This window comes from Mauremys mutica, unplaced genomic scaffold, assembly GCF_020497125.1.
Source record: "Mauremys mutica isolate MM-2020 ecotype Southern unplaced genomic scaffold, ASM2049712v1 000322F_np12_subseq_620308:696330_obj, whole genome shotgun sequence".
Classification (NCBI taxonomy): Eukaryota; Metazoa; Chordata; order Testudines; family Geoemydidae; genus Mauremys; species Mauremys mutica.
Window position 1 is genome coordinate 1,005 of NW_025422915.1, and position 70,554 is coordinate 71,558.

A 70,554-nucleotide genomic window follows, 5' to 3' on the forward strand; every position below is an offset into this window, starting at 1 on the left:
CCGCAGGGGAGGCGAGTGGGCTTTCTGGACCTGAGAGAGTCCCTAGGAGCATGTGCAGTGACTGTGTTGCAGAGTGAGTGTGCTGTGGGGGGAGAGGAGGGATCCCTCCACTGGAGCTTGCTGCTGCTGATAATGGGGGGGGGGGAGTCCTCTCTGGTCCTAGACCTGGGGCAGCCTGTCTGCATCCCAAGTTACTTATCCCCAGCCCTGCCCCACCCCAGAGCCTGCACCGCCAGCACCCCAAACCTGAGCACCCTCCTGCACTGTGAACCCCTCATCCCCTGCCCCACCCCAGAGCCCTCACCTAAGGGGGAAAAATGTGCAACTGAAATGTGGTGGTCAGTTTGCAGTATCATTGTGTTTAGCACAATACTTGATTATTTTACACCCCTTTAAAGTATATAAGTAGCTGTATACAGGTGTTACAAAGTGGCAATGTTCTTAATGTTTTCTCTGAAGACTGTGTGGGTGCCTCAGTTTCCCATATGCATTTCTCAAGGATCTAGATGGTGGGATAAGGGGGTGTGATTGTTGTAGAGCCCTGGAGGGCCAGTGTGATGCTGTCTGCACAGAGAATGGCCGAAACCCTGTCTCCGGGCACCTGATGGCCTGGGCCACTCTCCTGCAAGCTGCCAATTGAAGGTGTTGGAGAACAAAGAGATCAGATGGCCTCCTAATGCCTGGAAAAGAGAGAGAGGGCAGAGGAGGGAGTGTCAGTGCCTGTGCGGACTTCCGGGAAGCCCATGGTGTGGAAGGGGATGCTGTGATGCTTTGGAACTACTCCATACAAAGCCAGTCAGGACTCTGCGAGAGACTCCTCTCTCTGAGCGTACTGTCTCCAGGATAAGAAGCTTACACCTTCCTGGGTCTGACCTCGGAGCATTCAGCTCTTTCCACACCGTGCACTTTCTGCAGCGAGTGTGCCCAGGCAGGTCATGGGGCAACCAGCGGTCCCTGCACCCCAACTCTGCAGTCAGACGTGACTCTCAGCCAGCCGGTAAAATAGAAGGTTTGTTAGACAACAGGAACACAGATTAAACAGAGCTTGTAGGTACAGAAAACAGAACCCCTCAGTCAGGTCCATCTTGGAGGGTGGGGAGCCTAGACCCAAGTTCTGGGCCTCTCCCCATTTCCCCAGCCAGCTCCAAACTGACACTCCCTCCTCTAGCCTTTGTATCTCTTCTGGACAAGGAGGCCACCTGATCTCTTTGTCCCCAACACCTTCAGTTGGCACCTTGCAGGGGAAACTGAGGCATCCACACAGTATTCAGAGAAAACATTAAGAACATTCCCAATTTGGCACAACAGGTGTAACAAAATTTAATACCATATATTGAAGCAGGCAAGTGCTGCTTCTCACTTTCCACTTTTAAATGACCCTTGTAATCGTGTGTTTCTGATGCGTTGTAGCTTAATTTTATATCGGCTTACAGAGCGAGAGCGGGGAGATAGACCACCATTTTGGGCACCACCAAAAATTATACAAACCTTCCGCCTATGGGATTACAGTCAGTATCGACTTTACAATGGTGCCATGGCACCAGGGCCACCCTGCATCTCACTGCAGACACAGTGCTCAGAATTAAGCAATGTTCTCAAGGCTATTGTACTCAGTACTAGTTTTCAGTTGGCAGCTACATGCTTCAGCCAGGCCACTTTCTCACTAGGCTATATCCTGAATATTGTGACTGGGAATGAGGCGGGGGCGGGGAGTGTAGCAGATGCAAATTCGAGGTGAATATTATCTTGTCAATACTGTCCTGGGTTTATGATGCTTTATGCCATGGACTGAAGCAAAGTGGCTGGTGAATAACCAGGAATCTGGTTAATAATTATCTAAATTCAGCTTTCTTCTTTCTCTCTCTGTGAATTATCACTACTTCAAAATAGTGTGCAAGTTGACTGGATAATGGTAATAGAATAATCTCTTGTTAAAACATTGTAAACCATACTACCTGGTTTTTATATTAAACACCTACTATACATAATACAATAAATCTGACAAACAAAACCTAGGAAAATTTTATTCTTTCTATGTCTTATTTACAGTTTTACAGTAATCTCTTGCTTCAGAATGCCTCAAGGGTCACCCATACAGTTTGCAATAGGAATCAACATGTGGCTTGGCAGCTGACTCTTGACTGATTCCTGAACAGCTGGTAACTCAATATTAATCTGACATAGATACTATATGCAGAAGCACAACTCTGTATATATGGGGAGGGGGTGATTATTGACCTTTCTGCATATGTAATAATAGTTTTTGGTGTTTGTAAGACAAGGCATAATAATTAACTTTGTAAAAGTTCCTGTTTGGTGTGAGAGATGTTACTTATACCTAAATTCACTCCCCTTCCCCACACCCAGCCCTATGCATGCTGGCTAGGGAATATCACTACTGTAGTGTCAGCTTTTAAGAGAGCTTCACATGCAGAGCCGTCAGTAGGGATTTTTGGCACATAAGGCAAGGAACAGAGGCAGCATGTCCGGCTCTTCCCTATTAGAGGGAAGGATCCACCGACGAATTTCTGCAAAAGAGCCGTATGCGCTGCCCCTCTCCATTGAAGACGACCAGCGGCACTTTGGCAACGAGTACCACAGTCCCTCTCAGAGGGAAGGACTTGCTGCCGAATTGCCGCTGAAGGAGAGACTTTCTGAGCCCCTCACTTTCCGTGCCCGAGGCAAATGCCTCACTCGCCTTGCCCTCGTTACGGCAATGTTCACATGCACCACTTCTAGTATTACGGTAAGTTAAAACAAGCTACAGTACATTGGGACATTAATGCTCTATTACAGTATTTGCAGTAGCATATTAAAAGCTATAACACTGAACAGACTAGTTAGGGCCGGCTTTAGGAAGTTTGGGGCCCACCCAATTCAAACATTTTCGGCGGGGCCCCAGCAGGGATGACTTTAAAAAAAAGGAAAAAAAGGTGGGGAAAAAAAGCCTTTCCTTTCTTAGCAACCGGTTCCCTATGAAAAGTTCTGATTTAAGGGATGTGCCAAAATATGTATTTCTGGTACCAATAGGGTTACTATATTTCCAGATTTAAAAATTCCTCCCGAACAGGAATTTAAAAACCAAAAAGTCTGACATGTCCAGGAAAATATGGCTGTATGTTAACACTACCTACAGTTCTTTTTTAAAAAGATGGGCCTGAACTAGAAATGAACTCCGCTTCACATGTGTGGGTCCCCGCCAGGGGCGGCTCTAGAAATCAGGCTGCCCCAAGCAGCGCGGTGCGCTGCGCCGCCCTTCCCCGGTTCCGCGGCGGGTCCCCTCTTCCCGCGGCTCCGGTTGAGCTCCCGCAGGCCTGCCTGCGGCAGGTCCACCGGAGCCAAATGCGGACCCCACAGGCAAGACTGCAGGTCCACCGGAGCCAAATGCCGCCCCCCCGGGAAAGGGCCGCCCCACGTGCCTGCTTGGCGCGCTGGGGTATAGAGCCGCCCCTGGTCCCCGCCACTCCCTGGGAGTGTGCTAGGGTGACCAGATGTCCCGATTTTATAGAGACAATCCCAATCTTGGGGTCTTTTTCTTATATAGGATCCTATTAACCTCCACCCCATCCTGATTTTTCACACTTGCTGTCTGGTCACCCTAGGGTGTGCACATGTGTGTGGGTACCAGCTGCTCTCTTCTCCCATCATTGAAGCAGGTATGCAGGGTTACTGCCCAGGGAATTGCAGGGCACCAGTGGACATGGGGCTGGCTGCAGGCAGGGCAAGGGGTGCAGCAATGGCTGGAGACAGGGGTGTGTGGGGTGGGGTGGGGTGGGCTGGCTGGCTTCAAGCAGGGCCATAGGGGGGTGTGGCATAGATTGGCAGTGCGGCATAGATTGGCAGTGCTGAAGACATAGATTGGAAGTGCAGGAATGGCTGGCTTCAGGCAGGGGGGGTGCAGCAGGGGTTGGCTGGAGACAGGGCAGGGGGTGCAGGTACAGGGGGTACAGACCACCCGGTATGGTAAGTGCTCCCTCCTCCTCCTCCCTCCCCCACCAGAGTAACAGCAGCCACCTGGGGCTCCCCTGCTTCCACAGCCCTGGCCATGTACACAGCTGCCGGAGCCCTGGGGGAGCGGCGGGGCTCCAGTGGCTATTTAAAGGGCTAGGGCAATAGAAGCAACGGGGGCGATGGACTTTTTAAGTAGCCCACAGATCCCCACAGCCCTACCCCATGGCTCCAGCAGTGTGGCAGTGGTGGCAATTTAAAGGGCACCCAGGCCCTTTAAATTGTCCCCTGGAGAAGCCGGGCCACCCCGGTACAGTGCACTGACTCTTGCCAATACACCGAACCAGGGCTTGGGCACGGGACCCTCTTAGGGGCAGGGCCCGATTCAGGGGAATTAGTTGAATTAGCCTAAAGCCGGCCCTGCCAGTATATCCAGGACATTAGTAGCACACTTTTCCCCCACCAATACCTAGTAGTTGCACTGTCATCTCCCATAGCTACTTAGGTTGCAGCTTTATTGTTAAACCTAAATTGGGAAGAAAGACGACTGATTCAGAACTTCTTTAATGGTTACTTTATCGCTAAAGGGTGTAATGGGGTATAGACTTGGAGAGAGGAAGGTTTCTATGATGTAGGCAAGATCAAGTATTTTATCCAAAACCAGAATACGAATGGCGCTGGTCTTCTGGGTGTCTGACCTTGAGCTATTGTCAAAAGTTTGAGGGTGACTCGTCTCCTTCCTCATATTTTGGTTGAGGATTGTATTGATAAAGGGATTGGCCTCAAAGACCTGGTTGTAGGACTCTGCCACGGTGTAGTTTTCATCTTGGATTGCCTGGTCCTAATTATAGTAAAGCATGCACTTTAGTCTTTGTAATTATATGTTATAACTCTGTTGCTTTTTATGAAGACAGGAGTAAAAGAAAAGTAGCTGCAATATTTTCATACTAAACTAATGCTGAAAATGTACATAATTTCAATCAGACTCCTAATCTTAATTTTTGGTTAATTTTCTTATGGATTTATTTATTATGGTGGGAAACTGCTATAGGGAAGTACACTTCTCCTATATAGGTCATAAGGATCCTATCTGTCTGAAACTGGCTGCTCTTTCTTTCTTTGATCTGCAGAGTGACTGATGCTTTTCAGACATCAGTTGTGGGTACAGAAGGGTTTCATTGCATCTTCTCTCTTGGCACCAGCTACTGTTCTCCCTTCTTGTTGTATTGATAGTGGGTGTGTGTGTCTCTCCTTTCTTTAAAATCATATATGCTAGGGACAGTCTTGTCCTCTTCTCCTCTCCTGATGTCAGTGTAGATGCAGGCGGTGCAAAATGTACTACAGTCATATAGTATCTCAAATGCAAAGCTACATTTCAATGATCTGAGGTTTGAAGAACAATGTGGAACTAGCTGTTTTATGGGATGTCTCAATTTCATTCCTGTAGTAACATAACTGGTGATAGGAAAGCAGGGAGAGAGAGAGGTGTGTGCTCTGCAAGGCTGCTTGCCACGGGGCCAATGGGTGTGGGTGGGCTGGGTAGGATCGCGGGAGTCACATCTCAGGGATCTGCCCCGCTACCCAGCACTGCTCCAGCTATGAGCTGTCTCCACTGCCTGGGACCTGTGGGGCCCCACCTGCCTCCCCGGGGGAAGAGCCACCTGGGACTGGTGCAGAGGCTGCGCCAGTCTCAGCCACTCACAGGGAACAGTTGGGGAGGGGGAAGGCTCAGCTGGGTCCTGAGAGAGCCTGGCCCCGGTAGGCTCTGCTCCTGCTCCAGCCTGGCTGCTTCCACCACTCCCAAGAGGCCAGAGTTCTCCTGCCCCAGGACCAGTTCTGGCTGCGCTGCCATCTCAGCCTCGCAGCCACAGTCACCTCCCATCAGGGCCGGCTACTGTGGCTGGGGGCTAGGGTTTGGGAGAGTAGGTCTCTAGGGGGTCTGGGTATGTGCTGGGCACTGGGGGGGGGGGGGAGATCTATGTGTTGGGGGCCTGTCAGTGGGGGAGATCTGTGTGTGGGTGGGTGCTGGGAAGTGTGGGGGGTCTGTGCGGGTCACTGCAGTTGTGGTGGTGGGGGGCACTGGACAGTGAGGGGATCTGTAGGGGGGCTCTGGGTGGGAAGGTGTGGGGCACTGTGCAGTTGTGGGAGGGCTGTGGGGGGTCTTCAGCTGGGGGGCACTGGTCAGTGAGAGGATCTGTGGGGGGGTTCTGAGTGGGTGGGGGAGTGATCTGGGAGTGCACTGGGCAGGGGGGTTTGTGGGGGTCTCTAGATGGTGCAGCACTGGGTGAAGGGAGTCGGAGGGGTGCTGGGCAGGGGGTTTGTGGGGGTCTCTGGGTGGTGTGGCGCTGGGCGTAGGGAGTCGGAGGGGTGCTGGGCAGGGGGTTTGTGGGGGTTTCTGGGTGGTGTGGCACTGCGCGTAGGGAGCCAAAGGGGTGCTGAGCAGGGGGTAGCATGGTGCAGCATGGGCCCACACCCAAGGGGAAGAAGCACAATGGCAGTGCAGGGCTGGGCTGGACAGCGTGGGTCTGGCAGCTCCTGGTTTGTAAACAGTGCCCTTGTACTGGGCTGGGTGGAGTGGGGCTGTCCCTGCCGTACCATGACTCATATCCCATTGCCCCAAGTCAGCCCCTCGCTCTGAGGACTCTGCCCCCCTGCCCCATGTCCCCATTTCCCCCATGGGGACCCACAAATATGTTTAGCACCGGGCCCACAACAGGTTAATCCGGCCCTGTTTGGGGTGCAGGCTCTGGGATGGAGTTGGGGGTGCAGGAGGGTTGCAGGCTATGGGGAGTTTGAGTGACGGGTGCAGGCTCTGACCTGGGGCAGGGGATTGGGGTGCAGGAGGGGGTACAGACATGTGGGCTCTGGGAGGGAGTTACCAAATCAGCACGTTGTATAAGAGAAAGGAGCTGCAGGGATTTCATATAGACATAGAAAATGATAGAAGAGACTTTTACATAGTCAAAATGTGAGAGGCAGAGTGTGAGGGAGGGAGGGGGCGTCTGTACAATATTTCCCCGCATTCAGTCTCCCGGCTGGAGCAGTAACAGCCCCGCAGCACTTGTATAGGACAGAGAGGAGCCGCGGTGTCTGGGCTTTGACAGTGTAGGAATCGGGCTGCCTGTGCCTTTAAAACCCAGCCCCAGGAACCCGCCCCCTGCTCCAGGGCTGACACGGGGCACAACTGAAAACAGCCTCTGCCCCCCCCACAGCCCCGACACCCCCAGATCTGTGAGCCCAGCAGGTGGCTCATCCCGAGGGGCCACTGTTCCCCCCCACCCCCTCCCTAAACGGGGGTTTTGTCCCCGCACAGGGTCTGGCAGCGTCTCCCCCCCTGGGCTTAACCGCGGCTCTCACCCCCACCCCCGATTTTTCCCCTTCAGCCTCTCTCCTGCCGCTGCCTACAGCAGCTTGACCCCCCCTGGCCAGTAAATTTCTGCCCCCCGCTCAGACCCTGGCAGCCCCCCCGCTGCGATTTGCCCCCTTGAGCATTTTAAACGCCCCCAAAGAGCAGGCAGCAAATCGTGAGTAGCAGTGAGGGCAGAGAGAGGGCAGTGGCGACAGCGCAGGTTACTGGGCATGCTCAGTTCGGCTGCGCATGCTCAGTGCAGCCAAAGTAGCAAATCGGGATAGGTTCATGTTTCTGATGGTACACCCGGCACAACCCCCTCGGAGTCACAGCGTGTGTGTGTGTTTGTGTGTGTGACACAAACAGACACACCCGGCCCAGCCCATCCGGGGTCACACCGGCCGGCAGCAGGAAGCGCTTTGCGGAGCTGCAGCGACTCTTTGTTTTGGTGCCACCCACGTTCCTCGCCAGCCCCGAGCCCGGGGGAGGGACATTCCCGCTGCCCCCCCCGGCCCGGCCCGGCCCCACGCGGGGAGAAGGTGAGACCTGCCCCCCCCCCCCCCCGGCCCCGGGCAGCGGGGAGCTGCTGCAGCGCCCAGGGTTTGCGGGGGGGGCTCTGAGCCAGAGGCATGGGGGGGGGGCAGGACGGGGCTGACCAGGGATGTGAGGGGGCAGGAGGGGGCCAGGGGGATGTGGGGCGCTGGGGGGAGGCGCTGGGGGAACACACAGGGATCGGGGGGCAGGGGGAGAATTCTGGGGCTCAGGGGAGCAGAGCCGGGCTCGAGGGAAGCTCTGAGTGTCGGATAAAGGGAAGAAAAGGGGGGATGTGGGGAGGGGCGGGGGGAGACTATGGAGCAAGCAGCGACGGGCTGGGGAGGGCAGAGCCGGGGGGCAGGCGGCAGGAGGGGGATGGGGGAGATACAATGGCAGCTCCCCAGCCCATGGGGGAGGGGCTGCCCCACCCAGCAGCCCGTGGGGATCTTTTCCCCTAGATGAGGTCACACAAGCAGGGGGCTCAGAATTTACAAGGCAAATATTCCCCCCCCCCCCAACACACACCCTGCTTCCAATTTAGCCTTTGATTTACTTGACAGTCCCAGTGTTTGGGTGTCCGGCTCCTGGAGGTTGAATGGTTGGGGTTGGCAGGACTGAACTGGTCCCGCTCTGATTTCTGTGCTGGATTCTGTGTGAAACCAGAGTCCCTGTTAGGAGGAGCAAGCAGGGAGTCGAGCTGGTATTTGGTTTGGTTTGGTTTGGTTTGATTCAGGCTCAGTTACGTACCTTGTGTTCCCTTTCATTTCTGGTTCAAGCCACCCAAAGAAACAAAAAAAGTTCAGTGACAGGTTTAAATCCTATTTCAATCTCAGTGGAGGTAAATCCCAAAAAAGAGCTGGAACTTAAAATGCAAACAGTTTTGGGTTTTGAGCGTTTATTTATTTTGCAACTTTAACTTTACATGAATTGTCCAGTTGTTTTTGTGTTGTCAAATAAACACAATTATTTTTTCCTAAAGAAACTGTTTGAAGAACCTCAGATAACATATTTAACCGGTTCTTTTGTCATGTTGGACGTCACCAGTGAAAGGACACATTTGAGGCCTGGACATTTTCTTTCAGTGTTCGCTAGTGTTGCTGGAACTGCCAGTACAAGTTTGGCTGGTTGATACAGCTTGCGCATGATGACATTTTTCTGACGCTCCCAGTAGTTTGGCAGGTTTTCTTACTGAGATGTGGCTCATCTGTAAATGAATCAGAAATTGACCCAATCCTTTTCTGGGCTTTCCTTTGTCCAGATACCGCTTTCTTATTGGAGATTTCACAGGCGTTCAGAATTTCCATTTCATCTTTCAATTTCAGACCCGTCTGACATTGATTCTGTGTAATGAAATTTTGCCTTGACTTTGTCCTCTGCTGACAGTGGGGGTTGACATCTAGGATCAGGCTACAGGTGTGACATTGTATACCGTGGGGGAACACCCTCTGACTCCTGTATTTCCTCATCTGTATGTAACTGTGATATTGCATATAAGGCCGGCCATGTCGAGTATCAGGGGAAAGGTATGATTGGCTGAAAGTCACTGTTCCAGCTGAATATGTATATCCTTAGTGCATATGAAGTTATGAGATTGTGTTTTATGGTTGTCACTAAAATATGCTGTGGGTATGGGAGGCGCCCAGTTACTGGTTTACAGAGATAATGAGAAGGGAGGTAACCAACACCTTGGCCTGGTGCTGTTACACAGAAATCACCAGCCATTGTCCAGCAACAGTTACAATGCAGTGACTCACCTGCATGAGGCCACACCAGGGAGAATTGCTCAACCTGGCCTAGAAACTCAGCAGTACTCACCAAACATGTCTGGACTTGTATTCTCCAAGCACATGGACTAAGGGTAGAAACACCAAACCCAGGGGCCCAGGCTTGGCCTTTCTCCTTCACCCACCTAAGCTGCAAGCAGCAAGGACACTCTGCAGACTCCAGCTGAGGGGACTGGCCCAGATTTCAAGGGTGAAATCTGTATATTCAGACTGCAATATCCAGTGGGGTGAGAGAAACGGCTTACGCTAATTTTTGCCTAGTTTAATAGAGGTGAAAGTAACTTAAATTTCTTACAGGTACTGTCATATCGCAAGCCCCTCCCTCCCCCTGGGGGGGCTCATGGGAGGGGGTTGGGGGTGTGTGGGAGCCCAGGTCTGGGGTGTGGGGAGGTGCAGGAGTCTAGGCAGGGGGTTGGGTGTGTGTGTGTGTGTGTGTAGGGGGAGGTTAGGCAGGCTCAGGGCAGGGGGTTGAGGGATGGGGTGGGGGGGGTCTCCGGCCAGGGGGTTGGGGGATGTGTGTGTGTAGGGGGAGGTTAGGCAGGCTCAGGGCAGGGGGTTGAGGGATGGGGTGGGGGGGCAGGGGGTTGGGGTGTGTGGGAGCCCAGGATTGGGGTGTGTGTGGAGGTGCAGGAGTCAGGGCAGGGGGTTGGGGGGTGTGTGTGTGTAGGGGGAGGTTAGGCAGGTTCAGGGCAGGGGGTTGAGGGATGGGGCGGGGGGGCAGGGGGTTCGGGGTGTGTGGGAGCCCAGGTTTGGGGGGTGCGGGGAGGTGCAGGAGTCTAGGCAGGGGGTTGGGTGTGTGTGTGTGTGTGTGTGTAGGGGGAGGTTAGGCAGGCTCAGGGCAGGGGTTGGGGGATAGGGCGGGGGGGGGGGCTCAGGGCAGGGGGTTGGGGATGGGGCGGGGGGGCAGGGGGTTGGGGGTGTGTGGGAGCCCAGGATTGGGGTGTGTGTGGAGGTGCAGGAGTCAGGGCAGGGGGGTGGGAGATGGGGGGGTCTCAGGCAGGCAGGCTCAGGGCAGGGGTTGGGGGATAGGGCGGGGGGGGGCTCAGGGCAGGGGGTTGGGGATGGGGCGGGGGGGCAGGGGGTTGGGGGTGTGTGGGAGCCCAGGTCTGGGGTGTGTGGGGAGGTGCAGGAGTCTAGGCAGGGGGTTGGGGGATGTGTGTGTGTTTGTGGGGTGGGGGGTCTCCGGCCAAGGGGTTGGGGATGTGTGTGTGTAGGGGGAGGTTAGGCAGGCTCAGGGCAGGGGTTGGGGGATAGGGCGGGGGGGGCAGGGGGTTGGGGGTGTGTGGGAGCCCAGGATTGGGGTGTGTGTGGAGGTGCAGGAGTCAGGGCAGGGGGGTGGGAGATGGGGGGGTCTCAGGCAGGCAGGCTCAGGGCAGGGGTTGGGGGATAGGGCGGGGGGGGCTCAGGGCAGGGGGTTGGGGGATAGGGCGGGGGGGCAGGGGGTTGGGTGTGTGTGCGTGTAGGGGGAGGTTAGGCAGGCTCAGGGCAGGGGGTTGGGGGATGGGGCGGGGGGGCAGGAGGTACGGGGGGTGTGGGAGCCCAGGATTGGGGTGTGTGTGGAGGTGCAGGAGTCAGGGCAGGGGGGTGGGAGATGGGGGGGTCTCAGGCAGGCAGGCTCAGGGCAGGGGTTTGGGTGATGGGGGGGGGTCTCAGGGCAGGGGGGTGGGGGTGTGGGGGAGCCCAGGATTGGGGTGTGTGTGGAGGTGCAGGAGTCAGGGCAGGGGGGTGGGAGATGGGGGGGTCTCAGGCAGGCTCAGGGCAGGGGGTTGGGTGATGTGGGGGGGACTCAGGGCAGGGGGTTGGGGGTGTGTGCGTGAAGGGGGAGGTTAGGCAGGCTCAGGGCAGGGGGTTGGGGGATGGGGCGGGGGGGCAGGGGGTTGGGGGTGTGTGGGAGCCCAGGTCTGGGGTGTGCGTGGAGGTGCAGGAGTCAGGGCAGGGGGGTGGGAGATGGGGGGGTCTCAGGCAGGCAGGCTCAGGGCAGGGGTTTGGGTGATGTGGGGGGGACTCAGGGCAGGGGGTTGGGGGTGTGTGGGAGCCCAGGTCTGGGGTGTGGGGAGGTGCAGGAGTCTAGGCAGGGGGTTGGGGGTGTGTGTGTGTGTGTGTAGGGGGAGGTTAGGCAGGCAGGCTCAGGGCAGGGGGTGGGGGATAGGGCGGGGGGGGGGGGGCACAGGGCTCGGGGTGGGGGATGGGGCGGGGGGGCAGGGGGTTGGGGTGTGTGGGAGCCCAGGATTGGGGTGTGTGTGGAGGTGCAGGAGTCAGGGCAGGGGGGTGGGAGATGGGGGGGTCTCAGGCAGGCAGGCTCAGGGCAGGGGTTGGGGGCAAGTGCGCGGGGGTCAACGGGAAGCGCGGTGGGGGATGGGGCGTGGGGGCAGGGGGTTGGGTGTGTGTGCGTGTAGGGGGAGGTTAGGCAGGCTCAGGGCAGGGGGTTGGGGGATGGGGCGGGGGGGGGCAGGAGGTACGGGGGGTGTGGGAGCCCAGGATTGGGGTGTGTGTGGAGGTGCAGGAGTCAGGGCAGGGGGGTGGGAGATGGGGGGGTCTCAGGCAGGCAGGCTCAGGGCAGGGGTTTGGGTGATGTGGGGGGGACTCAGGGCAGGGGGGTGGGGGTGTGTGGGAGCCCAGGATTGGGGTGTGTGTGGAGGTGCAGGAGTCAGGGCAGGGGGGTGGGAGATGGGGGGGTCTCAGGCAGGCTCAGGGCAGGGGTTTGGGGGTGTGGGGGGGGCTCAGGGCAGGGGTTGGGGGATAGGGCGGGGGGGGCTCAGGGCAGGGGGTTGGGGGATTTGGCGGGGGGCAGGGGGTTGGGGGTGTGTGGGAGCCCAGGATTGGGGGGTGTGGGGAGGTGCAGGAGTCAGGGCAGGGGGTGGGAGATGGGGGGGTCTCAGGCAGGCTCAGGGCAGGGGTTTGGGGGTGTGGGGGGGACTCAGGGCAGGGGGTTGGGGGTGTGGGGGAGCCCAGGATTGGGGTGTGGGGAGGTGCAGGAGTCAGGGCAGGGGCTGGGGCTGCTGGGGCCTCCCCCTACCTCCCCCCACCGCCCATCCAGCGATTTGGGCTGGGGGCCACGGGGGGTGGGGGTGGTTTGGGACCCTGTGCAGGTGGGTAGAAGGGGAGGGGGGAGAATGGGAGAGGGGGGCCACCCTGCACCAGCATGGAAACCTTACCGGCCGGCCGGCAGCCTCCAGAGCCCCGGGGGAATCTGGCTGGTGCCTTTCCCTGTGGGATTCACAAGCGGCCCTGGGAGCATCCATGCCATCGAGCCGCTCCACATGCCCTTGTGCTGCGGGATAACGGCGCCTGGAGGGGTTGCTGCTGGTCGCTAGCAGGGCATTGTGGGAGACAGCCCAGGCTGGAGAGGGTTCAGGGGGCACAGTGGTCCCACGGTCCCAGGCTGCACTCTGGGGGTCCCATCACAATATGTATGGCGGTGGGTATCAGACAGTGTCCTGGGGGGCTGGCAGTGGGCCCTGCAGGCGGCTTCAGTGGGGAAGGGAGTTTGGAGTTTGAACCCTGCCTCATGTGGGGCAACTGGAGGGAGGCGCTGCCCCAGGGCTGGGGATGGTGGGAGGAGGCATGTCATGGGGAGAAGTTTGGGGAGCCGTTACCTTTGCCCTTGGCCTTGAGGAGTTATTATGAACTTCAGGGCCCAGGGAGCATCCAACCCCTTCTCTCCCCAGGGGCATCTCAGAGGTGGCTCATCTATCTCTGGGCCCCCTTCTGCCTCCCATGGGGTGCAGGCAGCTCCCAAGCCTGCACTCCTGGGCTGGCCCCCTTCTCTGCTCACCATATGTCGTTTTTTTGTTTTGTTTTGCTTTGACTAATAATGAGCTTAAAAATGCTGAATCTTTATTTTAACTGGTAACAGCCCCTCCACCCCCCCCCCCCTTTTTTTTTGTTCAGTTCCGTTCTGGTTCAGTCGGTAACACAGATTTATGGCTGAGGTTCGGTTCCAGTTCCTGTATGAAATACCAGTTTGATGATTCCAGTGTGAGTCCAAAGGGGAAATGAGATCAGCATCGGCCTGACTGTCCCTGGGGGCTGCGGGGGCAGCGCAAAGAGGCTCGGTCATTAGCTGCCCCCAGCAGAGGCTCTGGGCATTGCTCAGGCCGAGGAGTCGGTGTCCGTCTCTCTCTGAGCTCAGGATACTGGAGCCCTGGAGCTCGCTGGGCTTCCTGGGGCAGATGCTGCTGCCTCTGCTGGGATCTGGGGGCCTGGGCTGAGCAGGTGCTGCTGCCGAGTGGGGTCTGTGCTGGGACAGACCCTCATTAAAGTCCCCCTGTGCCCAGCGAGGGGAGACTTCCTCCTGTGGCTGGAACCAGCCGCTGGGGCAGCCCTGGGCTGTGCTGGCATCAGCTCCTGAGCCAGAGACTGCAGGTGATAAGACACCTGGGGGAAAGTGGTGGGGGCAGGCAGGCCCCTCTTCACACTGTGTCTGTTCCCGGGTGTCTGAGAGTCCCCGAGTTGCTGCCCCCGACACAGCCAGGCTCCCCCCCACCCCATCCCCTCCGCCCCGTTAGCAGGGGCTGTAGCTACTGGGGAGGAAACGCCCGCGGGAATGCAGGACAGTGAGCGGCTCCTCAGGCAGGAGGGGGAGGGGGGAGCCTGGAAGGGGCAGCTGGAGCAATCAGTGGGGAGGGAGGGGCCGGGCACCCAGCCTTGCCCTGCAGCCCCCACCCGGGGAGAGGGGAGGGGCAGGAGAGGAAAAGCCAGGTCCTGCCTCTGCCTGGTGCCCAAACTGCTGGGGAAATGTGCTGCTGGGGGGACAGTGTCGGGGGATCCCCCAAAGTGGCTCCTTTGATTCTGCTCTTGTCTGGCGTTTGGCTCAGAAACTCTGTTCCTGGGAGAGTGTAACAGCGTCTGGTGGGTTTCGTCCCGGTGGGAGAGGTCGGGTCTGTGCTGTAATAGCGTCACTGAGGCTTCTCCCAGCCTGGCAGAGTCTAGAGTGTCTGTCTGCAGGGACAGAGCCTGGGGGGTCGGGGTGTGAAATGGACTAACACTAATTCAGCAACCTCCCGAATTTCCCTTCTCACCCTGACAGGCTGCAGAATAACGACCCCGTTTTTCTCCAGAGCGTCCCATCTTCCCAGGAGCCGGGCCAGGGAAATGGCTGTGGTGGATCCAGCTCAGGTAGGGGATTTGGGGGAGCTGCTGGGGAGAGTTTTTGTTGAGGGGGGTGGTCAGGAAACACTCAGGGTGAGGTGGGGGGGACAGAGACTGATAAACCTGCTGGGATATGCCCAGCCTAGGGCCTGGTTTATGAACAGACCCATTGGGAGTGTGTGAACATTCCCCCATTTCTGAAGCTGGAAACACCCCCTGGGCAGGGCTGGGAAACCAGAGCAGAGCACTGGAGCCTGAACCCCCCAGGCAGAGACTGCGATGAAATACAAAGGGGAGGTGCTGGGATTCCTGTCCCTGTTCCCTGCCTCCCACCTCAGCCTGTGCCTAGCAGGTGGGTGGGAAATGGGAAGACCCTGCCCTCCTCTGCCTGCTGGGAGGGACAAGGAGCTCTCCCCTTCTCTCTGTTCCCTGCAGCCTCCTGGCCAGTGGTAGGTGTCAGCCCTTCAAACCCCACAGCTGGGTTTTCTCCGTGGCTACAAGCTCAAACCTAACTTAGGGCTTGTCTACACTGGCACTTTACAGCGCTGCAACTTTCTCTCTCAGGGCTTGGCTACACTTGCAAGTTGCAGCGCTGGTGGAGGCTTTCCAGCGCTGCAATTAGTAACCGTCCACACCTGCAAGGCACATCCAGCGCTGCAACTCCCTGGCTGCAGCGCTGGCTGAACACCTGGTCTGCTTGGGGTGTAACGATTGCAGCGCTGGTGATCCAGCGCTGCTCATCAAGTGTGGACACACACCAGTGCTGTTATTGGCCTCCAGGGTATTAGCAGATATCCCAGAATGCTTTTATAAATTACTCTCTTTGTTTTGTTATGCAGCCTCTCTTTGTTTTGTTGTGAACTCGGAGCTCTGGAGCTCCGTTGATCCCGGAGCTGCTTATAACACAGCTCCTGTTTGCTTTGATCAATCTGTACCTGGCTGTGAACAATCAAATGAGATAATGAGGCAGGCAGGGAGTGAGTGTTTGCTTGACAGAGAAACAGCGGGAAGTCCGTTTGGATGCAGGCTGTTTGCAATTAAGAGTTAAGACTAAGGGGTCACGAACATTTTCTGATTTTTCAAGGCAGGAAGCTAAACACACAGTGTTGGCTCCAAAAATCCCCTCTCTCTTTCCCCCCGCTCCCTGTCACACTACACCCCCCCCCCACCCCCCTCTTTTGAAAAGCACGTTGCTGCCACTTGAACGCTGGGATTGCTGCCCATAATGCATCACTCCCAACAGCGCTGCAAATGTGGCCACACACCAGCGCTAGTAGCTGAGAGTGTGGCCACACACCAGCACTGTCCCTACACAGCTGCACGACCAGCGCTGTAACTCACAGTGCTGCAACTTTCAAGTGTAGCCAAGCCCTCAGAGGTGTGACCCCCCCCACACCCGCAGTGCAAGTTTCAACGCTCTAAAATACCAGTGTAGTCGCAGCACCTAGCTACGCCCCTCCCAGTGCTGGTGCCACAGCTACACAGTGCTTGAAGGGCCTGTCTACGCTTACATTTTATAGCGCTCTCGGGCTCAGGGGGGTGAAAACACCCCCCCCCCCCGAGTGCAGCAAGTCCGAGCGCTTTAAAGCGCTAGTGTGGATGGGCTCCTGGCGCCGGTAGCTATTCCCCTCGTGGAGGCAGATTGCCAGGAGCGCTGACTTTGATTCTATGGCATCATTATTTCTGACTTCTGACAAAGCATTTCCATCTTCATCCATGTTTTGATGAAATTAAATTTGCCTTGTTTGTCCTCTTCTGACATGGCTCTTTAGGATCAGGGTATTTATATATGAGAGAAAGATGTCAGTTCCGATAGATTTCTTTCTCATTTTTTTCATTGACGCTAGTAAGAATTCAGGAAACGGAGAAGAGATTTTTGATATTTCCAGCTGGCATTTTAACCATGCACCAGAAAGTCACCAATGGTCAGTTGTTCATATTGAAGAAATTCTTTGTTGTCACTTTGTCAGACTTCAGTGCAATTGTCACACGTTTGTGATGTGCTGAGACTACCTCTAAGCCCGTTTTCCCTGGCAGCTTGGGACTTCACTACCCTGCCTGGTTGAACCAGACACGCTAACCTACTACAAACAGAAACCCAGGTCTGAACCGCGTCCCCCAAAAGCTGCAGGCTTAACTGAAACAGCTTAAGAAGTGCTCCTGTTTCTAGCACCCAGACACGCAGTTCCCAATGGGATCCAAACCCCAAATAAATCCGTTTCAGGCATCTGTTTGGGGTGGAGAGGCTATCTTTTGAGCCAGTTGAAGACAAAATGGAGGGGTTTCCAGGTCCTTTTATATCCTCTCTCTTGTGCAACATCACAGCCACAAGATGGGGTCTCTAACCATCGTCTATGAATGATTCAGCTTTTTGCAGGCCAACGCCATTGTTTCCATGTTAGTTTGAAGGTTCCCAGGAAAGCTCAGATGTGGATTGGCGTCTCTCAAAGTCCATTGTTAGCTAAGTGCTCCCAATTCCTTGAATAACCCCTTCACACTGTGTTGACCAAATCTGCCGTAGGTGCTTCCTACAGCAAACACTTTAATACAAACACAGAGCCAACGCTCATAACTTCAGATATAAAAATGATACATGCCTACAAATAGGCTGAATAGATTCAGTGGCTCATAACCGTTGCAAAGATGAGTTACATGGCATATCTAGCATAAAACAGATTCCAGTTATGTCATCTTTACACTCATGAGCATATTTCCATAAAGCATTATGGGTGCAACGTCACAACGTTCAGTCGCCCTCCATGCCGATCCTGTCAGGTGAAGCTCCCGGCTGGAGGTGGTCACGTCTTGGCAGAGCTCCCTGAGCTCCAGGAGTCGCTCGGCTAGGCTCAGAGCCCAGCTCAGGACTCACTGCTGCAGCAGGGTTGGGTCAGCGGCAGGACACACGCTGCTGCATGCAGACTGGCCCTGAATCGGAGCCTGCCATAGCCAGGATGGGTGAAAAGAGAGAACAGCTCCGGGGGAGGGGGGGGTTTGAAGGCGGGTATCAGACAGTGCCCCGAGCGGGGGCTGGCAGTGGGCCCTGCAGGCAGCTTCAGTGGGAGTTTGGAGCATGAACCCTGCCTCAAGTGGGGCAACTGGAGGGAGGAGCTGCCCCAGGGCTGGGGATGGTGGGAGGAGGCATGTCACGGGGAGAAGTTTGGGGAGCCGTTACCTTTGCCCTTGGCCTTGAGGAGTTATTATGAACTTCAGGGCCCAGGGAGCATCCAACCCCTTCTCTCCCCAGGGGCATCTCAGAGGTGGGTCATCTATCTCTGGGCCCCCTTCTGCCTCCCATGGTGTACAGGCAGCTCCCAAGGTTCCCCTCTCCCTCCCTGCTCCAGTGGGCTGGCCCCCTTCTCTGCTCACTGGGGCAGGCCGTCCTGGGGCCATCACTAGCCCGCTGGTTACTCTGTTGTCTTCTCTTACAATGAAAATAAGATCATCATATTCCAGTTATATCATATATACACTCATAAGCATATTCCCATAAAGTGCATCACACCCTCCTCCTGAACTTACTGCCTGAGACTTGGACACTGTCCATGACGGAGGCAGTACGTGTAAAATCCCTGTTTGTCTTTGCTCACACTCCCTTTCAGTACCTTTAAACCATATGACGTCATTCATAAGTGTTCTAGCAAGTTTTGGGGTTCCTGGTCCCTGGGTGCCTGAAACCAGGTTGGGGTGTAGTATTGCTAATAGAATGCAGACAGGAATATCTGTTAAATTGTAGGTTTCAGAGTAGCAGCCGTGTTAGTCTGTATCCGCACAAAGAACAGGAGTACTTGTGGCACCTTAGGGTATGTCTACACTACCAGATTAGTTCAATTTAACTTAATTCGAATTTGTGGAATCGACCTTACAAAGTCGAATTTGTGTGTCCACACTAAGGACACTAATTCGACTTTGTGAGTCCACACTAACGGGGCAAGCGTCGACATTGGAAGCGGTGCACTGTGGGAAGCTATCCCACAGTTCCCGCAGTCCCCGCTGCCCATTTGAATTCTGGGATTTCCCCACAATGCATGCTGGGGGGGAAAATGTGTCGAGGGTGGTCTTGGGTAACTGTCATCATTCAACGTGCTTTCAGACCTCTCAAGGGGAGATGGAGGAGCTTACTGACTCGCTCGGATCTCAGCTAAACCAATATCCCCATTGTTATTGCAGTTTGCTGTGTGCTCCACAATCTCTGTGAGAGCAAGGGGGAGACCTTTATGGCGGATGGGAGGTTGAGGCAAATCGCCTGGCTGCTGATTACGCTCAGCCAGACAGCCGTGCGATTAGAAGAGCCCAGCGGGAAGCGCTGTGCATCCGGGAGGCTTTGAAAGCTCGGTTCCTCAGCGAGCGGGGTAATCTGTGACTGTTCAGTTTCTTTACAGAGAAGCTGAACCTGCCCCTGCTTCAGTTACTGTTGACTTTCTTCTGCGGTTACATACCCCGTTCACCCCGTTCCCGCCTTCCAACACACGTTTAAAAATAAAGTTAATGGAACATTGTTAATTAACAACGTTTTCTTTATTAATGAATTCGCGTTAAAGGGTTGAAACAGGGACGCAGACTGTGGTGGGTAGGGTGTGCAGTGATGTTAACACCGCTTCTGCACTCGAGGAATGACAGGCTCCTGCTCCTAGAGCGGTCTGCAGTGCTGGACTGGTTGTTTCAACGGAGCCTGCCATCCCTCCTTTTCGGGACTCTGTGTGCGGGGGCTACGTGACCTTGTGGCGGGGGAGGACGGTTACAGATTCCCCTGCTGCGTGGCTCTGTGGTCCGGGACAAGGTCCGCTGCATAAGTTCTGTAACCGCCCTCCCATGCCACAAAGTCACGTACCCCCCACCCACACAGAACATGGAAAACACCTCCCAGACTGACCAGGGTGCCTACTGACTGCACTGTGTGTGTGACCTGCTGCTGATCCTGCCCCCGTGTCTGTACCCTGGTAAAGGTGACTGTCCGATGCAATTAACAACCCCCTTCCCCCCCCCCCCTTCACAGACAGTCTTCTGTAGAAAAACTTGACGGAAATAGTAATTAACAGCAAACTACTTTTAATAATCAACTACACAGTTAGGGGATGAAACTGGGATTGGGGCTTCGGTGAGCCAGGAAGGGAAGGACTTCTCACCATTTAGGGAATGAGAGCCTTCTTGTGTTTGTGCACTCTGCAGGGGTGCAGTGACAGTTTTCACGGCCCCTGTCGCCCCTCCTTCTTGTTACTTTGGGTGAGGGGGGTTTGGGACTTTGTGGTGGGGGAGGGCAGTTGCAGATACAGTGCAGGGGGGCTCTGTCCTACAGCCTGCAGTCCTGCAGAACATCCACAAGGCGCCGGAGCGTGTCAAATTTTCCCTGGGCATTTCCTGTGTGGCTGGTCAGAACATCCAAGCTCGGACTGCTGTCCAGAGCGTCAACAGAGTGGTGCACTGTGGGATAGCTCCTGGAGCTACTAAGGTCGATTTCCGTCCACACCTAGCCTAATTCGACATAGCCATGTCGAATTTAGCGCTACTCCCCTCGTCGGGGAGGAGTACAGAATTCGAACTAAAGAGCCCTCTAGGTCGAACTAATTAGCTTCCTGGTGTGGATGGGTGCACGGTTAAGTCGAATTAACGCTGCTAAATTCGACATAAACTCCTAGTGTAGACCAGGCCTTAGAGACTAACACATTTATTTGAGCATAAGCTTTCGTGGGCTACAGCTCACCTCATGGGATGCATGCAGTGAAAAATACAATATGTATACACAGAGAACATAAAACAATGGATGTTACCGTGCACAGTATAAGGAGGGTGATCAGTTAAGGTGAGCTATTATCAGCAGGAGAGAAAAAGAACTGTGTGTAGTGGTAATGAAAATGACCCATTTCCAGCAATTGACAAGATGTGAGGAACTGTGTGTGTGTGTGTGTGGGGGGGGAAGAATAAGCAGGGAGAAATGGTTTCATGTTCTCTGTGTAGATATATACGTCTTCCTACTGTATTTTCCACTGCGTGCATCCGATGAAGTGGCTGTAGCCCACGGAAGCTTATGCCCAGATACATGTGTTAGTCTCTAAGGTGCCACAAGTGCTCCTGTTCTTTGTGCGGATACAGACTAACACGGCTGCTACTCTGAAACCTGGTGCTTGTGGGACTGTCTTGTCACCATCCCTAGCATGTACCACTGTTTCTTCCGCAGATCAAGTATGTCCCACATCTTTAAAGTGTTTACCACTAGTGTTAACTCCTTTGTCTTGACCCATTGATGAAGTAGCAAAAGACACAAGATTAACAGCAAATCTATGGCGGACAGGCTTCGTTCACACAATTTAGCTTGTTGAGTGTCTATTACATTTTTCAATTCCTTTGTGTACCTGGTAGGTGTCCTGATGCAGATTCTTCTGCCTCTTTGGAGAAGGCTTTTAATTCAGGCGTGTGTTTGAGGCTCTGGCAAGGAAAGGGTGCACTGCCACCCTGCCTGCCCTTGGCTCCTCCCTCTGGGGTTTCTCCGGGCGGACCCCACTCTCTTGTGAACCCAGGCAGAGGTTTTTCCCTCCTGCCTTGAAGAGACAGTTTTATCTCTTACGAGCGTAGCAGGAATATCATCTTTCAGTGGGGTGCTTTGGATTGTAAGATCCCGTTGGGTACCCCACTCTCTGTTCCCAAAAGGTTAGCTGGGGGGGGAGTGCTCCCCTCCAGGAGATCTGACCCCCAGTTTTCCCTTAAACCCTGATGCACAGGAGAGGGGTCTGGCATTTTAAATGCAGATTTTTCACCATCCTCCTGGGAGAGATCCTCCCTAGGAAAGGTAGGCGGACCCTCCGCCCCCCCCCCCCCTCACCTTGTGTCTGGAATTCCCTCTGGGTCAGACACTCCTGTGTCCCCTAAAAGGAAGGTGACCCTGGCCCGGCTGTGGGCTCACAGCTCCCAGCTATGACAGACCCTTCACTGGCCAGCACAAGCCCCCCCCCCCCGCCCCCTTCCACTCAGGTTGGGCTGGCACCCAGCTACAGAGTCCCCGGGGCCTGTTCCCGCTGCAGCAGTCACCAGGACCTTGACTCCCACCTCTAGGACACGTGTCTCTGTGCACCCCAGGGCAGGCCCTGTCCCCTGCTGACCTGCAGCTGCCTGGCAGTCAGCAGCTGGGGTGGCCCCCCCCCGTTACAAGGTGGAACATTCCCCTCCCCCAAGCAGATGATTATGGGACAGGAGTTGGCTTCGTCCAGCCCCTCCAGGCCCAGGGCTACAGGAACTGGTTACAACCATCCCTGCCCCCAAAGCTGCATTTTTCACACCCCCACACACACACACCCACACACACTCACCCACACACACTCACCCACACACCCACACACACCCGCACACCCACCCACCCACCCACACACCCACCCACACACACACCCACCCCCACACACACACACACACACACACGGGGCTTTTAGCACAAGATTCCTTCTTGCTGCCAACCAACCTTGGGACAGATTCTACCACATCAAAGAAATCATTCCCCAGTAGAAACGGTGCAAAATTGTGTGCTACTGTTGCAACAGTCAGTTCAGCCTGCAAATGACCACTTTCCATCTGTACCTTAGCTAAAGGTGCAAGGACTTTGTAACCTCCCACCAGTACTAATTCTGCCATTTTCCCTTGCAACAAATCCTTCTCCTGGATCAGGTCCCCCCGACCACAGGAATCTTGGCACCCATATCTCTCAATCCAACGAGTAATTTACCATTCAGTTTAACAGCATGCATATGCTCACAGCTTGGTTAGGTAGAAGCAACCTTTACAAATCCTGTGTGGAAAGAGGCAGCAGCTAGGCTCTGAGAAGCAGCAGCTTCGTGTGTTGCCTGCTGCCTGTTCCCTCTTAGCCAAGGACAATTATTCCTCAGGTGCTCAGTGGACTCACAATGCCAGCACCTCCGGGGCTCCTCTGCTTGCACAGGAAATTTGGGACAAGTACCAGGGGACTGGGGAGGTGAACGTCCAGCCTCCTTTTTCCCGCGGTGAAATGGTGATTCTGCTTTCCCCCAACCCTGGACCCCTCTGCCAGTGGTTTATGTTTAATTGCAGCTTGAGCTTGCTCATCAGAGTCTGCAAACCCAGCTAATCCACCCACTACATTCACCTTTTTGTCCCAGAAATACTGTTTTACCTCATCACTGCACATATTCAGGAATTGTTCCTGAGTAACCAAATCACACATCCCTTCAAAGCTTGTAATGCCTTTCCCCCTCACTCACTTATCTACCAAATCTCTCATTTCATTTGCATAAGCCACATTACTCAATCCAGATCCCCTCTTAAGACTCCTGAATTTAACCCTGTAGATTTCAGGTGTAATCTGAAACTATTTCAAAACCAGTTCCTTAAATTTACCATGGTTTGAAGCATCATCAATAGGCATCTTATTGAATATGTCCAGAGCTCTGCCAGTCAATGTTGCTATCAATATGGTCATCTTTTGATCTTCAGGGATAGCATGGAGGGTGCACAGTCTCTCAAAGGTGATGAAATATTCAGCAATATAACTGGATTCATCATACTGTGGACATAGTCGCTCCCATTTGTGGATTTTTGGGCACGTGGAGCCAGCAGCTAGAGGGTTTTGTCATTTCAACTCCATAACAGCCAGTTCATGCTTCTGGGCCTCAATCTGGGCCTGTATTTCTCTGTCTCTGAACTCCAGGGCTCTTTTATGGGCAGCCTACTCTCTGGCTGCCTCTGCCTCCATAGCTCTCTTGTGGGCAGCCTCCTCCCTGGCTGTTTCTGCATTAATTTCCATTTGTTTTAATTCCATCAGCCTTTTATGTTCATTTTCTTTCTCAGCCATTTGCAGCCTGTGCAGTTCTAGCTTTTTCTGAGCCTCGCTCTCACTCACGTTGCTGATTTTCCTGCCTCTTTTCCCTTCCCCAAAATAAGCAAACAGAAAATAACAAACCAGTAACCACTTTGTTTGTTCTCCAGCCATCACACCCAAAACTCACTTAAAATCACTACCAGTATCTTAAGAGCAATCAGCTGTGCACAGACCCTGCCAACTACGCCACTCTGACGGGTTGGATCACAGAAACCCCCTTGGGAGCTGCCAACTGATGTGCCAAGACTACTTCTGCCCCTGCCTTCCCTGCCAGCCTGGGACTCCAGAACCCCACCTGGTTGTGCCAGACTCGCTTGCCGACTACAAACACACAGACCCAGGTCTGAACCACTTCCCACAAACTGCAGGCTTACTGAAAGCGGTGTAAGAAGTGTTCCCATCTCTAACACTCAGATGCCCAACTCCCAATGGGGCCCAAACCCCAAATAAATCCATTTTACCCTCTATAAAGCTTATACAGGGTAAACACATAAATTGTTCGCCCTCTATAACAGTGATAGAGAGAGACGCATAACTGTTTCCCCGGTATTAATTCCCCCTCCCCCTGGTATTAATACATTCTCTGGGTTAAATAATAAGTAAAAAGTGATTTAATGAAATACAAAAAGTAGGATTTAAGTGGTTCCAAGGGTACGACCACACTACCCGCCGGAACGGTGGGTAGTGATTGATCTATCGGGGATTGATTTATCGCGTCTTGTCTAGATGAGATAAATCAATCCCCGAACATGCTCCCCGTTGACTCCGGAACTCCACCAGGGCGAGAGGCAGAAGCGGAGTCGAAGGGGGAGCCGTGGCCGTCGATCCTACACGTGAGGATGGGAGGTAAGTCGAGCTAAGATACCTCGACTTCAGCTATGCTATTCTCGTAGTTGAAGCTGCGTATCTTAGATCGATTCCCCCGCCCCAGTGTAGACCAGGCCTAAGTAGTAACAGACAGAACAAAGTGAATTACCAAGCAAAATAAAATAAAACGCGCCAGTCTAAACCTAATACAGTAAGAAGCTGAATACAGATAAAATCTCACCCTCAGAGATGCTCCAATAAGCTTCTTTTACAGACCAGCCTCCTTCTAGTCTGGGTCCAGCAATCACTCACCCCTTGCAGTCACTGTCCTTTGTTCCAGTTCCTTTCAGGTATCCTTGGGGATGGAGAGACCATCTCTTGAGCCAGCTGAAGACCAAATGGAGGGGTCTCCCAGGAGTTTAAATAGACTCTCTCTTGTGGGTGGAAACCCCTCCCTCCCCCTGTGTAGAATCCAGCTACAAAGTGGAGTTTTGGAGTTACCTGGGCAAGTCACATGTCCATGCTGACTGAGTTCCTTACCAGCCAAGCCATATTCCTGGGAAAGCCCAGATGTGGGTTGGTGTCTCCAAGTTCATTGTTGGCTAAAGTGGTTCTTGATTGGGCACTTCCTGAAAATAGTCTTTTCTCAGGAACCCAATCAACTGCTTCACTACACCCTACTTAGAATCAAACAAGTATGCAGCCAATATTCATAACTTTGAGTACAAAACTGATGCATACAAATAGGATGAATATATCCAGTAGATCACAACCTTCACAGAGATCTGTTACATGGCATATGTAGCATAAAACATAATCCAGTTATGTCATATTTACATCTATAAGCATATTCCCATAAAGCATTATGGGGTGCAACGTCTCAAATGGCCCCTCCTCACCCAGTCTTTGCTGCTCCGTTGATTCTGCTCTTTTCTAGTATTTGGCTGGAGCCTGAACCCCCCAGGCAGAGACTGCGATGAAATACAAAGGGGAGGTGCTGGGATTCCTGCACTGAGCTTTGCTTCCCACCTCAGCCTGTGCCTAGCAGGTGGGTGGGAAATGGGAAGACCCTGCCCTCCTCCGCCTGCTGGGAGGGACAAGGAGCTCTCCCCTTCTCTCTGTTCCCTGCAGCCTCCTGGCCAGGGTGGGATGGGATTCTGCTCCTCTGGCCCTCCCAGACCCGTCCTATTGTGCTTCTTCCCCCATGAATGGTGGGGCCATGGCGGGAGCAGCAGGCACTGAGTGGGGGGCACCTGTTGTTTCAGGGGCCGGTGAGCTTCGAGGAGGTGGCCGTGTATTTCACCGCGGGGCAGGGGGCGCTGCTGGACCCCGCTCAGAGAGCCCTCTACAGGGACGTCATGCAGGAGAACTATCAAACAGTGACCTCGCTGGGTAAGGGTTCCTGTCCCCTCAGCTATGTGAAGCCACGGGGTCTGCATTTCTGCAGCTGGTCAGTGACATTAGAGGGGAATGGGTCGCATAGTCCACAGGAGGGAGCCGTTCACCTCCAAACCCCCTGATAGGGGAGTCATGGACCTAATGGACATGCTAATTCATCCCCGTCCCTCCAGCTGTCACGGGGGCAGGAGCAGCGTCTTAGCCTCTCTGCGTTAATTCTCACTCACACACAGCATCTCTGTGCACCTCCCTCCCTGGGACTGGCTCCAGGTGTGGGGAGGGCTCTGGGGGTTCAGACACAGGCAGGGGTTTAGCACCAGAGCTGTGTGTGCCTCAGCAAGTCCCCCAGAGCCCACAGACCCTGAACGCTCCCAGTAACGCTGTGAGAACTTCCTGTTCCCTCCAGACATTGGCCTGTGCCACGGGGGCTCAGTGACCACGTTCCCATCTGTTCACATCCCACAACTCCCCCAAGAAATCATGGGGTCATTTGAAACTTCAGTTGTGCCCTTTGTGACAAATACTGCCCCAATCCTCAGGGCACTGTGCTCATGCCTGATTTCACCCCTGAGCAGGACTCCCCATTCCCAAACCTGACCTGATCGCCCAGCTGGAAGCAGGGGAAGAGCCGTGGGTCCCAGATCTCCAGGCCTTTGAGGAAAGGAAGATGCCAAGAGGCACCTGCACAGGTGAGGCGTGACACTGACACAGAAACTGTATGGAAAAAGCTGAAAACCCCAAAAAACTTGCATGAGCCCCCGTCAGTTCTGCCTCATCTCACCCAGGTTAGACTATAGTCAGCAGGTGTCATCTCACGGCAGATCTCGCTCATGGCTTCCCACCCACCCTGTTCGCTGTCAGGAGTTTTCTCCCTGACGTCACTTCCCTGGGAGTGTTTGGATGGGACGTGGAGACAGAATCCAATTGCTCAGTCTCCCAACAGTGATTGCGTTGTGTTTTCCCCCTTTGCTACTCCCCTTTGTGTCCTTTCTACCCTCCCAGGCACTGACTCCTGCCTGGGTTCCCTCTTTCTCCCCCAGCAGGTGAGGAGACGATGAGTGAGAACGAGGAGGGGAATCCACAGCAGGAAGGTCCTGAGCAAGTGGAACTGCAGGGAAACTTTTTGAGAAGAGCAGATGGGAATTTTTCCCAGTGCTGGGAACAGAGAAAAGTCTGGAGTAATTGGGACAGGTCAGAGAGGAAGCTGGGAAACCACCCACACAATCAAGTGCACGAATCCTTTGGATGTGAGGGAGGAGACAAGGATTCCAAAGAAATCACAACCCCACAGACAAATCCCAAGGAAAAGAAACCCTATAAATGCTTGGACTGTGGGAAAATCTTCAACTGGATCTCAAATCTTACTACCCATCGGAGACTGCACACGGGAGAGAAACCATATAAATGTCTTGAGTGTGGGAAAAGCTTCAGTCAGTGCTCAGGCCTTATTAGCCATGGGAGAACCCACACAGGAGAGGGACCATATAAATGCCTTGAATGTGGGAAAAGTTTCAGTACATCATCAGTCCTTATTATCCATCAGAGAACCCACACGGGAGAGAAACCATTTCAATGCCTTGAGTGTGGGAAAAGTTTCAGTCAGCGCTCACATCTTACTAGCCATGGGAGAATCCACACCGGAGAGGGCCCACATAAATGCTTGGACTGTGGGAAAAGTTTCAGTGGACCATCAGCCCTTACTGCACATCAGAGGATCCACACTGGAGAGAAACCCTATAAGTGCTTGGACTGTGGGAAAAGCTTCAGTCAGAGCTCAAGCCTTATTAGCCATAGGAGAATCCATACAGGAGAGAAACCCTATAAATGTCTTGCGTGTGGGAAAAGTTTCAGTGTATCATCAGCCCTTATTGTACACCAGAGAACCCACACAGGAGAGAAACCCTATAAATGTTCGGACTGTGGGAAAAGCTTCAGTCTGCACTCAAGACTTATAAACCATAGCAGAATCCACACAGGAGAGAGACCATATACATGCCTGGATTGTGGGAAAAGTTTCAGTCAGCGCTCACATCTTAATAGCCATGGGAGAATCCACACAGGAGAGGGCCCACATAAATGCTTGTACTGTGGGAAAAGTTTCAGTGGCCCATCAGCCCTTACTGCACATCAGAGAACCCACACTGGAGAGAAACCCTATAAGTGCTTGTACTGTGGGAAAAGTTTCAGTCAACAGTCAAGCCTTATTAGCCATGGCAAAATCCACACAGGAGAGGGACCGTATAAATGCCTTGAGTGTGGGAAAAGTTACAATGCACCATCAGCACTTACTGTACATCAGAGAACTCACACGGGAGAGAAACCCTATAAGTGCTTGGACTGTGGGAAAAGTTTCAATCAGCGCTCACATCTTACTAGCCATAGGAGGATCCACACAGGAGAGGGACCACATAAATGCCTTGAGTGTGGGAAAAGTTGCAATGCCCCATCAGCCCTTATTGTACATCAGAGAACCCACACGGGAGAGAAACCCTATAAATGCCTCGAGTGTGGGACAAGTTTCAGTGTACCATCAGCCCTTATTACACATCAGAGGACCCACACGGGAGAAAAACCCTATAAATGCCTGGACTGTGATAAAAGCTTCAGTCAGAGCTCAAATCTTACTGCCCATCGGAAGCTGCACATGGGAGAGAAACCCTGTAAATGCTTGGACTGTGGGAAAAGTTTCAGTGCACCATCAGCCCTTATTGTACATCAGAGAACCCACGTAGGAGAGAAACCTTATAAATGCCTCCACTGTGAGGAAGGTTTTAGTCAGCGCTCAAACCTTGTTAGACATCAGACAATCCACACAAGAGAAAACCCCTATAAATGCTTAGATGATTGGAAAAGTTTCAGTCCCTGCTCATAACTTCATAAAAATTGAAGAATTCACACGGGACAGAATCTATAAATGCCTCAACTGTGGAAAAGGTTTCATTTGTAGATCAAACCTTCCATCACATGAGACAATCCACACGACAGAGAACCCATAAATGCTTGGATTGTGGGAAAAGGTTGAATAACAGCACAAAGAGATTCAGTATGAGCTCATACATTGTTCCTCAGCGCATAATTCACAGAAGAAAGAGCTAGAATGTGCAGGAAGCTTTATCTGGTGCTCACACGGAATCAAGCCTCAGTAAATCCACACAGAGGGTACGTCTACACTACGGGATTATTCCGATTTTACATAAACCGGTTTAGCAAAACAGATTGTATAAAATCGAGTGCGCACGGCCACACTAAACACATTAAATCGGTGGTGTGCGTCCACGGTCCGAGGCTAGCGTCGATTTCTGGAGCATTGCACTGTGGGTATCTATTCCGTAGCTATCCCATAGTTCCTGCAGCCTCCCCCGCCCCTTGGAATTTCTGGGTTGAGATCCCAGTGCCTGATGGGGCAAAAATCATTGTCGCGGGTGGTTCTGGGTAATGTTGTCAGTCACTCCTTCCTCTGGGAAAGCAACGGCAGAGAAGCATTTCGCGGCTTTTTTCCCTGGATTGCCCTGGCAGATGCCATAGCATGGCAATCATGGAGCCTGTTTTGCCTTTTGTGCCTGTCACCGTATGTGTACTAGATGCCGCTGACAGAGGCGATTCAGCAGCGCTACACAGCAGCATGCTTTTGCTTTTGCATGACAGCAGAGATGGTTACCAGCCATACTGTACCATCTACCATACCATAAATTGATAATAAGATGATCATGGTTACCAGTCCTTTTGTACTGCACCATTTGCTGCTGTCATAAGTGCCCCTGGCTGAGATCAGCCAGGGGCGCAAAAGCCAAAATTGGGAATGACTCCCTGAGTCAATCCCTCCTTTTTGGTATCTAAAAACAGAATCAGTCCTGCCTAGAATATGGGCAAGTGTACTAGAGAACCACTGTATCATAGAACCAGAGAGCACAGCTGCTCTGTGTCAGATCCTGCAGAAATTATGAGCTGTATGCTATTCACAGGGGGTGCTCCTGCAACAACCCCACCTGTTGATTCCGTTCTTCCCCCAGCCTTCCTGGGCTACCGTAGCATTGTCCCCCCACTTGTGTGAGGAAGTAATAAAGAATGCAGGAATAAGACACAGTGACTTGTTAGTGAGAAATGAGTGGAAGGCAGCCTCCAGCTGCTATGATAGTCCAGACAGGACATTAAGCAGTGTGGAGGAGAGGAGCCCAGCATCCTGCTGCTAGTCCAGGGACAATTGAATCTTTTCTTTACACATGAAGGGCGGGGGCTGATGGAGCTCAGCCCCCTGTTGCTATGATGAGAACGGTTACCAGCCATACTGCACCATCTACCAGGAAAAATTAGGGCCAGGCGCCCTTGATAGACCTAACGGATGCTAGTCGGCATGGTTACCAGTCCTTTTGCACTGCCCCATGTGCCAATAGGCTGATGATGACGATGGCTATCAGTCTTATTGTACCATCAGCCACCCATGGCTGGGGGGGGAGCAAGGATGTTGGTGTTGAGTGCTGCAGCATCGCGTCTATCTGCAGCATTCAGTAAAGATAGGGTGACATGTAAAAGAGTCAAGAGAGGATTGTTTTCCCTTTCACTTCTGGGGGTGGGTGTGGGGGGGTGTGCGTAAATTGCCGAGCTATGCCCTGACCCACCGCGGACACTGTGTTTGACCCTAGAAGCATTTGGAGCTCAGCCAAGAATACAAATGCTTTTCAGAGACTGCAGGAACTGTGGGATTGCTTGAATCCTCCAGTCCCCGCTCCAGTCCCCCCTCCATGAGCGTCCATTTGATTCTTTGGCTTTCCGTTACGCTTGTCACGCAGCAGTGCGCTGAGTCCCTGCTATGGCGTCTGTGTGGAGATTTTTTAAAAATGATTTTGAATTTCGTCTTCTGTAACGGAGCTCGGATAGAACAGATTTGCCTGCCCATACAGTGATCACATCCGCATGGTCCATGCGGGAGCTCTTTCTTTATTTTGATTTTTAACTGCATCGCCACCCGTGCTGATCGGAGCTCCACGCTGGGCAAACAGGAAATATTCAAAAGTTCGCGGGGCTTTTCCTGTCTACCTGGCCACTGCATCCGAGTTCAGATTGCTGTCCAGAGCAGTCAGTGGTGCACTGTGGGATACCACCCGGAGGCCAATACCGTCGATCTGCGGCCACACTAACCCTAATCCGATATGGTAATACCGATACTAGTGCTACTCCTCTCGTTAGGGAGGAGTACAGAAACTGGTTTAAAGAGCCCTTTATATCGATATAAAGGGCCTCTTAGTGTGGACGGGTGTGGCGTTAAATCGGTTTTACGCTCCTTAAACCGGTTTAAAGGCGTAGTGTAGACCAGGCCAGAGAAGAGCCTTTGATGTGTCATTAGCATGGAAAATGCTTCAGATGGAGCTAACACCACACTGGACATCAGAGACTCCTCCACACAGGAGGGAAATTCTCTCAGGGCTTGGCTACACTTGAGAGTTGCAGCGCTGGTGGAGGCTTTCCAGCGCTGCAACTTAGTAATTGTCCACACCTGCAAGGCACATCCAGCACTGCAACTCCCTGGCTGCAGCGCTGGCTGAACACCTGGTCTGCTTGGGGAATAAGCATTGCAGCGCTGGTGATCCAGCGCTGCTCGTCAAGTGTGGCCACACACCAGCGCTTTAATTGGCCTCCAGGGTATTAAAAGCATTCTGGGATATCTCCTAACTAAATTACTCTCTTTGTTTTGTTATGCAGCCTCTTTTTGTTTTGTTGTGAACTCCGGGAGCTGCTTATCTAAAAAACAAACACAGCTCCTGTTTGCTGTGATCAATCTGTAACTGACTGTGAACAATCAAATGAGATATCCCCCTGCCTGCCTCATTCACAGGGGTTGAGTGTTTGCTTGACGAGAGAAACCCGGGGGGGGGGGGGGGAAAGGGAGTCCGTGCTGCTTATCTGGTCTGCAGGCTGTTTGCAGTTAAGACTAAGGGGTTGGGAAAATTTTCTGATTTTGCAAGGCAGGGAGCTGATACACAGTGTCGGCTCCAAAAATCCACTCTCTCTCTCTCTCACCCCACCCCCCTCTTTTGAAAAGCACGTTGCTGCCACTTGAACGCTGGGATAGCTGCCCATAATGCACCACTCCCAGCAGCGCTGCAAATGCTGCAAATGTGGCCACACTGCAGCGCTGGTAGCTGTGAGTGTGGCCACACACCAGCGCTTTCCCTACACAGCTGTACGACCAGCGCTGCAACTCTCAAGTGTAGCCAAGCCCTCAGTGCCCTGACTGGGGCTGGCCTTAGTAAAAACTCCATTTCCTAGTTCCCACCCGCATCGGTGGCATTTGGCTCCCCGGTATCTGTTAGAGGGCTTTTCCCCTCACCCTCTCTCCTGGTTCTTGTCTCACAGACAGAGAGCAGACCAGAAGTCCAAAGGACAGACAATTATTGGGATTCGTTTCCAAGCAAGCATATTTCGCACCCTTCACACCAGTCAGGCTTATCTCTACGCGCCGAGAGCCTGTTCCCTGGTGTTCCCTTCCCGGCTCTGACGCCACAGAGCCTTCCCTGTGTCCCAATTCCCTGTTCCCCATTCTCATTCCTCAGTCCCCTTCCCACTCCTCCTCCTTAGCAGGCCCAGACAGAGCTGCAGCGCACGCCCCTAGTCACGCCCCTTACAACTTCTGTTCTCTTCGGGAGGGTCGTGAGTTGGGGTCTTCGTGCCACCTCTCTTGTACCCAGGGGAGGGGTGAGGGGTGAGGTTGGGCTCCGGCAGGGGCAGGCATTTCTTTGCTCTTTTAGTGCCCCCCATCCCGCCTTCCCCTCCTGACCAGTTGCTTGGCCTTGCTTTGAGAGCGAGCGAGCGAGCTGCGGCGGTTGGCAAGTGGGCGCTCGTATATTACACTCCAGCTGTGCCCAGGAACACTAGCTCCAGCTCTTAGCTCTTCACCCCATCTGCGTGTGGGCAGATGCAGCACATGGTGCCATTGTCCTTTGTTCACACACATTTAGTAAAATATGCAAGAGTATCAAAGGGTCAAGCCCCAAATTCTGTCCCAGGCTGACAACCAGGCTTATGTGCTAACGGTATCCAGCTGCGCGTCTCTGGGGGCAGGTTCCAGCAGCAGCTGACCTGGAGCTGATCAGGGACCCTCTGGCTTTGCCTGGTCTAAGCAAACCCCAGCAGGGGAAAAGAAGCCCCGATCAGTCCTCTGACGGGTTGTCCTGCCGATCTGGGTATGTCACCTGATGTACTGGGGTTCCACTGAGCCCCCCGACCCCAGCCTGCTCTGTCACACCCACAGGAAGTGTCACGTCGCGCTGCAGAAAGACACGGACGCGGAGATTAGGTCTGCACGGTGAGACCCAGCTCAGGAAGTGCCCCGCACTCGTGTGCACACCACTGCAGGAGTGCAAACCCCAGGGGTGCACTGTCCTCCCAGCACGGCACTTACCACAATGTTCTGTGCTCTCCGTGCTTAGGAATCACACTCTGACTTCTTTGGTCCTGACTCAGACTCCTGAGGGCAACAGATGAAAGTGTCCCACACCTGGAGGGGGAATTCAAATGAACCCCAAAGCTCTGGCTCATCTTTCTGAGCTAAAGTCCCTGCTTTCATCTATTGCAGGGGTCGGCATCCTTTGGCTCCCGGTCCGTCAGGGTAAGCACGGGCCAAGGGACATGATGGCCGCACTTCCTGCAGCCCCCATTGGCCGGGAAAGGTGAACCATGGCCACTAGGAGCTGTGAGCGGCTGTGCCTGTGGGCGCTCGGGTAAACCAGCGGCTTACCCTGGCAGGCTGGGTGCCAAAGGTTGCCAATCTCGGATCTGTTGTTAAAGTGGCTTCTGGGCTTTGTAGATGGTCAGGTTTGAGCTTTGGGTTTTTTTTTGTTATTTTTGCATTAGGACGATGTTAAAACTTTTGTAAACGGCACAGCCAGATAATGGGGAGGTGCTGAGTACAGCAGGTTTAGCCAGGTCAGAAGAAAATGAATGAACTGGTTTTCCTTCTTTGGGGAGTTAGAGTTCTGTGGGATTTTCACTTTATAAACCTGGCATTATTTTGTAGCACACCTTGTAGTGTTGGTTTCTGCCTCTTCCTGCAGGCCGTTTGGTCTTATATTTTGATAGTAGTTTACTTTGACAGGATGTAGCAGTTTTATTAAGGACTTTATGAGACAAAGGATCATTTGCCAGAAGAGTCCTTTTTTGTTTTATTTTCACTGTTCTTTGCCTTTGTCAGGAGATTGTTTGAACAATGACAGTTATCAGTATCTCTCAGCACAAACACCGAGGGTGAGCGCTAGATTCACACTCGGGGTATGGAGTTACTGCCAGATCCCTGCAGAGCTGTGAGATGCAGACAGGAGGGGGAGAGGGTAGGGAACCGAGCTGGGAAACTGCAGACTTGTCTCTTGGGAGCCAGACAGCTGAGGCTGAGAACGGTGAACTTGCTGCGCCAGTGCCAGAGGGAGACAGGAATTGCCCTGGGAGTGCTGGGTGAAGCCATCCCTGAAGTCGGAAGGGCTACAAACGATGCCCCAAGAGGAATGATGAGGGGAGGGGGCAGCGTCTCCCCATTGCTCAGAGGACAAGCCTGGGCAGAGACAAGAAGGAAGCTGGGGAAGTCAAGAGGCCTGAGCCAGCCTTGAAGCCAGGCTGACCCCACCATAGAGGCGAGAGGGAGATGAGGAGCCTGACAGCCCAGCTGGTCACCCCTCCCCATCTAACACGGTGTCCTGTGTGGGGACGACAGAGACTGTCTGCCCCACTCACCCCACACCCCATCCCTCTAATCTCCGCTCCTTGGATTCCTGCCCTCGCAGTGTTTGCTTTGTCACGGCCCCAGCACCTCTCCTGGGCATCTCTCTGCCCTTTTCTACCGGTTGGTAAATGTTGCTCTGTTGCTGGTGCACGGGGGATTTGGGTGCAGCAGTGTGCTGGGCTGGGGATGGAAAGTCCCATGCTGAGCTGGGCTGGGGGTGGGGTCAGGAGTCTGTTTCTCCTTTGTTATAATAAAGTAGAATTTAGTTTCTCACACTGTGTCCTTGTTTTCCATGAAGTACCCCTTGGGTTCAGAGTGGAGGTGAACAGTAACTGCAGTGCTAATGTGGTCTGGTACGGAAATGCAGTGAGGTCACTCATACAGTCTCAGCTCTGCCCTCTCAGGCTCAGTTGCAGGCAGTATATTGACAAATTTCTGTGTGGATAATTGGGCTAAAGTGATTCTGCTCTGAGCTGGTTTCAACCCCAAACCCCGGCTCTCTCAACCTTACCACCTGCCTAATTCTAGCTCAGACCCATTTCAAGCAATGGGGCTATCGGCAGTGGTACAATTAAGCATGTGACTAAGGTTTGGCAGGACTGGGAGGTTAGATGGGTGGGTTTGGGAGTCTCTCCCTGATCATACTCGGCCTGATCCTCACACCACAACTTTCCCCAAATTCATTCTTGTTTGGTTTCAAAATAATTATGTCTCAGTTAATACTATGATTATTCTTAGACAGCAGCAGCCAGAGGCTCCCCAGAAGTCCAAGGCTGTACTGCGCTAGGTGCTGTACATACACATCATGAGAGACAGCCCCTAAGGGAAAGAGCTTCCAGCCTAAATATGCAGAACAGCCAACATAAGGATTTTGCAAGTGTCAGGAGTGACTCTGAAATCTAACCGGCTACGAGTGATGCCCCAAGGGGAATGATGAGGGGAGGGGGCAGCATCTCCCGATGGCTGAGAGAACGAAGCTCTGCCCTGGAAGCAGCTGTTCAGCTTCTGTTACGTGTGACAAACGCAGATTGTTTTTCCCCAGAATTACAGCTCTTACCCCTAGAGCGCAGACAACGTTCTCTGAGGACAGTCAATCTCTTACGGCTTTAGCAATAATCACTGCCAATGGGGCTGTTCCGACATTCTGCACCGGCTGTCAGACCTTGCCATGGAGAGATACCATCAAAGCCCCACGCTGTTCTGATGAAGGTATTTTAGGGCTTGGGGGCCCTGATTATATTAAACTGGATTTTAAATCCCGTTAGATTTTCAGTAAATTTTTCAAAAGTATCATTTAAAAAATGACTTAGGATTAGAGTTTTAGCTATTAGGCACCTGAGGATGCAGAGAGGGGCTTAGTGGGGTTGTCAAAGCAGGTTAGGCATTAGGGGCTAGATCAGGAGCTCTCAAACTGGGGGCCAGGTCCCCGCAGGGGGTCACGAGGTTATTATATGGAGGGTCGTGAGCTGTCAGCTTCCACCCCAAACCTCACTTTGCCTCCAGCATTTATAATGGTGTTAAATATATAAAAAGTGTTTTTAATTTCTAAGGGGGGGGGGTCGCACTCAGAGGCTTGCTGTGTGGAAGGCGTCACAAGTACAAAAGTTTGAGAGCTACTCGGCTAGATGCACAAAAAAGATTTAGATGCCCAGGTGCTACTTTCACTTTAGATACCTGAATCTGACATTTTGATGCCAACAACCCTAAAACACACACACACTCAACTGTTGCCTAACTGCTTGGGAGCAGAGAGGGTGGGGTTTGGGGGAAGGGGCGGAGCAGGGGCAGGGCTTGGGGGAAGGGGCGGAGCAGGGGCCGGGAAGGAGGAGAATGGGGAACAGGTGGGGCAGGAAGGGGTGGGGTGGGGGAAGCTGTCCCAGGCCCTGCACCCCACTAGGGGGAGCCCTGGGTAAGGTTGTTCTTATTTTCTGACTTGTCCCAACCTGCTGAAACTCGACAGTGGTGTGGGATGGACGCACAGAGTCTTCGGCTTCCAAAGACCCTGCCTGGTGTTCATGTGCATCAATTACCTCTTAACAGAGGAGTCTGCACACTAGAGTGAGGTCATTGAAACAGCATTTGTTTGGCAGCTTCATTTGCGCTGCTAACAGTGTAGCATCCTGCCATGGAAATGTCTGCCCAAGTGACCTGTGGGTTGGATTCATTTTCGTGGGAGGCAGGACATGTGGAGGATCATTTAAACTCTATTTCCTTAGGATTCACCTTCAATATACTTCTGTGCCGGTGAGATCTCGGACCATTATAGTCCATACCTCAGCAGGCAGGCACAGGCAGCAGTGCACTCGTCCAGTTGCCTTGACTGAGAAGGTTTCTAATCAAAGGGAGTGTAGATTCCAGGAAGCTCCTGGGATAATATCTCGCTGGAGATGAAAGGGCTTGTTCAGAAAGAGAGTTTGACGTCTGTAGGGTAAAGATGAGCCACATGGGTTTGCCTCCATGCAGGCAGGGGTAGGCATCACCATGTTGTGCAACGGACACTTGACAAAATGACTGGACTTAAGTGACAGACATGGGCCAGGGGTTATGTCATTCGGTCATCATTCAATCCACAAAATAGCACACCATTTTCCACACTGAACCCTGCCCCCCAATAACCTATCTATCTAGCTAATAACAACAACAATCATAATACATTCAACTCACTTCACAATGTACCTCACCACTGCACACTGTACCTCACCACTGCACAATGTACCTCACCACTCACAATGTACCTCACCACTGCACACTGTACCTCACCACTGCACACTGTACCTCACCACTCACAATGTACCTCACCACTGCAGTCAATTTTTTTTGTGGGATGGGGCATTGAAATAAATAATTATAGATTCATAGATTCTAAGACTGGAAGGGACCTCGAGAGGTCATCGAGTCCAGTTCCCTGCCCTCATGGCAGGACCAAATACTCTAGACCAGGGGTGGGCAAACTTTTTGGGCCGAGGGCCACATCTGGGTGGGGAAATTGTATGCAGGGCCGGGGCGGGGGTTGGGGTGCAGGAGGGAGTATGGGATGTGGGAGGGGGTGTGGTGTGCTGGAAGGGGCTCAGGGCAAGGGATTGGGGCAGAGGAGGGGTGCAGGGCATATGAGGGAGCTCGGAAGGGGGTTGGCGTGCAGAAGGGGTGCCGAGTGTGAGAGGGGGCTCAGGGCAGGGGGTAGGGGTGCAGGAGGGGTGGGAGGTGCAGGCAGAGGGCGTAGGACAGGGAGTTGGGGGGCGGGGTGCAGGAGGGGTTCGGGCTCCGGCCTGTGCCACTTACCTAAAGCGGCTCTGGGGTGGCAGTGGTGCAAACCGGGGCCAGGGCAGGCTCCCTGCACGCCTGCCCTGGCCCCACGCTGCGCCGTTCCGGAAAGCGCTGTGGCCCCTGGGGGAAGGGGGGGTGGAGGGCTCCGCGTGCGCTGCCCTTGCCGCGCCTCCAGGTACCTCCCCCAAAGCTCCCATTGGCCATGGTTCCCTGTTCCCAACCAATGGGAGCTGCGGGAGGCAGTGCCTGGCGGCAAGAGCAACACATGGAGCCCTCTGCCCCCCCACCCCTGGGGGGCTGCAGAGAAGTGGTGCCGGCCGCTTCTGAGACCGGTGTGGGGCCTGCAGCACCACGGGGGGCAATCCCACGGGCCGGATCCAAAGCCCTGAGGGGCCGGATCCGGCCTGTGGGCCGTGGTTTGCCTACCCCTGGTCTAGATCCATCCCGGATAGATATTTATCTAACCTACTCTTAAATAGCTCCAGAGATGGAGATTCCACAACCTCCCTAGGCCATTTATTCCAGTGTTTAACCACCCTGGCAGTTAGGAACTTTTTCCTAATGTCCAACCTAAACCTCCCTTGCTGCAGTTTAAGCCCATTGCTTCTTGTTCTATCCTTAGAGGCTACGGTGAACAAGTTTTCTCCCTCCTCCTTATCACACCCTTTTAGATACCTGAAAACTGCTCTCATGTCCCCTCTCAGCCTTCTCTTTTCCAAACTAAACAAACCCAATTCTTTCAGCCTCCTTCGTAGGTCATGTTCTCAAGACCTTTAATCATTCTTGTTGCTCTTCTCTGGACCCTCTCCAATGTCTCTACATCTTTCTTGAAATGCGGTGCCCAGAACTGGACACAATACTCCAGTTGAGGCCTAACCAGCGCAGAGTAGAGCGGAAGAATGACTTCTCATGTCTTGCTCACAACACACCTGTTAATGCATCCCAGAATCACGTTTGCTTTTTTTGCAACAGCATCACACTGTTGACTAATATTTAGCTTGTGGTCCACTATAACCCCTAGATCCCTTTCTGCCGTACTCCTTCCTAGACAGTCTCTTCCCATTCTGTATGTGTGAAACTGATTGTTCCTTCCCAAGTGGAGCACTTTGCATTTGTCTTTGTTAAACTTCATCCTATTTACCTCAGACCATTTCTCCAATTTGTCCGGATCACTTTGAATTATGACTCTGTCCTCCAAAGCAGTTACAATTCCTCCCAGTTTGGTGTCATCTGCAAACTTAATAAGCGTACCTTCTATGCCAATATCTAAGTCGTTGATGAAGATATTGAACAGAGCCGGTCCCAAAACAGATCCCCACGGAACCCCACTCTCTGAGTACGGTTATCCAGCCAGTTATGCACCCACCTTATAGTAGCCCCATCTAAGTTGTATTTGCCTAGTTTATTGATAAGAATATCATGGGAGACCGTATCAAATGCCTTACTAAAGTCTAGGAATACCATATCCACCGCTTCTCCCTTATCCACAAGACTCGTTATCCTATCAAAGAAAGCTATCAGACTGGTTTGACACGAGTTCTTTACAAATCCATGCTGGCTAGTCCCTATCACCTTACCACCTTCCAAGTGTTTGCAGATGATTTCCTTAATTACTTGCTCCATTATCTTCCCTGGTACAAAAGTTAAACTAACTGGTCTGTAGTTTCCTGGGTTATTTTTATTTCCCTTTTTATAGATGGGCACTATGTTTGCCCTTTTCCAGTCTTCTGGAATCTCTCATCTCCCATGATTTTTCCAAAGATAATAGCTAGAGGCTCAGATACTGCCTCTATTAGCTCCTTGAGTAGTCTAGGATGCATTTCATCAGGCCCTGGTGACTTGCAGACATCTAACTTTTCTAAGTGATTTTTATCTTTTATTTTATCTTCTAAACCTACCCCCTTGCCATTAGGATTCACTATGTTAGGCATTCCTTCAGACATCTCGGTGAAGACCGAAACAAAGAAGCCATTAAGCATCTCTGCCATTTCCAAGTTTCCTGTTACTGTTTCTCCCTCCGCACTGAGCAGTGGGCCTACCCTGTCCTTGGTCTTCCTCTTGCTTCTAATATATTGATAAAAAGTCTTCTTGTTTCCCTTTATTTCCATAGCTAGTTGGAGCTCATTTTGTGCCTTTGCCTTTCTAATCTTGCCCCTGCAGTCCTGTATTATTTGCCTATATTCATCCTTTGTAATCTGTCCTAGTTTCCATTTCTTATATGACTCCTTTTTATTTTTTAGATCATGCAAGATCTCGTGGTTAAGCCAAGCTGGTCTTTTGCCACATTTTCTATCTTTCCTACCCAGCAGAATAGCTTGCTTTTGGGCCCTTAATAGTGTCCCTTTGAAAAACTGCCAACTCTCCTCAGTTGTTTTTCCCCTCAGTCTTGATTCCTTATTGGACCTTATCTATCAGCTCTCTGAGCTTACCAAAATCCGCCCTCCTGAAATCCATCGTCTCTATTTTGCTGTACTCCCTTCTACCCTTCCTTAGAATTGCAAACTCTATGATTTCATGATCACTTTCACCCAAGGTACCTTCTACTTTCAAATTCTCAATGAGTTCCTCCCTATTTGTTAAAATCAAGTCTAGAACAGCTTCCCCCCAGTAGTTTTCTCAACCTTCTGAAATAAAAAGTTGTCTGCAATGCAGTCCAAGAATGTATTGGATAGTCTGGGCCCCGCTGCGTTATTTTCCCGACATATATCTGGATAGTTGAAGTCCCCCATCACCACCAAATCTTGGGCGTTGGATGATTTTATTAGTTGTTATAAAAAAGCCTCATCTATCTCTTCCACCTGGTTAGGTGGCCTGTAGTAGACTCCTAGCATGACATCACCCTTGTTTTTTACCCGTTTTAGCCTAACCCAGAGACTCTCAACACTCCCGTCTCCTATGTCCATCTCCACCGCAGTCCAAGTGTGCGCATTTTTAATATATAAGGCAACACCTCCTCCCTTTTTCCCCTGTCTGTCCTTCCTGAGCAAGCTGCACCCATCCACACCAACATTCCGATCACGTGTATTATCCCACCAAGTTTCAGTGATGCCAACGATGTCATAGTTGTATTTATTTATTAGCACTTCCAGTTCTTCCTGCTTATTACCCATACTTCATCCCTCCACCGCTCCGCCTCGTCCCTCCACCGCTCCGCCTCTTCCCCCAGGCTCCGCCCTCACTCCGCCTCGTCCCTCCACTGCTCCGCCTCTTCCCCCAGGCCCCGCCCTCACTCCGCCTCTTCCCCTGAGGCTCCGCCCTCACTCCGCCTCGTCCCCCCCACTGCTCCGCCTCTTCCCCTCAGGCTCCGCCCTCACTCCGCCTCGTCCCTCCACCGCTCCGCCTCTCCCCCAGGCTCCGCCCTCACTCCGCCTCGTCCCTCCACTGCTCCGCCTCTTCCCTCAGGCCCTGCCCTCACTCCGCCTCTTCCCCTGAGGCCCCGCCCTCACTCTGCCTCATCCCTCCACCGCTCCGCCTCTCCCCCAGGCTCCGCCCTCACTCCGCCTCGTCCCTCCACCGCTCCGCCTCTCCCCCAGGCTCCGCCCTCACTCCGCCTCGTCCCTCCACCGCTCTGCCTCTCCCCCAGGCTCCGCCCTCACTCCGCCTCGTCCCTCCACCGCTCCGCCTCTCCCCCAGGCTCCGCCCTCACTCCGCCTCGTCCCTCCACCGCTCCGCCTCTCCCCCAGGCTCCGCCCTCACTCCGCCTCGTCCCTCCACTGCTCCGCCTCTTCCCTCAGGCTCCGCCCTCACTCCGCCTCGTCCCTCCACTGCTCCGCCTCTTCCCTCAGGCTCCGCCCTCACTCCGCCTCTTCCCCTGAGGCTCCGCCCTCACTCCGCCTCGTCCCTCCACTGCTCCGCCTCTTCCCTCAGGCCCTGCCCTCACTCCGCCTCTTCCCCTGAGGCTCCGCCCTCACTCCGCCTCGTCCCTCCACCGCTCCGCCTCTTCCCTCAGGCCCTGCCCTCACTCCACCTCTTCCCCTGAGGCCCCGCCCTCACTCCGTCTCATCCCTCCACCGCTCCGCCTCGTCCCTCCACTGCTCCGCCTCTTCCCCCAGGCTCCGCCCTCACTCTGCCTCGTCCCTCCACTGCTCCACCTCTTCCCCTCAGGCCCCGCCCTCACTCCGCCTCGTCCCTCCACCGCTCCACCTCCCCCCCGCCCCGCCCACCGTCCGCCTCTTCCCCCCGGCCCCGCCCCCACTCTGCCCCATCCCTCCACTGCTCCGCCTCTTCCCCCAGGCCCCGCCCTCACTCCGCCTCATCCCCCCACCGCTCCGCCTCTTCCCCCAGGTCCCGGCCTCACTCCGCCTCATCCCCCCACTGCTCCTCCTCTTCCCCCAGGCCCCGCCCTCACTCTGCCCCATCCCTCCACTGCTCCGCCTCTTCCCCCAGGCCCCGCCCTCACTCCGCCTCGTCCCTCCACTGCTCCACCTCTTCCCCCAGGCCCGCCCTCAGTCCACCTCTTCCCCCAGGCCCCGCCCCCACTCTGCCCCCTCCCTCCACTGCTCCGCCTCTTCCCCCAGGCCCCGCCCTCACTCCGCCTCATCCCCCCACCGCTCCGCCTCTTCCCCCAGGTCCCGGCCTCACTCCGCCTCATCCGACCACTGCTCCGCCTCTTCCCCCAGGCCCCGCCCTCACTCTGCCCCATCCCTCCACTGCTCCGCCTCTTCCCCCAGGCCCCGCCCTCACTCTGCCCCGTCCCTCCACGGCTCCGCCTCTTCCCCCAGGCCCCGCCCTCACTCCGCCCCATCCCCCCACTGCTCCGCCTCTTCCCCCACGCCCCGCCCTCACTTCCGCCTCTTCCCCCCCGGCCCCGCCCTCTCTCCGCCTCATCCCTCCACTGCTCCGCCTCTTCCCCAGGCCCTGCCCTCACTCCGCCTCGTCCCTCCACTGCTCCGCCTCTTCCCCCAGGTCCCGCCCTCACTCCGCCTCGTCCCTCCACTGCTCCGCCTCTTCCCCCAGGCCCCGCCCTCACTCCGCCTCGTCCCTCCACTGCTCCGCCTCTTCCCCCAGGCCCCGCCCCCTCCGCACGTAACTCACACTTGCCTGCCTGGCTAAGACCCTTCTGGACTTGAGTTCTCAACAGCTGCACGTAGGTACCTGCGGCTGTGGTGCATCGCTGGGGGTCGTGCCCTGCACCAGGGCCGGGGGGTGGAGGGCTGTGAGGGGCAGCGGGAACACAGACTGGTTGGGCGGCTGCAGCACACCCGAGAGGGACCCCAGAGTGTGTGCGCGGGGCAATGGAGGCAGAATGAGGGGTTCCTGCCCCCTGGGAAATGTGATGGGGAAAATCCGGGGGGGGGGCAAGGATGCTGTTTTGGAGGGAGCGTCTGAAAGGGGGTGGGGGCAGAATCTTGATCTAATGAAGACTGGGGTGTGTGGGGTCCTGGTGTGGGGGGGGGGAACTGGACAGTACAGAGCACTTGGGGGACTACATGGGGGGGTCCTGGTAGGGGTGGGGGGCGTGTATGGGGGCCTGCCTGGGGGCAGGGCAGTTGGGGATGCTGCATGGGGCCCTGGCTGGGGCAGTCGCTGTGGGGAGCCCATGTTCCTTGCAAGATCCCTGAGCCCCGGCGGCTGCTGCTGGGGACCCCGAAGCCCTGGCTGCAGCCGGGCCCATCCCACTGCTCCCCAGGAGCGTCCCCCAGGGCAGAGCCCCCCAGCCCGGCCAGGGTCCCCCTTCCCAGCCCCTGCTCCCAGGGAGGGCGCCACTTGGAGAGAAGGTAAAAGAGATCCCCCCCCGAAGGTGGATTAACATTTATTGGGACCCTGGGCACAAAGAACATTGTCCCCCCATCTCCCTGCACCCCCCTTCTGGGATAAAAGGAAAGGTCCTTTCATGGATTGAGAACTGGTTAATGGACAGGGAACAAAGGGTAGGAATTAATGGTAAATTCTCAGAATGGAGAGGGGTAACTAGTGGTGTTCCCCAAGGGTCAGTCCTAGGACCAATCCTATTCAATTTATTCATAAATGATCTGGAGAAAGGGGTAAACAGTGAGGTGGCAAAGTTTGCAGATGATACTAAACTACTCAAGATAGTTAAGACCAAAGCAGATTGTGAAGAACTTCAAAAAGATCTCACAAAACTAAGTGATTGGGCAACAAAATGGCAAATGAAATTTAATGTGGATAAATGTAAAGTAATGCACATTGGAAAAAATAACCCCAACTATACATACAACATGATGGGGGCTAATTTAGCTACAACGAGTCAGGAAAAAGATCTTGGAGTCATCGTGGATAGTTCTCTGAAGATGTCCACGCAGTGTGCAGAGGCGGTCAAAAAAGCAAACAGGATGTTAGGAATCATTAAAAAGGGTATAGAGAATAAGACTGAGACTATATTATTGCCCTTATATAAATCCATGGTACGCCCACATCTCGAATACTGTATACAGATGTGGTCTCCGCACCTCAAAAAAGATATTCTAGCACTAGAAAAGGTTCAGAAAAGAGCAACTAAAATGATTAGGGGTTTAGAGAGGGTCCCATATGAGGAAAGATTAAAGAGGCTAGGACTCTTCAGCTTGGAAAAGAGAAGACTAAGGGGGGACATGATAGAGGTATATAAAATCATGAGTGATGTTGAGAAAGTGGATAAGGAAAAGTTATTTACTTATTCCCATAATACAAGAACTAGGGGTCACCAAATGAAATCAATAGGCAGCAGGTTTAAAACAAATAAAAGGAAGTTCTTCTTCACGCAGCGCACAGTCAACTTGTGGAACTCCTTACCTGAGGAGGTTGTGAAGGCTAGGACTATAACAATGTTTAAAAGGGGACTGGATAAATTCATGGTGGCTAAGTCCATAAATGGCTATTAGCCAGGATGGGTAAGAATGGTGTCCCTAGCCTCTGTTCGTCAGAGGATGGAGATGGATGGCAGGAGAGAGATCACTTGATCATTGCCTGTTAGGTTCACTCCCTCTGGGGCACCTGGCATTGGCCACTGTCGGTAGACAGATACTGGGCTAGATGGACCTTTGGTCTGACCCGGTACGGCCTTTCTTATGTTCTTATGTTCTTCTCCCCTTTCCCCAAGGCCACAACGCGCTGGCCTGACCAACCGTGGTAAGAGCTGCTCAGGGAGACCAGGACACTGTGCTGGACCCTTCATCTGCCCTGGGTGGCGCCCCCTGGGGGGGGGGGCAGGGATATGGGGCAGCAGCTGTTCTCGGGCACCCGTCACCCACCCAGGACAAGTGGAGGCCCATGGGCTCCCCATAGCTGCCTGGGCTCCCTGGGTGGCGTTTACCACAGTCTAGGGCAGTGATCCCCAAACTGTGGGGTGCCCCAGCTGCACCTCTGGCCCCACTCCCAATGCAGCCCCACTCCTGGCCCCTGACTGCCACCTCTGGACCCACCACAGCCCCTGGCTCTGGCCATGGCTCCCAGGGTGGGGTGCGGACCAGAACGAGCACAACCAAAAAAGTTTGGGGCCCCTGGCCTCAGGTGACCATCCAGCCTGCTTTGGCCTTGGGAAAACTTTATGAATGCCCCATTTTGCCAATCAAAAGGGGTGGGGGGGTCTGCAGGGGGCCTGGCGGGGGCTGAGGGAAGGAAGGGAGAAGGGGCTCAGCCAGCTCCGTGCGGGGGGGGGCCTGGGGGGAGGGAGAAGGGGCTCGGCCAGCTCCATGCAAGGGGTGGGGGACGGGAGGGGGGCTCGGCCAATGCTGCATGGGGGCCAGGAGAGAAAGGGGGCTCCGCACTGGGGGGTGGGGGGGAGGGAGAGGGGGCTCGGCCGGTTCCGTGCGGGGGTGGGGGTGGGGGCAGGGAGGGGGGCTCGGCCAATGCTGCATGGGGGCGGCGGGAGAGAAAGGGGGCTCCGCACTGGGGGGTGGGGGGGAGGAAGAGGGGGCTCGGCCGGTTCCGTGCGGGGGGTAGGGAGAGGGGGCTCGGACGGCGCTGCGTGGGGGATGGGGAGGGAGAGAGGGCACCACACGGGGGAGTGAAGGAAGGGAGGGGGGGCTCGGCCGGCTCTGCGTGGGGGGGGCTGGGGGAGGGAGAGGGGGCTCGGCCGGTTCCATGCGGGGGTGGGGGAAGGGAGAGGGGGCTCGGTCGGTTCCATGCGGGGGTGGGGGCTCGGCCGGCTCCGCGCGGGGAGGGGCGGAGGAATACATTCGTTCTCCACCCAGGCTCTGTCAGTCTCCCGGCCTGGCGTGGGACCTCAGAAGGAAGAGGGGGTGCAGGCTGAGGGGTGATGGGGAAGGAGCAGCAGGGGCAGGGCAGAGTGCCAGCGCTCCGGCGGGGCCCCCCGTGGCACAGATCCCGTCGGCCCGTGCAGTGATCCGCCCCGGGGTGCAGGGGCAGGGTGGGACGGGGATGTGAGGCAGCGGGTGCACTGGAGGGAAGGTGAGGTGACGCAGGCATGGGTGGCAGGAAACGCTGGCTGGGGCGCACCTCTCTCCGGAGACCCGCCCGCCTGCTGCCTTCGACGGGCTGGTGTTGGAAGGCACCAGCACCTGGACCGTGGCCCCACCCGTGCTCTGGCCGCGCTCCACCTGGAGGCCCTGCTCCCTCTCGGCTTCTTCCCCCGGGCCCTGTCCTCCCTTTGCCTCTTCCCCCAAGGCCCTCCTGGCCCCTGCTCGCTCCTCTCTGCCTGTTCCCCCGGCCCCTCACGCCTCTCCTTCATCTGAGCAGCCAAGAACTGCCGATGGCCAGAAAATCGGTCACTGAGACGGGACTATTACAAGGCATTGTTAGAGTACAGGAAGCCGGCAGACGCAGTGTCTGCTCTCCTTGCAGACAGGTTTGCAGTGATTCAAACGCAGTGTTCCATCCCGGTAAGCAGCAGCCACAGTTCGGGGTACCTGGGGGGGGCAGCGAATGCTCCCCCCGCCCAAGTGTTTGTACTTGCTCAAGTTCCAGAGTGGGCCGGGGGAGGGGCAGAATGTGAGCAGCAGGGACCTTGGGGGGCTGGGGGTGGAGGAAAGGAGGGAGTCAGGAAGTGGGCAGGGGAGCGGGGTGGAGGAACTCAGCAAGGAGCAGGTGGGGGGTGTCTCAGACAGGGCTTGTGATTCAGTGGCCGGGGAGCAGTAGTGTCTCAAGGAAGGGGTTGCAGGTCCATGGGGGGGGGGGGGGGGGGGTGGGGGCTGAGTGGGGGAGGGGCCTTGGGCTGCCCCAAGGGCCGGGGGGGGGGGAGGGAATGTGCGGGGGGGGGCTCAGGAGAGGAGTCCGGGCAGGGACCCAGGCAGAGCCACGGTCAGGCCTCGGGGAGCTCAGCTCCCCCAAATGCCAGAGCACCGTGCTGCCCCCCCAGCAGTGCAGCAGGGAGGGCACTGGCCCACCCCTTCTGCCAGCTCCCAGGAGTGGTCGCTCTGGGCAGGTGTTACTGTAATTCCTTAAACATTCAATGGCTGGGCCCCTCCTTTGGTGCTCCCTGGAGCCGCTGCCTCTGCTTTGCTTTGCTTCTCCACGCTTGGACAGGTTCTTGCCTAGGGGAGAGCGGGGATGGGGCTGTCAGAGCCATGCCTGGCATGGCTGCCCCCTTCGGTCCCCAGCAGCGACCAGAGAGCCACCACCACCTGTGCCCTGTTTACAGGGCTCAGCGCAGGGAGGGAAGCCTGGGCCCAGCCCGTATCCCACATGGAGGAGGGGTGCTGAGGCCCCCGCTGCCAAGCACATGCTGCCCCCAACGGAGAATGGGGCAGTGGCAGAGGGGACAAGCCAGCCTGGGCCTAGGGACCATGTGTCTGACCCCAAAATATGCCCCCAAGCTACCCAATCACATCTCACCACCCAAAACCATCCACCCCGCACACCCCCAGCAGGACCCAGCCCTCCACACCCCCACTCACACCCTATACACCCTCACCAGGACCCAGCCCTCCACACCCCCACTCACACCCCACACACCCCAAAGGCACACCCACCAGAACCCAGAGCTCTGTGTAGCCCCACCCCCACCTCTGTGTAACCCCCGTCCCCACAAGAACCCCAGTGCCATTCACACCCCTCAGCACTCCAGCCCCCCCCCCCCAGCACCCCAGGTCCCTTCGTCAACCCAGCCGCTCCCTGTCCCCTCCCCTCTGCCCTGAACAGAACCCTGCACATCCCAGCCCATGGGCCCCCACAGGCGCCCAGCCTACCCCCCTGCACACGCACCCAATGTATCCAACCCCCCCCCCCCGACTCACACAGCTTCTACAGCCCCTGGGACCCCCCTAACCCCCCCAGCACCTGTCAGGGCAGGTATCTCCAGCCGTGGCCCCGAGAGCCGAGCCAAACCCGGCCCAAAGGTGTCCTGGCAGGTGGGGACCCCCCCACACACCTTCATGGAGACTCAGTGCAGCCAACTTCTCCAAAGAGAGCCCCTCAGCCCCTCTCCGCTGCCTGCCTGGGGCTCCCACTTGCCCATCACACCTCCCGGGCTCTGACTGGTGTGCTAGGGAATCCCGCCTCTCCCGACTGCACTTGGGAAGGGTGTTTACATGGGCACCTGCCGGTCTGTTTGGCCTGTGCAGAGAGCACCTGGGGCTGTGACTGGAGGCCGGACCAGGAGCTCCAGTCCCTGCTAGGCTGTGCCATGTGGGAGTCTTGCCACGCTCTCAGGAGCTCCCTGGTACGTTCCAGCCCCATACCCACCGCCCGCAGCCCGCACTCTCCACTCTGCCTTCAGAGCTGGGAGGCCGGAAAGCAGCGGCTGCTTTGACCTTTGTGCTTAGAGGGGTGGCTGTGAGGGGTTGAGGCAAATGTTGGGGTGGCTACAGCCCCCCTCCCAGCATTGCCCCATATGTGTTCTTTCGGGGTGCTGCCCAGCTCCGCGCAGATAGCTGGTTCAGAGACATCCACCGCACTACCCAGTGTTGCTGAGTGCTGAAGCCTGGAACGTCCTCGCCTTAGTAACGCTGCCAGGAACGGCTCAGTCAGTGGAGGGACTGTCCACTGCCCCCTCGGCTCAACAAAGAATTAAGGCAAAGTGCCCCAACATTTATAGACTGAAACAAACAAGTAGGATACACAACTACCACCCCACCTTATGTGTATCCTGACAGTGGTGTGGCCCCGTGCAGTCTGTGGGGGGTGCCCCTTTCAGTGAGACAGCCCTTCTCGGGGGTCCACTCTCTCTCGGGGTCAGGCCCCTCCACCTCCTGGAGCCGCACCTCTCTGAGCCTTAGCACGTCTGTCTCTGCCGTGGGCCCCCGCAGGGAGTCCACGCGCTCTGGACCCCCCGGGCCTCCACCTCCGAAGGGGTTGATGCCCCCTGTTCTCTAGCCCGGAGTGACTCTCAGCCAGCATAAAACGGGAGGGTTTATTGAGAATTGATCACAGCACCGGAAACTCTCCGGGCTCAGGCCTGGCCTCCCTCAGCCCAGCATATCCCAGTCCCCCTGCATCCAGGTGGGCTCTGCCTGCTCCCCCTCTCCAGCCCCGAGCCCCCCTGCTTCCCAGCTGGGCCTCTGATAAACCCCGGCCCCAAGCCCCCTCTGTCCATTGTCTTCTCTCCAGGGAAACAGGGCTGTAAACAGGAAGGCCTGGGTCTCCTCTCCTCTCAGCCCTCCTCTGGCTGGAACCGGCTGGTCAGGTCACCAGGGTCCTCTCCCTGCAGCCCATTGTCCTCCCACTGGCCAGAACCGGCTGTGACTCCTGAGCTGGGTCTCCGGGTCCTCTGTCGCTGGGGTCTCCAGCCTCCAGGCCATCGGCCGGGATCCCAAACTCCCTCTCCCCTCCCCTCATTAAACCAGTAACACCCGGGGACACCAAGTCCCACCCCCTCTGCATGCAACCCACTGGGAAACACAGAAAAACCAAGAACCCGCACCCCCCCCCCCCACTTCGTCACATCAGGGCTGAGCTGTGACCTGCAGACCTGGAAATAACAACACTTAGATCTCCCATGAAAGATAAAATCCTTCTTCAGTTCAAGGCTCTGCCACGTCCTGGGTGCAGTCCAGACTGGGCAGAGCAGACATGCCAGCTGTCGTGAACTGATCCCAAGAGTCACAATTTCTGAGTCAAATGAAGCCTTCCTCAGAGATCTCCTGGTAGAACTCTCAAATGGCAGGATTTTTTTTCCACCTGAGGCACATTCTTAAAATGGGTTTCCAGCCAAACAGGAGAGACCTGCCCTACACAAAGGAATGTGCTTCCTCCATGAGGCAGTTCCTGCACAGCACTTGGAAAGACAATGAGAAACCTCTTACACAGCAGGGAAACAAAGCTAAGGGGGGGGGGGGGGGCTTCAGCTGAGAGAGAGAGAGAGAAGGGGGAGGGGCCAATCCTCAAACAAGCAATTTAATCTACTGCAAAAAAATCCTGACAGTGCAGAGTTCTAAAAGTGAGGCTTAAGTGTTACTTTGCAATCCTGTCAGCTGCCCCAGACATGGCAGGCTCCAGCTGCCAGGCCCAGGTGGCCGGTCCCCTCCTGTCCTGGGACATGGGAGAAGGGACCCCAGTGCAGCCCCCCCCTCCACCTTCCTGGGAAGGGTGAAGAACCCTAAGGAGCAGAGATGAGGCAGGGGGCTGCAAGGGGCTGAACTGAGGCAGGTGGGGGCTGATGGGGTGGGATGGGGGGGCTGCATTGACAGTGGGTTCTGAGCAGATGGGGTGAGTGCTGGGAGGGTGCACTGACTGCGGTGGGGGGACTGGAGTGATGGGGTGGTGGTGATGGCGACTGGGGGATTGAATTGGGGGGGTGAATTGAGGGGTTGGGGCGACAGGATTAATTGCTGGGCAGGAGACAGGCACTTGTGGGGCCGAGAGCTCCCGCAGCAGGGACCAAAATCACCTTAACCAGTATGTGAGGGAGTGGGCGACACTAATTCTCACATCGCACACCCTGAGCTCTGATGGGCAGGGGAGGGGAGTTCAAACAAGACTGACCTACAAACTCAGTATAAACTTTTATTAAAGTCTCATGATTTCTGGGCCAATCTCATGATTTTTGGGAGTTTGACTCATGATTTTTGGTCTCCCCAAATTGGCAACACTGCACTGATGGGCAGAGAGAGGTAGCAAATTATGACAGGACACAGTTGCCTGATTTTAGGAGGTTAATATTATGAGTTAGATAATATGGGTTATAGGTTTGCCAATTGATCAGATCAGAGGATAAGAAGTTTCTTGTCCCAGAATCAGGCTACACAGAGTTTGCGAGGACCCTCGGGATGTACGACAAGGACACTCACACTGAGACAAATGTAGCCTTAAAGACTTGTCCAGAGATCAATGGAATAGTAACCAAACAGCAACCAAGTGGTAAAATGATCAGAGTTACAAAGGCAACAACGTTGGTCTAGAGATATAAGTGATATGATGCACTATCAAGCTTTTGATTAATATACTCACAGTCTTGCATTATAACCAGAATTGCCCGGCCCCTTGGCAAACGGGGGGGGGGTGGCTTTTGGCCCCCAGAAGGGGCGGGACCTCAGGTAGAAGGGGCGGGGCTGCAGGGACTAGCCTGTAGCCCCCCTTTTGCTCCCCTCCCCCTATCTGCAGTGCTGGGTGCCCCATACAGCTGCTGGCCTGGCCAGCGATTTAAAAGCATCCAGGAGCCCTGGGCTGCCAGGGGCACCACTACTGTTCTTTAAAAGCAGCAGGGAGCCCCCAGCTGCTGCTACCCTGGCAGACCTGGGCTCTTCTAAGTCACCCAGGCCCCTGGGCAGTTGCCCCCCTTTGCCCCACCCCCAGCAGCCCTGGTTATAACCTGGAGGTCAGAGACCAAGGACCAGCCTCGCCTCTGGCATGCCAAGGGAGTCCAGGTCCCTCAGCTCTCGAGTGGGAAGGACAGAGCTTAGGTGACGCGAGAGCTGGAGAAGACTGACCAAGATAACTTCAGAATTTTACTGAACTGACTGACTTAAAACTTACAATTCAGAACTAACGGACTAATGAACCAAAGGGCAATAAACAAAAAACTAAGAAGCCTCTTAGGCATGGTGGGTCCCCCTTGCCACAGAGCATGAACACCTGAGCCCTCCTTCTATGTCCAAACTTCGTTTCCTCTCCCACAGAAATGCTGGGGTGCCCTCACTCCATAGGCTGGTGTGTCTGATAACATAAACCCACATATTAATGGCATTAGCTCATTCTCTGATTTCTGCCCTACCTGGTTGTGGGGTTGTTTTGGTGAGAGTGTGGGAAGCTAGATATGCAGACTCAAGGACGGGCTAGTTCTCATCTGCTAGCAGGCAGTAAACAGGATAATAAATTAGAAGGTTGTATAGAATGGCAATTATCCAATGAAGTTACAGCTGTGCTTGTGTGTACCTTATTAACCAATTAGCAATTGCTTGATTGCCTGGCCTTAATTGTATATAAGAGCATGCTGGAGAGAAATAAATAACTTTGCTGCCAATCACACTGATTGCTGAGCTTTGTTCATGTACGCCTGCGATGCAACACCTGGTCATTTCGGTTCCTCTCCAAGTTGAGGCGAACCTGGTCAGTTGAAAGAGGGTGAGCCCCGCAGACCACTCTGCTTCGACACATCCTTTATCTAGCTCTGTTAAAGGTTGCAACCATATATGGACCTTATGCTTTTACTCATCACCACCTCTCGAGGTGAAAGGCCCTCAACACATGTACACTAACTTTGCCTTAGAACAACATACAGGATGTGGCCTGTAGGTCCCTTTTGTTGCGGCCAAAAACACTCTAATATAAATCTCTAAACATATTATAACCTGTTATAATAAAACAAATAGTCAAACCCATGAGAAAAGCTATATAGGCAAGTAAGCAGGCTAGCCCTATAGGCTTCAATATCCCCAATCAATCACAACTCTCTACCCCGGTCTAGGAGATAGGGGAAGGTAGAGAACGGGGAAAGGTCATTGTGTTGGGAATGTCCAAAGGATGGCGAGAGGCCGAGGTGGGAAAACGATGCTAGACGAACCCCACCCATCCCAGTCTGTAACCCCGCCGGGAGCAGAAAGCAGGGAAAGGTGAGCGGTACCAAACGGTGGCGGGAATCTCTCCATCCATCACAACTTACTGCCCTGGGGCTGTAGGGTGTGGGAAAGGCAGAAGCAACGAATTGTGACAGGGCTGCAAAGGAGGGACACACAGCCGGTAATAATAGCTTCCAGAGCAAACTGCGCAGGCAAAGTGACACTGGCAGGGGGAGCAGCAGGGAGCCCTGGGGAGGCAGAACTGGAGGGTTTTTCCTACAGCTAACACCAGAGGAAGCTGGAGGCAGAGCACTGGCCGCTCCATGGCCTGAACTAGGGGAGCGACCCTGCAGCTCAGCCCAGGGCTCAGACAGTGACGTGCTGTGGGGAAAAGAGACCCAGGGACTCCAGCTGGCCAGGGCCCAGGAGGTGCCGGGCAGAGCGAGCCTGGGCCCAGCCCAGCCGGAGGACTGAATGAGGGTGCTGCCTCGCCAGCCCCCTGGGGTCTCGGCTGCTGCCACTGGGGCCCCCCGAGCCCTGGCTACGGCCAGGGAGGCACATTCCCTCTGCCCCCACCCGAGAGATTCTCCCTGGGCAGAGACCCCAGCCCCCCAGCAGTGCCCCACTTGGGGAGAAGGGGAGACCTGCCCCCGCCCCCCGGAGCTGTTCCCGGTGCAGCCTGTGAGGGGGCCCCACGCTGCTCCCAGCAGGGCAGGCTGCGAGTCCCGGCCTCGGGCAGAGGGAAGCTGCTACAGCTCCCAGGGTTTGCAGGGGGTGGGGCAGCGAAGTGTGGAGAGCGGGGGCGGGGGGCAGAAGAGGGGCTGAGCAGGGGGCTCTGAAGCAGTGGGCATTGGGGGGTGACCAGGGATGTGGGAGGGGGCCGGAGGTGGAACAGGGATGTGGGAGGAGGAGAGTGAATGGGATGTGGAAGGGGGCAGGAATTGGGAACAGGGATGTGGGAGGAGGGTGGTGAATGGGATGTGGAAGGGGGCAGGAATTGGGAACAGGGATGTGGGAGGGCGCAGGAGGGGGCCAGGGGGATGTGGGGCGCTGGAGGGAGGCTGGGGGAACACACAGGTCTCGGGGGCAGGGGGAGAATTCTGGGGCTCTGGGGAGCAGAGCTGGACTCGAGGGAAGCTCTGAGTGTCGGATAAAAAGTAAGAAAAGGGGGGATCTGGGGAGGGGCGGGGGGAGACTATGGAGCAAGCAGAGACTGGCTGGGTGAGGGCAGAGCCAGGGGGATGGGGAGAGGTACAATGGCAGCTAACTGCTCTCACCAAGGGGATTTAGGCCCAGGTCCTCAAAGGTATTTAGGGATCTAACTTCTGCTGAAATCAGTGGGAGTTAGGAGCCGAGATAGATTTCAGTTGAGGATCTGGGCCTTAGTCCTTTAGCTCGCGTTGCAGGGGGAGGGGGCTCCCAATGCAATATTACTGTCTTCCTTTTAAACAAACTAACAAGACTGGTAGTGGCTGTTGAAAATAGCAATTCCCAGGCCTAGTTCGCACTGGGGAGCTGCCAGCATTTGTTGCTCACTTTTTATCCTGCTTGTCCTACAGCAAGTTACAGTGCATCAGCACATTTGATTTGGGAGAAATGAAGTAACAGTGGCCTAAACGGAGCTTGAGCACAGCTGAATTTTGTGTGAGTTCAAATCTGGAAGGCAGGTGCTAGACTCCTGAATATTGGCTAAATCTGGACAGGACAAGCCCATGTCTGCTGCCTGGGCTCGGCCCCGGAAACTCCCCCCCGCGTGCCTGGCACTGCCCCTAAAGCCCCCAGGCCCAGCAGAGCCTCCCCTCCCTGGCTTCTAGCGGGAGCCAGTTACCTCCCTTGCCAGGCTTCCGCTAGAGGAGCGTCTTTGGGGGCTGCCGGGCGCGGGGACAGCCCAGGCAGAGCTCTGCTGGCGCCAGCGGGGCCGAAGCCGCCCGCTCGTGGGGCTCCCGCTGCCACCCCCGTCAGCAGCCGGCTCCCCACCCTCGCCCCGCCAGCTGGGCGCACCCCTCCCCCCGCCCCGCGCCCAGGGGCATGCTGGGAAATGTAGTTCCGGCCCCGTAGGCAGGGAGCGGGCCGAGGAACTACAGCTCCCAGGGCCCCGTGGGGTCTCCGCTCCCAGGGGGATCCCTGCTCCCAGCGAGAGGGGCGGGATCCCGGGGAACCCGGGCCTGGCACGGACTAGACGCTGCCGCCGCTGCGAGCCGGGATCCGGCCGGGAAGCTGCTGCGGCTCCCGGGTGTGTGCGGGGGGAGCCCGGCGGGGCGGGGGAGGCTCCAGCCGGGCCCCGCCCGAGGGAGCGAGAGACCCGGGAGCGGGACTCTGCAAAGCGCGCCTGGGAGCGGCCCCGGCGGAGCGGGGAGCCGGGGGGTGGGAATGGGGGGCCGGAGATCTGGGCCCTGCCCCCCTGCCCGGGACGTTCCGTCTCCCCCCCCCCCGGCGATCCCGGGGCAGGCGCTGGCTGCAGCCCGGCCGGTGTCTGCAGGACGCACAGGAAGGGCCCGGCCTGGCTCGGGAGCGGTGGGGCGGGAACTGGGGCGAACAGACCCAGAGGTCGGACACGGGGTGACCCCGGGGAAAGTGACTCTGCAAAGGGCGCCTGGGAGCGGCCCCCGCGGAGCCGGGAGCCGGGGGGGGGCAGAGACCGGGGCCCGGGGGGGGGCGTCCCCTGTGGGGCGGGGGGAGCCGGAGTTGCGGGGGGGGGAGGAGGTCAGTGGGGCCGGTGGGGGTTGAACTGCCCGCGCAGTCGAGGGGGAAGCGTCTGTGGGGGGAGTTAATTTCATCCTTCCCCTGTCTGTGCCCCTTCCTCCGCACACCCTGGTACGCCCCCTCTTCTCGCTCGCTGTCACGGCTGGATATAAAGTCCAGGCAGCGTCCCCTGCTTTTCCTAAAATTAACTCTCTGGTCTCTGATTTTCACCCTATTTTTTCCAAAGGTCTCAAATGGCCATTTAAAGTCTCTGATTTGAGGGGGGGGGGTTCCCACCATATTATCAGCAGCGATTTTGTCCTCGTTTGGGTGGGACAGTCTTGCCCCGAGTCAGTCCCCAACAGGGATCAGGGGTCACTGGGGGCTGTTGGAGGAGCCCTGAGACGCGGCTGCCTCGGGGATGGGGTGGCCGTTCCCTGCTAGCAACAGGGCACAGGAGGGGAAGGTCCCCCATGGAGTCTGCCCAGCCCCATGGTTCTGCTGTCCCCTAGCATGTTGTTCAGAGACTTTGTTACTGGGAGACTTTAGAATGTCTCTGTGGCCTCAGCCTGGCAGGAGGGGCCAGAGTCTACGCTGGAATAAAGAGATCAAAACGTTTTCCCAGCATGGCAGAATCTAGGGTGTCTGTCTGCTGGGGAAAGAATCGGGGGAATTGTGGTGTGAAATTAACTGAAGCCTGTTCTGAGACCTTCCCCCATTTCCCTTCTTGCCCTGCCAGGCTGCAGAACAACTCCACATTTCACTCCAGCTCCTCCCGTCCTCCCATGGCACAGGGCAGAGAAATGGCTGCGGCGGAGCCAGTTCAGGTAGGGATTATTTGGGGGTGGCTGGTGGGTTCCTGCAGGCGGGAGGAGGCAGCAATACACAGGTGGTGGGAAGGTTTGGGTCTGGTTTGGAGGTTCGAACAGGCAGGAAATTCACAGGGTGGAGAAAGGGAGGAGGCCAGGGGGTAGCAAACCTGCTGGGACTTGTTTGGTATGTGGCTTAAAGTCTAGGATCAGAGCCGTGAAGTCTGGAGGTGAAATGGCCCTAATTTATAGAAGAGGACACGACCCACCAAGGTGGGGCTAGGAAAACGGGCCAGACTCCCAGTGCTGGAGCACTGACCCGATTAACCAGCGGCTGCTGTGAGATACGAAGGTGGACACTCAGCAGTGAGGCTTAGGGGAGATGACTCTTCCCCTCATATCCAGCTCCTCACAATGAGGAGAGTGTTGGGCTCCCTACCACGGAGCTCTCCCTGGCCCTAGCTAGGGCTCCACTTCCTGTATCAGCCCTGGCTAGTAGGTGTGTGATGGATCTTGCTGGGATAGACAAGGGGCTCTCGCTTCGTCCCCTCCCCCTGGTGTCTCCTGGATGCTCTGAGTGGGGTGGGGGGTGGACCGTAGTGACTGTGAGCTACTCAGAGCTTCCATTTGATTGGCTCCTCTCCCCCATGAATGGTGGGGCTGTGGCAGGGGCAGCAGGCACTGAGTGGGGGGGCTCTTGCTCTTTTCAGGGGCCTGTGAACTTCGAGTAGGTGGCTGTTTATTTGAGCGCGGGGCAGGGGGATCTGCTATATCCTGCTCAGAGTGCCCTCTACAGTGTCGTCATGAAGGAGAACTATGAAAACGTGACCTCGCTGTGTAAGGGTTCCTGTCCCCTCGGTTCTTAGAAGGGGAGATATTGCAGAGTTTAGATTCACATTATCCCCAGAATACAATCTCTGCTCTGCCCTCTTTCAGCATTGCATGCCTTGGTTCTGCCAGCTGGTGCCCAGCCTGGTCCCTTCCCCTCACCATAGGCCCCGACACTGAGCCCCACCCCAACTCCATTTCTCTCTGCTCCCCCCTCCTGGTGGCTCTGTCTAGCACCCACCCACACCCACGCACTCAAAGCGGCCCAGGAGGTTTTCCCGCCTCAGGGTAGGAAGGGAGGCCTAGTGGTTAAGGCACAGGCATCGGGCTCAGATGTTTCTGGGTCTGATTCTCTGCTTTGCCACAGATTCCCTGCTTAGCCCATGAGAAAGTCACGTCACCTCTGGGTGCCCTACATCCCACCTGCCCAATGGGGCTCATTCTGACCCTGACTCCTAGGCTAAATCCATTCATGCCTGTGTGGTGATGCAGGCAATGGAGGTATCCAGGTTTTGGCATTCACAGCACCCCCTGGCAAGGAGTTCCACAGGCTGACTGTGCGCTGTGTATAGAAATACTTCCTTTTGTTTGTTTCCCATCTGCTCTAAGACACCTGAAGGTGTATTTCCAGAATATACAAATGTTATCACCTTTCTCCAATGGCAGTGCTGCCTTTTCCTATTAGTTACTCAGGAAGTAGAAATCAACTCTTAAACACTGCAATCTGTTTATACACTGCATTTGATATTTTCGCCAGCACAAATGAAAACACACTTCAGTTCAAGGTATAGTAAAGATTCAAAACATAAAACAAATTTAAAAAATTGAACTTTTATTTACAAATGACTGATCTAAAAGCCTGTTTTTAGCCTCTGGAAACTGTTCAGTTTGTAATGTGATATAGAAATCCTGAGTATGTATCTCCAGTGACCCAACTGGATGAGTCTTAACCGTGCCTCAATGAAACTACAATATGACACGGTACATCTTAAATATTAAGAAGATTTTGTCCTCTGAACAATGTCATTTCAAGGGCACACTCAAATATTATGGAAGCTAGTAAAGCGATCTGTTCTAAGGCTGTAAAAACAGATAGAAACTAAGAGGCACTCCAGGAATTGTTTAAAAAAATATCCCCAGAATCAAGAGACCAATTGAAGAAAGCAAACATTGTTATTTGGGGATTGCGAAGCAGAGCTCTGTACAATAACTTCCTCTGATTTCCACTGGGAACAACTGAAAATAAACTATTTCACCAAAATACGACTGAGTTAGACTATTATAGACTAAATAGAACTGAAATAAACTCTTACACTGAAAATAAAACTGGACCAGTGTTATGGGAGAGACTTTAGGAGATCAGCATCATCAGGTCCCTCTCTTGGCCAAGGCTTGCCAGAACCTGCTCCCCTGACTCATCCTATCAGCTGGGTGACCCGGAGCTATTTCCCACAGATGGTGCTTTGAGTGCCCCTCTGGTCCCCAGGCTGCTAGCGCGGCTGCTGGCTGCGGGGGCTGGCAGGGGGATTTCGAAGTGGCACAGGCTCTCAGCCGGAGGGGGCATTTGAGAACCTCATTAAAGACCCTCTGTGTGCAAAGGGGTGGGAGTGGACAGAACGATACAGCTCTCCCCTCGGCTCCCAGCCACGGAGCAGCAGCAGCCGGCACAAGGGGGAATTTACATTTCCCAGCTGCTGATCTCTGCAACAGCCTTATCAGCCAAAGCAACTTCTAGCTCCGCTCGTAGCTAAGGGCTTCTGGATCCTCCAGTGACGGAGGGGATGGGGAGCAGCAGGTCATTTTCTGGCTGTGCTAGGAAACTCAGGGAGGAGCAGAAGCCCCTCTGCCCTTCCCAAATGACGCCCTGGAAAGGGACCACCTTTTACCTGCAGTAGGAGCCGGGCTAGGAATTACAGCCACACACTGCTGGCTCCGATGGGCAGTGGGTGAACAGCTGGCGGTGGGCAGGCTCGCTCCCCCGCCTACCAAATGGATTGGTTGGAAAACAGTTAATGCTGGGACAGGCTGAGGGGGCCCCGCATTCGCAAGGGCTGATTTGTGGCTGCCACAGCTGATTATCCTGGTGGATGCTGAGCACCCACTCGTTTTCCCACGGATGCTCCAGCCCCGGCAGCCCACGGGAGTCGGCACCTATGAGCAACACCCCAACGCACCCGTGACACACGCTGGTGCTCTGCCATCCCCTGCCACCACTCTGGGAACAGCGCACAGGGGCAGCACAGCGCGACGTCTGACATCTTCTCTTTGCTAAGGGAAAGTCTGGATTTGGGTTCAGTGTGACGACCCCTGGCTGTCACTCAAACACTGAGCCTGCTCCATACAAACCAGCTCGGACGTGCGAGATAATCCCGCTCTGTCATCCTGCGGGGCCGTCCTCTGGGTCCAGCCCTCAGGGAGGCCACGCAGAGCCCTTAGCACTGCATTCAAATTAGCGGGGAAATGAGCTGTCTTTAGAGCTCAGTCTGCTGGCTCTGGCTGGGCAAGAGTGAGTCTGTGAACCCAGCCTGCAGGCAGGGCAGGGGCACCAGCGGTTAGGGGCTGACTCTGCACACACTGCAACCCCTGTGGGTCAGCACCTCCCTCCCACCCGCCAGCGATCAAGCTGTCCTGCGGCGGGCAGGAGGGCGGGACAGTGGTGCGAAGAGGCAGGGCAGGTGGGGGCTTGGAGAAAGGGGTGGAGTAGGGGCAGAGCCTGAGGCGGGAGTGGGGGTCAAGCACCCCCTGACAACTTGGTCAATGGGCGCCTATGGTCAGGGCAGAGTAACATAGTCTGGAAGCCCAGGCCCTTCGTCAGGGCAGGGCATCAGGCAGTTAGGGGCTCTGGCAGGGGTTAGGCCTGGCCTAATGCAGGGAGGCTGGCACCCCAGGGGTGGGCTGGCAGGAGGTTAGGGGGTCCGAGCTCACCCTACTACCACCAGGTCCCCAGACCCAGGGCCATGACAGTGGCGGAGTGGTCCACCTCTGGATCAGCCAGTGATCTGCACTTGTCACACCACCAGGCCTGAGTTATCCGGCCAAGGCCCAACCAGACTCATCTGGTTTCCCATGGGCTACTTGCTTAATTCTCTGGGTTTTGGGGACCTCTGTGCTGTACGTGTCCTTGTCCCCCTGGGATGGGTGGTGAAGCCATAGCCCCAGCCGCTCCTGAGCCCTTGGCCAGCCGGTGGCTCTGGGAGCTCAAGGCCAGTCCTCAGGGGGGGACAAGCAGAGCGGCGGAGTTCCTCCATGGTCTCGTGCTCCGGCAGCGGCAGGGGAAGCATCCATCTCTCTCGGCAGCTCCAGCGCATGTAAAGCCGCAGGATGTTTATTACGCTTCTGGCAGGGGACGGTGGGGGGTGGCTTTCTCTCGTTCTGCAGCCCTAAGGGGTGGGCTGTGGTCCCTCCCATGGTCTAGGGCCTGAGGCAGGCCACGCCTCCAAGCTACCACACTCCCTTACCTCCCCCTGGAGGTGTTCCTTCTGCGTCGTGGCCTTCACTTTTTCTTGGATCAACCCTGGAGTCTACTAAGCATGTGGCGGCCACCAGGGCTGCTGACAGTCTCCGTGACAACAAACACACCCTTGTGCACCTTCAGTGACACAACCAGACAACACCCGGCGCTTGGAGATGAGGCAGACTAGGTCGTTGATAGGCACTTCTCTTCCTTCCATAGTCACTAGCTCTACCGAGCTGCTCCAATTGATTCCTCGCGCCGTTCAGACACAGCTGGGTGTGCATGCAGATAAATGCTAGGTTTTCCCATCTGTGGAAACACAACAGGAAACAGGTCGTGACGTTCTCTCAGTCCTTCCTCGGTGTCTATTGTAGAGTCATAGATTTTGTGGCCAGAAAGGACTATTCATCCATTCCTGTAGTAAGACAAGTTATAGGAAAATTTATCCTGCGGGGATACTGCTGTATTGAGCTGAACACCTTGTGTTTTTGAACAAAACCATTCTTCCAGAAAGGCAAGCCAGTCTTGACCTGGGAGACTTCCTGACAGATGGAGAAGATGCTCTTACGTTCATAGTTTGGTAAACCTTATACACCAGCCTTACTGCACTATTTTCCTATGCTTAGATGCCAACTCAAGGGTTTAAGGAAGGGCACGAGTTAAGGTTTGTGTTGGCAGGTTGTGGCATGTATTTAAAATTTATAATTTCCTAGTTTTCAAAGGTTTAAGTTGTAGCTCCCACTCCACATGCTGGGAGGACATGAGGCAGCACTGGGCAGTGTTAACGGCTATGAATGTAGTTCATGGGTATTTATTTTACCTTGATTTTTAGTGGATTTTTTGCCAGTATGACATGTATCTACCTTTAGAGCTTTTTCCTGACCTAGCTACGATAGTTAGCAGTGTGATTTTTCACACCCCCATGCTGACAGAGCTATGCTAGCAAAACTTTTAAGTGTTTAGACTGGGAAGAGACTGTGTGGATTTTAGATTCACTTTAAAATGTGACTCTTGAACCAAAATTTTTTGTAATCAGAGGGGCAAAAACTTTCCAAGGTGGAACGTCTGCTGAATGCAAGAAAAAAGGACAACATGCGTTATCTGAAAGGTAGCAGTTGTGGGGCTCAATCTCACATTCATGGGCGTTGCTACCAAACTCCCCCCGAAAATTTATAAACTCAGGTTCAATGGACCCACAGCCAACCCAAAGACAACAGCCAAACCTTGAGCCAAACCAATGGAAATGCGGGGAGGGCACCTACTAACTGAGATGAATGCCATAGTGACTGAGCTCCGTCGGGGGGAAATCCAGAGCCATAGTTTCAGCCCCAGCTGTGTGCTAAGCAAATTGTTTAACAAGAACAAGGTGATTGTGTAAAAAGCTACCTTTATGTGTGGGGGCTCTATCTTAGGCACTCCTCTTTAACAAATCACCCCATATTTTGGACCACAAACTCTTCCCTGAATGCCCATTGAAAAGATTTGCCCAGCAAAATTTCAAGAATTCCGAAAAAAACCTGTGGAATTGTAGGCGTGTGTTAGAAATAGTTGGTCTTTTAACCAACACAATATTCCTGTTGATCTAGCCATTGCCTCTGGATGGGACCGTTACACTGGACAGGAAAGCCCAGTGTCTACACCAGCTCCCTTAACAGCAGTAAAAGTTGGTAGTGTCTCAAGCGTAGACAAGCCCTGAGAATACGGACATTCTAATGACACCCCCCGTCACGCCTTATTCCCTCACTGCGCTGAATCCCACCAGCCCATGCTCCACTGGTCCCGGCTCTCCTACAACTCTCCCGTTCTCTCTGGGGTTGGGAAGAAGCAGGTCCAGTGTAACTTCCCCTCTGGCTGGAGCCTTAACTTCCTGGAAACACGGAGCCCAGTTCCTTTTGTCTCTGGATGTTTGAGGAGCCCCTTTGTCTGCTGAGCCGTGTCTGGCTGGGTTGTGTTCCCAGCAGAGATGGGAAATTAGTTACATAATCCCTCATACGCAGAGTCTCCGTGCTATCTGGGGAGCTGCCCCAGGATTTCACTGCTGTTTAAAATGGGCTGGGCTTAAAGTAAATAGAAAAATGGTCCCTTGAATTCCCCTTGATCTCCCTTGTTTTCTTTCCCCTGAGCAGGGTGTCCAGTTTCCAAACCTGATGTGATCTCCAGCTGGGAACGAGTGGGAGGAGCCGTTGGGTCTCCGGATCTCCTGGGCTGTGAGGAAGGAGAGATCCCGAGAGGTTTGCCTGTGCAGGTGAGGGATTATTAAACCAAACTCAAAGCTCATCAGTGCCTGAAGGAAACAAGCTGGGAGTCCCTAAAAGCCTTGTGAGCTCTCGGGTTTTCAGGAGTGTCCCCAGGAGGCCTTGTATCCTCAGGGCAGCTGTCGCTGCATGGCTTTCCTGCCGCATCCTGACTGGACACCTGGCGGAGCTCCCTCGCTGAGGGGATGTGGAGGCAGGAATTGTTCCCCCTCCTCATAGGGGAATGAGTTTTGGAGAATTCAGCTACTAGGTTTCTTTTCTGTCTCTCCAGCTGTTAATTTTGCGTTTGTTTCCCCCTTTTACCATCCCTGTGTCTGAGGTTTCTCTCTCTGTCCTCCAGGCAGGTGCTGGCGATGTGTGAGTGAGGAGAAGATAGCAGAATCCCTCATGCAGGAAGGTTTCTGAGCAAGTGGCAACCACATGGGGGATTATCGCACGGCTTCCAGAGGGAATGTGTTTTTCCAGGCGTAGTGTGCAGGGGAAGGCCTTCAGTGAGAGTCAGCACAGACTAGAGAGGGAGGCAGAGAAACCAGCCAGCTGGAAAAAGTGGGTAAACTCCATTAGTTGTCAGGGAACCTCACCAGGAACCTCCTGGGAAACCCACCAAGCCCAGCCAAGAATTACACTACAGGAGACGAGAAAAAACACATGCGCTGAGTGTGGAAAGCATTTCAGTAGCACACTCAGGCCTTTTAATACATAAGAGAATCCACACTGGATGAGAGGGCCCTATGGATGCATATGTGTGTGGGAAAACCTTCAGTCATGGGTAGCATTTCCACCCTTATTCGACATCACAGGATCCACACAGGAGAGAAACCCCATGAATGCAGTGAGTGCGGGAAAACCTTCACTCTGAGCTCCACCCTTATTAACCATCAGAGGATCCACACAGGAGAACGACCGTATACATGTAGTGAGTGTGGGAAAAAGTTCACTCAGAGCTCAGGTCTTGTTAAACATCAGAGGATCCACACAGGAGAGAAACCTTATGAATGCTGTGAGTGTGGGAAAAGCTTTACCGACAGGTCAGACCTTATTAATCATCAGAGGATCCACACAGCGAGAGCGACCCTATAAATGTAGTGAGTGTGGGAAAAAGTTCACTCGGAGCTCAGGTCTTCTTATACATCAGAAGATCCACACAGGAGAGAAACCCTACAAAATGCTGTGAGTGCGGGAAAAGCTTCATTCAGAGCTCAGCCCTTAATAAACATCAGAGGATCCACACAGGGGAGAGAACCTACGAGTGCTGTGAGTGTGGGAAAAGCTTCAGTCAGAGCTTTCACCTTATTCGACATCCACAGATTGCACACAGGAGAGAAACCCTACAAATGCAGTGAGTGCGGGAAAAGCTTCACTCAGAGTTCAGCCCTTAATAAACATCAGAGGATCCACACAGGGGAGAGACCCTACGAATGTTGTGAGTGTGGGGGAATGCTTCTCTGTAAAGTCAGACCTTATTGAACATCAGAATATCCACATGGGAAAGATACCTCATCAGTGCTCTGAGTGTGGAAAAACTTTCACACAGAGTTCATCCCTTAATGCACATCAGAGGATCCACACGGGAGAGCGCCCCTATGAGTGCTGTGAGTGTGGGAAACTGTTCAGACAGAAATCAACCCTAAATTACGCATCAGGCAAGGCATACAGGGAGAGAGGACCCTTTCAGTGCTGTGATTTGCGGGGAAAGATCCTTCAGTGTGAGCTCATGATCATCATTGTACATCAGAGAAATTCACACCGGGGAGAGAGACCTTATCGATGCTCTGAGGTGCGGGGAAAAGTTTCACCGGAGCTCACCCCTTAATAAAGACATACAGAGTGTTCACAGGAGAGAGAGGCCAGCATAGAAACTCTGTGATAGCGGACGTGAAGAAAAAAATTTACAAAAATAAAACAAAAAAACACATTTGCTAATTCCCACATAGTGACCTTTTGGTTTGTTTTTTTGCACCATTTGTGTCACTCTGTTCTCTCAGACCCGTGTGTCTGACCACTCGTGCCTTTTACAGGTCGCCCTTCTCTAGGTGGATCCCGTGGTCCTTTCTCCCAACTCCTTTCTCCTGTGAGTCATTGGAGTGTGTGTCCTTCTAGCAAGGAGTTTCCATCAGCCCCAGGTGGGGGAAATTGGAGTGACCACAAGTAGCCTCACTGAGTGAAAATTGACTAGGTTTTTGTCTTCTACTCTAGGATTTCCCTTGGAGTCGGCGTGCTCGAGGAAGCTATCCTGCTGTAAACACACCGCTCTGTTTGCAGTGTGGACATCGCCCAGGCACAGGGGTTGGGGTTAGCTGGCATCTTCCCCTTTGGCCTGTCCTAATGGACACCCATTTTCCTGGTCTGGACAATCCCTGAGCATCACGTTTATACTGTCACCCCAGTAGCAGAGCGATTGTTAGTCACCAAGTTCCCTCTTTGCTGACAAAATGTCTCCTTCCCAGTTGTGCTCACGCTGGTACAGGTTGTGCTGGGCAGCAGATATTTTTACTTTTATCAGTTTCCTTATTGACAATACATTTCAATATCGCAAAGAGGAGAAGCGGGAGTAGGACAAATGTTTCATTTCAGGCCTCTGCGATGGCGGAAGGAAATGGGGTGAGTCGGAGGGATTCCCTCCTTCCCCATCACCATCAGTATGCCCTCTCACTCCAGCAGTGCTGGCGTCTGTGTGAGGCACAGTGGAGTTTCTCCACCTCTATTCTACCCCCTCAGCTCCCAGGAAGTCTCTGCAATTAGTATCAATTTGATCCTAAATCTGAACATTAGAGCTGGCAATGGAAGTGTCCCAGACCTGGTGGGGAATTCCAGTGGATCCCAAACACTGTGACATCATTCTGAGTTTCAATCCCAGTTGCTATCTATTGATGAAGCCACTTCTGGACTTTTTCCTGCTGATTTGGGATTCTTTGCAGATGAGAAGGTTGGAATTTTTCCCTATTACAATGATGCTTCCCCCCGCCCTTCCCAATAACAACTCCATGATAACAAAGTGCTGTTGCTGAAGCAGGTTTGAATGGATCAGAGGAGAAAGCAATGGGGGAATCTGCTTTCCTGATTTCTGAGTCATCAGATGTAACCTGATCTGGAATTTCATTTTTCATGAAAGAGAAAGTGACTTACACCGCTCTGTGTTTCTCTCTGTCTCCTGAAGACCATTTTGGTCACATAATCAAATATCAGTTGTGTTCTCCGGGATGTAGCTCGGATTTATCAAGGACTTTGGGAGAAATGACTGCTGGCTAAAAGAGTCCTTCCTTAATTTATTGTTGTCTTTCCCCCCACCGCTGCAAGATGACATTGCAGAAGATCTAGTGCAGTTCACGCACCAGGAGAGGCTGCTCCAAGCTATTGGATCTGCTGCAAGGATACAGGAGCGCGCTTAGGCCTCCATCCACTCTGAAATGGTGGTAACAGCAAACCCCCGATTGCAACTAACTGAAGTAACTGGGTGCATGTGGGCCATTTGGGAAACACTTTCCCTGTCTGAGTTGATGTGGAGAAAACAAGTACATTTGTGAACTTGCCCGTGATAGATGCTCAAATGTGGACTGAAATGAACTCCGTGTTGAAAGTGAGATAACTGCAGAATATCTATTTTTAATAAGTTTCCCATCCTTTGGTGCTTACAGGGATTCTGAGGCAGAAGTGTTTCTAGTCCCTAACTTACACCCTGTGCCACCAGATTAAAGAAACAAATTGGGCATGTTTGGAGCAGCCATTCCTCACTAACTCAGCTCAGATGTTGGGTGGTTTGGTAAAGGACTGTCTTCTGGAGGAATGGAAACATACTGTGACCACGGCCAAGGATTTGGAAGAACTCAGGCTGATATAAGCAGACACCCACTAGTTGATTGTTGCCCCAGAGAAGGAAGCTGTGGTGAACTACGGTCCAGGTAAAATTGTTTGTTTCTAACACCACTCCCTAGTTCAGTGTCACTGATTACAGTCCCAGGGCTTGGCTACACTGGAGAGTTGCAGCGTTGGTGGTGGCTTTACAGTGCTGCAACTCACTCACCGTCCACACTTGCAAGGCACATACAGCGCTGTATCTCCCTGGCTACAGCGCTGCATGTACTCCACCCCAGTGGATGCCAGGGCTACACTGGAAGGTCCTTCACTATTTGGATCCAGAGTTCCATGATGCAAAGTGAAAAATAGTTGATGCCTTTAGAAGGGACTTTCCTTCCCAGCCTGATTGAGCTACCGGGACTTCTCTTTTCCTGTTTAGAATGACAGTAACGGAGAAGGGAATCAAGTGTGTCAGGCGCCAGTTTCAGAAAGCTGGAAGTACAAAATGTTGAAGTCCTGATTCTGATGCTAGTCTCCATGTCACTTCGTTTTGCTCTTGTGTCTCGGTGTCTGTTGTATCACTCGCCCTCCACTTTCACTGCAACTATGAACGATTGGCCGGAGTGAATTAAGAGCCAAAAAGGTTCCTTTTCTTCATGGATTGCAAAGCTGTGAGCCCCCTTCCATCTAACACTTCTTTCAGCAGAAACTCCTCCATGAGATCACAATGTTTAACTACACAGATGTGGAATGCTCCTAGGCTGGTTTAGCCCCTAACAGTTACGCGAGTACTCTCTTGCATGGAACCCATGGGGCTTAAAATGAAACAAACATGTATGATTATTATTTTCCCATAATCTTTGACAATGTTCTCGTTCCCAGCGAAAATGCAAAGTTAAACCATGAAGTTCATTATTGCTTAAAGCCTAGCTTTAGCTGATTTCCTGTGAATTACTCTTGGGGAAGCCGCGCCACCTTCCATTGGTTCCCCTTTTTTTGTTAACCCCCCCACACACCCCCACCCCCCCCCCCCCCCACCCACCACCGTACTCATAACCGAAACTGATGGCCATTCCTGTCAAGTTTATTTGAAGTGTCACATATTTTTTCCCCTTTGGACTGGGGGTAGTATCTGACATAAAACCATCACATCCAAGGCTGAGGTGGCGGAGATGTCTAGGAGAAACTAGCGTATAGGAGAATACGGACCCAGTCTACGAAGACAGTTATTTCTATTTCAGAATGGATTTTTTTCTGATAAGCTCTAAAGTAAACTTTATTAGGCGACATGTTGTGGTTTACCTTTTACCCAGTTAGACAGCATGGGTCACTGAGTTCCTCTCGTCCTCTGCAAAATTGATAGATGTTTTATGATGTCTGTCAGGAGAAGTCCGCGATTCCTTTTATGAATGGCACTGAATGCATGCAGGCGAATAGATAGTTTGTTTCGGGTTTTTTGTTTATTTTGGCTTACCCATTATATTTATGACAAGCTGAGACCCCTTTTCCTTTTTTTTAAGGAAGCCCACTGTCACGGTGGCAGCCTTTTAACCCCCAGGCAAGAGGCTATTGTAACTTCTTAGAACAGTCCTTGGATTAAGTTTCATTTTGGTGATCTTTGGGGTTCAAACCTCCACAATGCTTGTGGGTTCTCGACAGCCGATATTTTAAGAATACTGGTGGCTTTAATGGGACTTTTCCAAACTGTTGAATAACCCAATGTTTGCCTCGCTTGACAAATGGATTCGGCAACCAGTGTCTGTAAAACAAATACGTCCTTCGCTCCTTATATGCACGGATGACTTTCAGGGGAATGATTGTAATGTGGGGTGAGCTGGAATCCTCAACCATAAAGACCAAGGTAAAGGCCAGAAGCCCTTTTGCACCTGCAACCTGTCAAATTAAAGATGGGACATTTTTTGTTCCAGGACAATGACTGATCCCCTCTGGGGAAGGAAGACATAATATCAGCAAACAGGCTGTGCCAGCCTTGACCTCTCTCCACGTACCTGAGAAAAGCTTATGAATGTGGGATTGAGTACTGGGCCGGTGACCCCGTTCACCTAGACTGCAGCTTTACGATCCTACTCCCATGGGAGTCCAAAATAGCCTGCAGAGTTTCCATCACATGTCAATTTCAATCGTCTTAGTGTTTGCATTTTACAAAACTGGGTGTCATTCCCAGTCTTTCTATTGTACTTGCAGTGGATGGCTCTGCACGTACCCTGTGAGATCTGAATACACTGTCACATCCACGCAGGGAAGGAGATAGAAAAAAATTCCCAAATCTAAATATACTCTAAAATATTGCCATTCAAAACAATTGAATAGGTGCTCTATTCATTTTGTGAACAGTGTTCAAACAACATCAGCTGTCAGGTCTCAAAAATTCTGTGTAAGTAAGGTCCTGTCTCTAATAAGTTTTTAGTCTTTGGAAGCCACCAGGAGGAAGAGATTAGCCACATACTGATGAGAATCGAAGAGGGGAAGCTCTGAGGTTGTGTGCTTAAATGTGAACAATCAATTGGTTGTTAGTATTGAAGTATTTCGAGCGGCTCAGTGCAGATCACACTGCCTGATGTGAAAATTCAGTAGCTGAGATGAATAACTAAATGCACAGCTGCCTCCTTGGTTTCTGTTTCAGGATTTCGAAGGGCTGATTTTTCTGACTTGGTATTATTCTAATGATTTGGTTTGAATGGATGACTTGGGTTCCAAAGCAGGATCCTTGTCTGACTGGATCTCATTTCATGATCTGACCTTTACTGTGTACCTGAGCGCGAGCTGATAGGTGCTTTGGTAGTAGTTTAGGTTCTTCATTTTGTGTTTTTTATATTTAGTTCATTAAACTGAACAAAGATGGTGAGTTGTTTTCCAGTAAGCTCTCTTGGTCAGAAACGTTGAGAATGGGTGGGTGGAGATCAGCCCGCGTCCAACTTGGAGCATCTTTAGCTTCCTCTCTATTAACCCTTAGGGTTCTCATATGGGAGAAGCTGGGCAAGGGGTACCCATCTATGGGTCTGGCTGCGTCCTGGGGGACTCGGAGCATTGAAAGGGGAAATGGAGCTCCCCTACACAGGCTTTCAGGGAGTGGGACAAGGGTGGAAAGAAGGTGGGCCAGGTGGCAGTTTGTCTACCTGATGAGGGGATGGTTGAAGGGCGGTATCCTTCAGTTTAGGATTGGGGGTGATGGTGGAGTTCTCTGCTATCTTGTCAGGGAGGGTCCTGCTGGCACCCCCATACCGACTTGCCCTGGGGTTGTGTCTGGATCAGACTAGTGAGATGAGTTTGGGGGTCTGAGTTTGAAAGGTTATAAAACAAAGGTGACAAGGGACCAAAACAATCCAGAAATGTGCTGGAGGGGGGCGCGTTCTGGTTCTGCTTGGCCCTATCCTAAGCATTCTAGGCCTGGGCGGGGAGCGGAGGCGGTCGAGGCTGCACAACTGCCCCCTCCCCAGACAGGTTCCTCTCAGGCAAGCTGCTGCATGACTCCGACTGGCTCACCCTCAACCAGCATGAGTACTCGGAAGCTGGGTCCCTATGCTAAGGCCCATCGGTAGGAGCACTGCCCCACGCCCCTCCCCCCGCTGAGGTGCCTTGTGAGGGGCCGGAGTCTCCAAGCAGGACACTGCGGTGCTCGGAGTCTCCATGGGCTGAGCCCGGCCCAGAGGACATGTGATCCCCGCTCCTGTTGGCTCAGCCACCACGGAACCAGCAGTGATGGTCCCTCTAAACTTTTCCCATCATTGTGCGGAATGTATTTTATTATGTGCACAAATTTGATGCTGTGGCTGGTGGTGGGGTCTGAGCGATTTGGAGTGTGGGAAGGGGCTCAGGGCTGGTTGGCAGCGCGTCGGAGTGCACGGATTATGAGGGTTCTCCGCTATGGGGGTGGGGTGGGGCTGGGGATGAGAGATTTGGGGTGCAGGTTTCCTGTTGGGCTGCAGCAGGGGGAGAAGTGACTTTTCCCCCCAGCCCTCACCCCCCACACACACCCACCCTCGCAGCAGCACCTGGGAAGGGGGAGAGGTGCCTCTTCCTGCCACAGCAGCTCTGGGACTGGGGAGAAGAGGCATGTCTCCTTACCAACCGGGGCCCCCCCAACCCCGCTGTTGCGGGGGTGGGTGATTCGCCGCAGCCCTGCGATGCCCAAGCTCCCCCATCTCCACTCCCCATCCTCACCCA

At 54.1% G+C, this 70,554-nt stretch overlaps 1 protein-coding gene across 1 annotated transcript; it reads left to right on the forward strand.

Annotated features, from left to right (window-relative positions):
- The first annotated feature begins 7,732 nt into the window (after positions 1 to 7,732).
- Positions 7,733 to 35,898, forward strand: LOC123357130 (zinc finger protein 2-like). Its single transcript, XM_045000437.1, has 5 exons — positions 7,733 to 7,836; positions 14,645 to 14,733; positions 25,612 to 25,738; positions 26,320 to 26,433; positions 35,494 to 35,898. The coding sequence occupies exons 2-5, from the start codon at positions 14,710 to 14,712 to the stop codon at positions 35,559 to 35,561; spliced, it is 333 nt and encodes a 110-aa protein (XP_044856372.1). The 5' UTR covers positions 7,733 to 7,836; positions 14,645 to 14,709; the 3' UTR covers positions 35,562 to 35,898.
- Positions 35,899 to 70,554: the final 34,656 nt, after the last annotated feature.

Coding starts and splice junctions, on each gene's coding strand:
- LOC123357130 (XM_045000437.1), top strand. CDS start 14,710: ATGGCTGTGGTGGATCCAGCTCAG. Junction 14,734..25,611: donor CTGTGGTGGATCCAGCTCAG/GTAGGGGATTTG, acceptor CTGTTGTTTCAG/GGGCCGGTGAGCTTCGAGGA. Junction 25,739..26,319: donor TCAAACAGTGACCTCGCTGG/GTAAGGGTTCCT, acceptor ACCCCTGAGCAG/GACTCCCCATTCCCAAACCT.